At 39.8% G+C, this 72089-nt stretch overlaps 1 pseudogene; it reads right to left on the reverse strand.

Moving 5' to 3' along the window:
- Positions 1-33124: 33124 nt before the first annotated feature.
- Positions 33125-52442, reverse strand: LOC126057464 (developmentally-regulated GTP-binding protein 1-like; annotated as a pseudogene).
- Between the last annotated feature and the right edge of the window lie 19647 nt (positions 52443-72089).

Raw genomic sequence — 72089 nt, forward strand, 5'->3', positions numbered from 1 at the left:
AGAAGACTGCCCTGACAGGGAACACAACAGAGAACTCCTGAGGGAGCAGGAGAACAGTGGGATGCAGACCCCATATTCTCATAAAAAGACCAGACTTAATGGTCTGACTGAGACTAGAAGAATCCCAGCGGTCATGGTCCCCAAACCTTCTGTTGGCCCAGGACAGGAACCATTCCAGAAGACAACTCATCAGACATGGAAGGGACTGGACAATGGGCTGGAGAGAGATGCTGATGAAGAGTGAGCTACTTGTATCAGGTGGACACTTGAGACTGTGTTGGCATCTCCTGTCTGGAGGGGAGATGGGAGGGTAGAGAGGGTTAGAAACTGGCAAAAGGGTCATGAAAGGAGAGACTGGAAGAAGGGAGCGGGCTGACTCATTAGGGGGAGAGTAAATGGGAGTATGTAGTAAGGTGTATATAAGCTTACATGTGACAGACTGACTTGATTTGTAAACTTTCACTTAAAGCACAATAAAAATAATTTAAAAAAATGTGTCTGTTTCCATGTTTCTTAGGGTCAAGGACGTGCACATCTATAACTCCAAAGCACAGAAGGAATTACACAGGGTGACTCCCCCTGCCCACCAGCAATGCTCCCTGTTGATGGCACTCGTAGGGCACTCAGCCAGGCACATTGGCTCTCATGATTAACATGGACTGATCCTCCAAAGCAATCAGGAATGTGGCTCCACCATGAACATGTAGAAAGCTCCCTCTCAACAGAGCAGCCATGGTTTCCCTGTGCAGACAGTACAACTTGAAGATTTGTTTCAAGAGAACACTTCACAAGGAGAATTGTAAACATTTCTGTGGAGGATGGAAGTGATGAAAGCTTTCAAGAGTAGTAGCAAAAGCTGAAGGGAAAGCAGCTCTCTTGCCTTTGCTACTTCAGGAAAAGAGAAGAAACATATACATACATAGGGAATTTATAGCGCCCCCCCCAAAAAAAAATTTACACACCTCAGATATGTGAAGTGATAGAATAAAAAAGAGCAATGAATTAAGAGTTATGAGGACTGTCAGGCTCTTTGTCTTGATTTGGCAATTGCCAAAATTGCTAAGAAATGGATACACTGGATCACATTTCCATGCCTCATTTGTCTCATCTCAAAAATGAAGAGGTTTGAACTCTCTGCTATTTAAGCTTACCTTTCGTTCTACCATGTTTGGATTCTAAAACAAAATTACTAAGCAAAGTCTTCAAGGACAGTGTCATGGATTGAATTATGGCCCCCCAAAAATAAGTGTATCAACTTGGCTAGGCCATGACTCCCTAGTACTCTGTGGTTGTCCTTCATTTTGTGATTGTAATTTTATGTTAAAAAGGATTAGGGTGGGATTGTAACACCTCCCCTATCCAGGTCACATTCCTGATCCAATATAAAGGGAGTTTCCCTGGGGTGTGGCCTGCACCACCTTTTATCTCTCAAGAGATAAAAAGGAAAGAAAAACAAGCAGAGAATTGGGGGCCTCATACCAACAAGAAAGCTGTGCCAGGAGCAGAGTGCATCCTCTGGACTCGAGGTCCCTGCCTGAAGAAGCTCCTAGTCCGGGGGAACATTGATGAGAAGGCTGACAGGGACAGAAAGCCTTGCCCTGGAGCTGATGACCTGAATTTGGACTTTTAGCCTACTTTTTTTTTTTTTTACTGTGAAGAAATAAATTTCTCTTTGTTAAGCCATCCATTTGTGGTATTTCTGTTACAGCAGCACTAGGTGACTAAGACAGACAACTAGTCTTTATTTTCTTCATTCCCCACCTAGGTCCTCAGAATCTTGTTCATTCAGACGTGCAAAATGGCTGAATACAGGAGCAAGATTTGAGCCTCCTATACCACCACATGGGGTGAGTTTTCAATGCTATAACCCCTCCTGTTTAGGGCACCAGGTTTTTTTTTTTCTTTCACTTCCCACTCTCTAACTTTAAAAGCTGTTTTCCCTCATTCTTTCTTCTCTATGTGCTTCATCCCCCATCTTCCTCTGTACAAAACCAGGAATTTTATAAATAAAAAGAGTGCATCTCCCATTATTAAAAAAAAAAATGCCAGTACCTAAGTGTTCTGCAGATGTTTCTCAAATAGAACTCCTAGGTCATTGCTTAAAGTCCCTTCAAGGTATCACATATGTTCTCAGGAAAAGCCACTATCTTTCCACCTTTATAGGGCTGTTGTTACCTTCTACAGGTAGTGTGTGTAGGTGAAAAGCTCAGTGGCCTAGAGAGCAGATGCCCAAACTTGACGTAGCTTATGCACAGCAGAGCAAGGGACCGATGCTAGAAAAAAAAAAAAAATTTTTTTTTTTTTTAATTTATTTCAGTAGCCCCTAGGACCGCTTATCTACCTAGTGCTGCTGACAAAACTTCTCATCAGACAGATGTTAGGCTTTTGCAAATAACCAGATATCTGGTTTTTGTCAGGCATGGCAAAAATCAAAAACCTAAAATGCCTACTCTTATTCATCTGCATAACAGTTAGTGCCTTATAAGCATATACTACTTAGTCCTTAATACATTCAGAGACTGACATAGGTGGAATGTTTTTTTTCCCCCGTATGAGTGTCTCCCTTTGGTTGGAATCAGAAGAACACAGTTGATTGCAAAAAGAGCACATTACAGCACTGCTCTGCTTAGAACTCAATGACTGCTGTTCTTGTGTGCTGTTGACTTGATCCTGACTCATAGTGATCTTATATACCAGAGTAAAACTGCCCCATAGGGTTCCCCAGGCTGTAATCTTTACAGGAGCAGATCACCAGGTCTTTCCTTCCGTGGAGTCACTGGTGGGTTTGAACTGCTGACCTTTGGGTTAACAGCCAAGTGCTTAACCATTGTTCCACCACAGCTCCATAGAACCCAAAACCAGGTCTCAACAATGTCAGATGCTTTCTGCCAATAAACCTTCCACCACTTATATCTGGTGTCTTGCTGAAGGAGGCGCGCAGATGAGGAGGAGGCGTGCCCTCTGGGTATACCCTGTAACCGGAGGAACACGGGTTCGACATTTGTTGAAGGCATCTAACCCCACTGAGTCTCCTGTCCCACTCATCTTGGCCCTGGGAGAAAAGGCAGTTCAAGCTGTGATTATGGAGAAATAAGCAGGGCATTCAAAACCAGAAGTTGCTTTCCTTGCCTGTAATTTTCTACTTTCCTTTTCACTGTTAATGCCAGTAATTAATGGCAGTATTTGTGTTTCAGTGAGATTTCTGTCCCTCCCTCTCCATTGTGGATATTGGCTTTGAGATCCAGCAGTCTTCTCTATTTGTGAGGTGCAAGAACCACACTGCATGGTGCCATGGCTTCATAGGAAAAAAAAAAAAAAAGATGCATAAGGAAAGGGAAAAAAGCAAATTAAGAATGAAAAATCAAACTGCAAGGCTAAAAAAAAACTTGTTTTAAGTGAGGATTACTTAATCAATAATACTACTATTTTGGACTTATTTTAATTCATTATGTTAGTTCTAATAGGATTATATAAACTACCACCTCTGAAAACATGTTTTATTCCCCCAATTGCAAATTCCCCTTACTATAAAAGGACACTCAAGGTCATGCTAAGTGAGTTTTAGGGGGAACTGCTGTGACGTGGAGTCTGGGATAGCGCATGTCAAATATCAACATGGAGCCTAAGTAAGTAATGTTACTGCCCATAATCTTTGTTGGATGGTCCCTATGTAGTCTCTATATTATTATTTAATATAATATTACTTTAAATATAATATTATTTGATCTTCACAACAACCTCTTGATAGGGGGCCATTGTTCTCAACATTTTTCAGGTGACATAACTGGGATTTAAAGAGTTTATGTAGCACTTGCAAGGCTAGCCACACAGCAGAGCTGAGATTACCCAGTCTGTGTTTCTCCAAAGTGAGTGCTCTTAAGGACTACAGTGCATTTTGAAATAAAAGTTTGTGGGATTTTCCATGGGAGGGGATATGTGTAATTTCTGGTTACAAGATAAGAGCACTAGGTGAGGAATCAGGAAACCTGAATGTGAGTCTGAGTTCCAACATGGGCTTATTGTACAATCTGCACTAGGTCTCCAGCTTCCCTGTCTGTAAAATGGGTGTGACTGTTTGGCCTACCTGCCTCCTGGGTTGTTGTGAAAGCCAAGTGAGATAAGCACACACAGCACTGGAGATGTGACAATATGCTATACAAATGTAAATAAGTATTGTTCTACAGTAATAAAGAGATATTACGGCTCTGTTTCTTAAGTGATGGTCAAGGATACAAGTATGAGCAGAAGAGTGTGCAAAACAAGGAGAAGTAAGAGAAAGAACACAGAATGAGAGAAAATAAGACCTGCTGGAAAGGGAAAATAAGAGAAAGATTGGTGGGCTTTAAGTGGCAGATGGGGTACTGGGGAACCAAACACAGCCCAGAGGTAGAGTCTCTCTCACAGATGTAGACGAGACATGCCAAACTGAGCCACACAGAGAAGCAAATCTGTTGGGGCAGAAAATTATCTGAGACCCTGTAGACTCAATGTATGCGGTTCCTAGGATACATAAAATATAAGTCTGGTTGCCAAAGCTCAGACAACAGTATATATTGCATGCAAATGAGAAAGTGAGATAAACACGGGATGAAATTTGAAGTAAGAGGGCAGTCCAAGTCCCATTCCTGAATAGGAAGATTTTATGTCCCTGGGTGTCGAAAACTAAAGGATGGAGGTTTGAACCCACCTACAGGTGCCTCAGAAGACAGGCCCGGTGATCTGCTTCCACAAAGACTAGGGCCAAGAAAACTCTATGGAGCAGTTCTACTCTGTACATATGGGGTCACCATGAGTCTGAATCAACTGGACGACTGCTAACCACAGCAACGTATGCATCACCATGGATGCAGTTACGTTCTACTTCTGAACATTAGTTTATGATTCTCGCCTCCATGTTTTACATTCACTCTCTCCTTGTTGTTAGCTGCCACTGAGTCGGCCCCAACTCATGGAAACCCATCCACAATGGACAAAGTGCTGCCCAGTCCTCTGCCACTCCATGATTGGTTGCAAATAGGACCACTGTGATCTACTGAGTTTTCAATGGCTGGTTTTCAGAAGCAGATTGCCAGGCCTTTCTTCCTAGTCCATTTTAGTCTAGAAGCACTGTTGAAACCTGTTCAGCATGGTAGCAACATACAAACCTCCACTGACAGAATTGTGGTGGCTATTCTTCGGACACATTGGCTGGGAACTGAACTCAGGGCTCCTGACTGGAAGGTGAGAGCTCTACCACTAAACCACCAGTGCTCATACTCTTTCCATAACTTTTGTCATTCGGCTTCTCGCCCCAACAGAATAGGGCTCTGGTTTTGCCCCCATTTTGTAGACTGCTCTATCTCAGAAAATTGAACTCATTTTCCCTCCTTACCTGTAACGGAAGTGTGATGTTATACCTCATTTTTTGGCCTTCTGCTCTTTGCTGGGCACATAGTCTATGTTTGATCCATTATTTGTTTTTATTACCTTCCACTCACACATATATAACTATAACTGTCACACAGTTCAATGTGTATCTAAAACAATGTGTAATATAAAAAGTAAATGCATATTATTAAACAAAATTTTTTTTTTCTCAGAGTCTTATAATGTTGCAGATTATACATCACTGAGCCTCACCTTCTAGTTAACTTTCAACCCAAGAGAGCACATAGACCCTGTATCATGACCTGAAGGTCAACCCACTCAGACTTATGGACAATAGTCCTAAGTAAACAAGCTCATATGTCTCCTCTCATCTTCTTATCCATCCATCAAGCTAAGAATACCTAAACTGTCACAGATGTGCCCTATGGCCACCTCCCATCTCTACTGTTGCTGATCTTGGCAGCAATAGTTCCCCTTCCTTCCACCTGGTGAGAGAAATGCTGGTGATAGATCATACCCTCGAAGCAGCAGGAACAGCGTTGGGCTTCATCCTGCCTCTTTTGAGAAGCAGCTACGGACCATTCACTGAGCAAGGCACCTGCTATTGGACAGGTGCCCAGTGCCAGGGATGCTCGTCAGCACTCAAGGCATAACCCTGCCAGGAATCAGTGAGGTGCCATGTTTTCATCCATAAGTTAAGTTGCAAATATAGCAGAAACGGAAATAAATATAGGACTAACTCTGTGTGTGGTTGAGGGTGGCAGTTGGACGAAAAGGAGAAAGATGAAAAAGGACATAACAGATTATGGGGAAGACAGCCCTACAGTGGAATCAAACAATATGGGTTTGAATCTTGGCTTTGTAAGTATTTCACAAATGAGCTTAGTTTGTCAGGGACCAAGTATTTCTCAGTTAAAAAGAAGATTGAGATGATCATCTGTGTTTCCCACTCCCCAACTCTTAAACTTACCACAAAAAACCAAGCCCAGTGCCGTTGAGTCGATTCTGGCTCATAGCAACCCTATAGGACAGAGTAGAACTGCCCCATAGAGTTTCCAAGGAGGATTCGAACTGCCAACTCTGGTTAGTAGCCGTATCATTGAACCACTACACCACCATGGTTTCCACTCTTAAACTTATATTTCTATAATTCTATGGAGGAAAATATGAGGGAATGGGGGGGTGAGGTAAGTGCTGTCTTGATTAGAAACATATAGATTTATTCCTCTATTCACTCCAACAATCTTTTCCTATATGCAGTATATTAAGGAATTGATCCAGAACAATTATATGAATATACCACTCCTTTTTCTTCTTTGTTTCTCCTTCCCTCCTTCCTTCACCCCCCTCTCTCCCTTCCTCTCCCTCTTCTCTCTCTTCTTTTCCCTTCCGTTTCTTTGCAGTACCAACCTGGGCTGCTGTCAGAGGCTCGCTGGGGGCTGTGGGATCATAAATTGTGTGGGGTCACAGCTCTTCCTTGCCAAAGTGGAACAGAGGTTACATTGATGCAACAGCCAGGGACTTGGCACAAGAGTAACAAGAGATGAGAACAGTGAATCCGGGCTCACCCTTCAACCTGAATCCAGCTGCTTCTCCATTCCTCATAGTGTCCACCACTATCATTCTCCCACCGCCTGGGGTTGAGCTCAGCCAGTGGTAAACTGCGGCCAAGATGCTTTCTATCCACCAGGAAAACAATGTAGCAGTCAGCCAGGCCTGCACTGCTTGTCTAGCGTCTTCACATCATCTCTCCTGCATTAGAAGTATTCAGCTAGAGACGGGCAACCTCCAGTAACCCCAGCATCTCAAAGATCCTCTCATCTGTTTCTCTACATCAGAGGTGCTTAAGCCGTAAACACAACACTTGAAAAGAAAAGATAATCCTAACCTCAGTTCATTAGCAAAACTTTGCCTTTATCTCTTCCTTTCTGCTCATGCTTTACCCGGGTCGGTATCCACTTTTTTTAAAGCTTGTACTCTTTGAACAGCCCTCTCAGGATGCTGCTAAGCTAAAGTAGAAGTTACAGATTGGCAAAGCAGCTTTGTGAATGATGGTTGCATATAACTTAGGGTTATTATTTGGGATCGAGGACGATATCATCAAATTGGTGAAGGCTGCGCACCAGTCTGACCCAGGGGCTGACAGGAATTCTTACATTTGCCTCCCCCCATTCATTATGCTGTTTTTCTGTGATTCCAGAGGAGAAGAAGTGCATATGTCCTGGTATAGATGTATTTTATTAAGTGTGTATAAATATATGTGTGTGCATTTCCCCTCTTCAGGTAGAGACTTGAAGACTGTGATGAACTGACTCTAGGGAAAGAAGTTTCAACTTAAAAAACAAAACAAAAACCAACAGTTGCTGTTGAGTAGATCCCAACTGACAGCAATCCCATATGTTTTAGGGTAGAGATGTTCTCCACAGAGTTTTCAATGGCTGTGATCTTTCAGAAGTAGATCACCAGGCCTTTCTCCTGAGGCATCTCTGGGTAGATTAGAACTGCCAACCTTTTGGTTAGTAGCCTGGTCACTAAGTACCAGGAGACTGATGAATAGACTCTAGAGAAAGAAAGTTGAGTAGACTCTAGGAAAAGGGGTTTCACAACATCTGGTCATTGAATTCAATAGTAAGTCTACTTCTTCCTCAGTATTCCTTCCCTATGACTTTTTCAAACTCTCCTTCCATTACTCCAGTCTAAGGAACATGAAATTGCATAGTTGAAAGGAATTCATTTATATACCAAATATTGTGTTTGGTGGCATGGGGTACCCACAGGTGAACTGCTTGCCTTACTAATTTAGCCTATCTGTAAAATCAAGACAGGGATACTCCAGGATGCTGTGAGAGGTGGTTGAAGAACATGAAATGGAAACATAAGCTTCTGGCAGCAGATAACGAAAGCGACAAAGCTGATGATGACATGGCAGAATCTAAAATTTACCGAATATTTACCACAGCCAGGCACCGTGCTAAAAATCTTTGCACGTGTCAATCTAACAACATTATCATAGGTACATACACACACACACACACAAACCACTTTCATTTGAATCCAGCAAACCCATTCTTTATATTTCATATTGTTTCTGATCTGACCTCACCCATGTATTGGATAACCAAAGTCCATATTCAAGTTCTGGTGTTCACTGTTTATGTAAACTTGGAAAATTTCTTAAGCCTTTTATCTCTCCATTTTTTCATCTTACAAAAGCAAATATTAACACTAATCTTGCTGACTTGTTGTAAAATTTATATCTATCACCTAATAGATCTTGACACAAAATGTCAGGTTTCAGTGCTCAAAAATGTTGGATCCCACCTAGCACCCAGATCTTGGTTTCTAATATCCTCCAATAACAGGAGCCACAGCTCTTTCTACCACTGAGACAGAAGATATACAAGATGAGCCCAGGGCATCTCGTGGTGCCAGGAAGTAAGGAAATGTTCAAAAACAAACAAACAAAAACCCTCATTGATGAAAATATGTCAAGAGAACAGATGAGCCAACTGAAAGAGCCCCTATAATTTGAAAGATCTAGGACAATTTGAGCAACAAACTAAATAAAGTAGTATTAGATTATAACCCAAAGCATAAGATAAATATTCATAAGTCTATACTGATATAAATACTTGATTGAATGAATATGTGAGAGAAGTTAGACAAATTTCATATGCAGAACTGTAAGTAATTTATGCAGATACTCCACCTTCAAGGAGCTAAAGCATAACTTCCCACTCCTTAAGTGTGGGCTGCATATGACGAAGTCCTTCCAAAGAGCACAGTATGGAAATGGGGAAAAAACAGCAACTTTACAATGAGAAAACCTGACAAATACTACTTTAGTCAGGTGATCAAGGTTAACATCGACACTGATAAATCATATTGATAGTATGTACCTTTGATATGATGATAACGTAGCAGAATCTAAAATTTATCAAATATTTACCACAGGCCAGGCACTGTGCTCAAAATCTTTGCACGTGTCAATGTAGCAATCTTATCAGAGCTACACACCAAGGCTTTAAACCGGTTCACTCCGATTCAACCCCCTGCTGAGAATTTGCATTTCCACCCCAGATATACTGAATCAGAATCTACATTTTAACAAGCCCTCCAACCCCCAGGCTTCTTACATATACGTGAACCGGTTGGAAGCCATGGCACACACACAAAAAAGGCATTTTACCTTTGTGGTCTTTTTCTCAAAACTGTATAACCCTAAACTACTCATGGGAAAAACACCAAACAAATTCCAGTTGAGGGACATTCTATAAAATCCCTAACTAGTACTCTTTAAAATTATGAAGGTCATCAAAAAGCAAGGAAAGTCTGGGAAACTGTCACAACCAAGAAGAACCTAAGAAAACATGATTAAATGTCATATGGTATCCTGAATAGAACCCTGGAAGAGAGAAAGAACATTAGGGAAAAACTAAGGAAACCTGAATAAAAGAATGGACTTCACTTAATAGCAATTAACCAACATTGGCTCATTAATTGTAACAAATGTACCATACTAGCGTAAGATGTTAGTATTAGGGGAAATTGGGTGGTACGCATATAAGAACTCTCTATACTATTGTTGCAACCTTTTTGGTAAAAACTGCTCTAAAATAAGAAGTTTATTGAACTTAAAAAAATGTTTTTTAAATGGTAGATCCTTTCTCCTCTTTTATTACAATGTTAACGTCAGGGAAACACTGCAGAGCTGCTGAATTTAGGCAGTGAGGATAGCTGTGTATTTGAGGTGGCCTTCACTCTGGACTTGAACTTGCTTTTCTCTTCCCAGAATCTCTAACAGGATTGTGTAAGGAAGCCTCAGTTAAAAGAGGGTTCTCTCTGGCTGTGACCCTGGGAACCCCATGGTTACCATCAGGGTTAGCAAAAGTCTCCAAGAAGCTGAACCTGAGGAAATCTGTTTTGCTAAGTGCCCTGTGTTTTATGGTTGACCACAGAGATATTATTTTATTGTTTCAAGTGAGTATGAACTACACACTCCGTGAGCTCGCCAGGCTACCTGCGGACAACTTCCAGTCATCAATATAGAGCAGGATTGCTTGGCAGAGATGGGCAAGTTTAAAAGGAAGAGAACAGGGAAGCAGGAGGGCTCCAAAAGAGAAGTGAGTCAGCCAAGGAATGGGGAGAAGGAAACACTGATTCTGTATTCTAACAACTAGAACAAAACTCCCAGCCCTGGGAGAGCTCTGCCCTGGGCTCCACAGAACAGCCTTGTGCATTTCTGATTCCCTCATTTCACAGGTCCCTGTATCAGTAAACAGTGGAGTATGCTCTGTGACAGCCAGGCAATCAGAAAAACTGCCAAGTCAAGGAAACTTGGTGGAGTGAAATGATGTGGTAATTCCAGTTAGCTGAAGAATGAGGATCAGCTCACAGAGTGGAGGAGGAGTGTGCTATACACACGATAGCTCTTTTCCGCTGAAAGGTGTATTTACACGCCTGAAACGAGCACCTTTCAACCCTGGGCCTCCTCCTACTCCCACTTCTAAAGCTATGAGCAGGAAAAGCCTGTATATTGTATCTCAGGTATGCGAGCTGCCTGTGGAAAAGGCAGGGCTGATTTATTTCCGTTGTGTGGAGAATAAACTCTATTGGTAACTGTCTTCTGCAAAGGCTAAGCTTTGAGATGTTAAGGCTGAACCTCATAGAAGTTGTGCTGCTTAGAGATGGATTTTTCAAAGGCAGACTAGGTGGTATGCTCCACAGCTCTTAAAGCCATCTCCTTCTTCAACTGACCTCTGATAATCTGCCTTCCATCTTCAATGTCACATGACTGTCTAGAGCTGAGTAAGCGCTTAATGAGAAGGATTAAATACTAGATCAAGAGGGCTATCTGGGAGACGTGGTAGTAAAGGGGAAAGGGAAAGAGGTATTAATGACTATACGGTAAGAGACTGAAAATTCAGAGTCTGATGACATATCATGACAGACTTGAAATATGGACTTGAGGATACAGAGCTTACAGCTAAAATTCCTTATGTGACATTTAACTACATGGCACCCAGTTAAGTGAATTCAGGACTGGAAAATCTTTGGGGCCTCCTATATTTCCACTTGTTATATTTCTGGGTCCCATGGAGCCCTTGCCAGATTCTAAGATTCAAGACTTTTTATGCAAAATCATAGTATGATCTAGCAACAGAAGAATAGAAACAAATTGAATGAAGAACCTTGGTAGCATATTGGATTCCAGCCTCTTCCTTTGTCCTGTTAATCTGACAGCCCCCAAGTTACCTCTCATTCTTTTACACCCTATAGCTAAAGGACAGATCCAAGGATGGCATCCTTACTCTCGATCTCTCTCATCTTCATTCCATCAGTTGGCTATGACAAGAGTCTCCAACAATTCCACTTGTATCCTGTGTAACCTGTTCATTCAGAATCTTGCAACAGCTTCCTTCCACCTCAAGTCTACTCTCTTTCATCAGCCTATCTTTCAATGGATTTCCTAATCTGGCTTCATAGCTCCTTGCTTTCCTACCAGATCCTCTGTTCTCATCACACCAATCAATTCATTGTCCCTGAAATATATCATGATCATTCCTGCATCAGTGTCCATGGTATTTCTGTTGCTTAAAACACCACATTCTTTGCCCTCCCACTCTAAGTTCTGTATAATTCTTCAGGTTCATCTCAGTCTCAACCATTCTCATGGATCAAGCATCATTTAGGTCTTCGAGCTATTATTTTCAGTTATTTCATGAGGGATCTTGATTATTTCTATCACATATCATTCTAGAAAGTATTTAAAACGTTTATGTAGTACTCTTACTTTACCAATTAAAACTTAAGTTTCTTGAAGAATACATACTACATCTGTATTTCTTTGGTACTTTAAAATCCTAGTACCAGGAGGTGGAGCCAAGATGGCGGAATAGAGAGACTCTTCTGTCGAGCCCTCTTTACAACAAAGACACGAAAAAACAAGTCAAATGAGTATATTTGTGACAAGTTGGGAGCCTGAGCATCAAAGGCAAGCTTAGACAAGGAACTGAGGGCCAGGGGGAGGAAAGGATCATTCAGAAGTGGAGAGGAGTTACTGGACCTGAACCACGGGGAGCCCTCAGGCACCATTTCTGGAGCAGCAGCGGTGGCGGTGGCAGGCTGGTCCTAGCGTTGGGCCACAGTTTCCTCAGGGAGAAGCAGCAGCCACACAGCCCATTCACACCTCCGGAACCTGAGGAGAAGGGTGCTCTCGGCAAAAACTAAGTACTTGTGGATATTTTACCACGCCCTCCCACCCCCAAGCTGGCTTCAGCGGCTGAATCCCTAGGCCTCAGATAGACCCTGGTGAGCACCTGGAGCTGTCCTCCCGGCCTTGGGGAAGGAAAAAATTAGCAACTGGGAGGAAAAGATAATTTACTAGCTCCATTAACTGGGGGAGCTCAGGACAGAAGCGGCCCCTGTCCAGGCATAAACCTTCCATGGACCTTGAGCACTTTCCCTTCTGCATGGACCTGTGTGGGCCTATTTCAGAGAATAGGCCCTTGTTGGCAAACTCCAACCATTTCAGCTGTGCGGTGGAGAGGTGGGTGTTTGACGTTTGACACTGCTTTGCCTATTAAACAAGGTCCTCACCTACCCACATCAGAGACCTAAGGACTGGTAGCTCCAGTCAGGTCACACAGACACCTGCAACAGGGGTCCAAAGATAACTGGTACCTCCTAATCCTTACAACCAAAAACTTTGGGTGCCCATGGTCCCTCTGCAGAACCCACCCGCCAGCACACTCTAGGGAACAGAGATGTATTTTCTTCAGAGACACTTGGGGGCTGGTTCTCAGTCCCCTGCCTTGTTCAGAGCGTGACCCCCTGCTGCAATCAGATACGGGTATATACGCAATCACCCCTGCCCCTCTAAGACTGTAGGACAGAGCCTGTACCACACACTTGATATCAGCTATCTGAAAACCTGAGCTGAATTCATACAAGAAAGCTGAATGGACTCCTAGACTGATATACCTGATAACAGCTCTAGCCAGCTGGGGACAGGACACCAGAGCTACAAAGGAGAAAATAATCAAGCTAGCTCACTCAAGCAACCCATAGGGGTATACCAAAACAAAACAAAGCAAGCAGCTACAACACAGTGAGCAAACATAAACTAATACAATAACGTATAGATGGCTCAGAGACAACAGTCAATATCAAGTCACATAAAGAAACAGACCATGATCACCTCAACAGGTTCTCAAAACAAAGAACCCAGGGATCTTCTAGATGAAAGTGCATTCCTGGAATTACCAGATGCAGAATTCAAAAGTTTAATATACAGAACCGTTCAAGACATTGAGAAGGAAATGATGCAATATGCAGAACAAGCCAAGGAACACACAGATAAAGCAACTGAAGAAATTAGAAAGATGATTCAGGAACATAATGAAAAATGTAATAAGCTGGAAAAATCCATAGACAGACAGCAATCAGAAATTCAGAAGATTGACAATAAAATTACAGAATTAGACAACTCAATAGAAAGTCTGAGGAGCAGAATTGAGCAAGTAGAGAAGCTAGAATTTCTGAACTCAAAGATAAATTGCTTGGCACTAATATCTTTGAAGAACAATCCAATAAAAGAATTTTAAAAAATGAAGAAAACTTAAGAATCATGAGCGACTCTATCAAGAGAAATAACCTACGAGTGCCTGGAGTACCAGAACGGGGAGGGATAACAGAAAATACGGAGAAAATTGTTGAGGATTTGTTGGCAGAAAACTTCCCTGATATTGTGAAACATGAGGAGACATCTATTCAAGATGATCATCAAACTCCACATAAGGTAGATGTTAAAAGAAAGTCACCAAGACATATTATAATCAAACTTGCCAAAACCAAAGATAGAGAATTATAAGAGCAGTGAGGGATAAACGAAAAGTCACCTACACAGGAGAGCCAGTAAGAATAAGCTTGGCAGGAGTGGCAAGAAAGGATAAGGAAGGACACTATAAAATGGTTACAGAGACAATACACCAAGAAACTATAACCATACTAAATATTTATGAACCCAATGACAGGGCTGCAAGATACATAAAACAAACTCTATCAACATTGAAAAGCGAGACAGCTCCACAATAATTGTAGGAGACTTCAACACACCACTTTTGGTGAAGGACAGGACATCGAGAAAGAAGCTCAATAAAGACACAGAAGATCTAAATGCCACAATCAACCAACTTGACCTCATAGACATATACAGAACACTCCACCCAACAGCAACCAAGTATACTTTCTTTTCTAGTGCACGTGGAACATTATCTAGAATAGACCACATATTAGGTCATAAAGCAAGCCTTAGCAGAATCCAAAACACTGAAATATTGCAAAGCATCTTCTCTGACCATAAGGCCATAAAAGTGGAAATCAATAACAGGAAAAGCAGGAAAAAGAAATCAAACACTTGGAAACTGAACAATACCCTGCTCAGAAAAGACTGGCTTATAGCAGACATCAAGGATGGGATAAAGAAATTCATAGAATCCAATGAGAATGAAAACACTCCCTATCAGAACCTTTGGGACACAGTAAAAAAGCAGTGCTCAGAGGCCAATTTATATCAATAAATGCACACATCCAAAAAGAAGAAAGGCCCCAAATCAAGAATTATCCCTACAACTTGAACAAAGAGAAAGTGAGCAACAAAAGAGACCCACAGACACCAGGAGAAAACAAATAATAAAAATTAGAGCTGAACTAAATGAAATAGAAAACAGAAAAACAATTGAAAGAATTAACAAGACCAAAAGCTGGTTTTTTGAAAAAATCTACAAAATTGATAAGCCACTGGCCAAGCTGACAAAAGAAAAACGGGAGAGGAAGCAAATAACCTGAATAAGAAATGAGACGGGCGATATCACAACAGACCCAACTGAAATCAAAAGAATCATATCAGATTACTATGAAAAACTATACTCAAACATATTTGAAAACCTGGAAGAAATGGATGAATTCCTAGAAACACATTACCTATCCAAACTAATACAAACAGAGGTAGAACAACTAAATAGACCCATAACAAAAGAAGAGATTGAAAAGGTAATCAAAAAACTCCCAACAAAAAAAAGCCCTGGTCCCGATGGCTTCACTGCAGAGTTCTACCAAACTACTAAAGGTATTTCAGAGCAGAGAAAAGGATGGAATACTACCAAACACATTCCATGGAGCCACCATATCCCTGATACCAAAACCAGGTAAAGACACCACAAGAAAAGAAAATTACAGACCTATATCCCTCATGAATGTAGATGCAAAAACCCTCAACAAAATTCTTGCCAATAGAATTCAACAACATATCCAAAAAATTAATTCACCATGACCCAGTGGGATTCATACCAAGTACACAGGGATGGTTCAACGTTAGAAAAACAATTAATGTAATCCACCACATAAATAAAACAAAAGACAAGAATCACATGATTTTATCAATTGATGAAGAAAAGACATTTGACAAAGTTCAACACCCATTCATGATAAAAACTGTCAGCAAAATAGGAATAGAAGGAAAATTCCTCAACATAATAAAGGGCATTTATACAAAGCCAACATCACCCTGAAAGGAGAGAGCCTGAAAACATTTCCATTGAGATCAGGAACCAGACAAGGAAGCCCTTTATCATCACTTTTATTCACATTGTGCTGGAAGTCCTAGCCAGAGCAATTACGCTAGATAAAGAAATATAGGGCATCCAGATTAGCAAGGAAGAAGTAAAAGTATATTTGCAGATGACATGATCTTATACACAGAAAACCCTAAGGAGTCCTCCAGAAAACTACTGAAACTAATAGAAGAGTTCAGCAGAGTATAGGGATACATGATAAAAAAAAATAGACATACAAAAATCAGCTGGATTCCTCTACACCAACAAAAAGAACATTGAAGAGGAAATCACCAAATCAATGCCATTTACAGTAGCCCCCAAGAAGATAAACTACTTAGGAATAAATCTTACCGGAGGTGTAAAGTACGTATACAAAAAAAACTACAGTACACTTCTGCAAAAAACCAAAAGAGACTTACATAAGTGGAAGAACATACATTGCTCATGGACAGGAAGACTTAACATTATAAAAATGTCTATTCTACCAAAAGCGATCTATACATTTAATGCAATTCGGATCCAAATCCCAAAGACATTCTTTAATGAGATGGAGAAACAAATCACCAACTTCATATGGAAGGGAAAGAGGCCCCAGATAAATAAGGCATTACTGAAAAAGAAGAACAAAGTGAGAGGTCTTACTTTACCTGATTTTAGAACTTATTATACCACCACAGTAGTCAAAAGAGCCTAGTACTGGTACAACAACAGATACATGGACCAATGAAACAGAATTGAGAATCCAGACATAAATTCATCCACATATGAGCAGTTGATATTTGACAAAGGCCCCAAAACAGTTAAATGGGGAAAAGACAGTCTTTTTAACAAACGGTGCTGGCAGAACTGGATATCCACCTGCAAACAAATGAAACAAGACCCATACCTCACGCCATGCACAAAAACTAACTCAAAATGGATCAAAGACCTAAATATAAAATCTAAAACGATAAAGATTATGGAAGAAAAAATAGGAACAATGTTAGGAGCCCTAATACATGGCATAAACAGTATACAAAACATTATAAGGAATGTAGAGGGAAAACTAGATAACTGGGAGCTCCTAAAAATCAAACACCTATGCTCATCCAAAGACTTCACCAAAAGAGTTAAAAGAACCTACAGACTGGGAAAAAGTTTTTAGCTATGACATTTCTGATCAGTGCTTGATCTTTAAAAGCTACTAACACTGCAAAAACTCAACTGCAAAAAGACAAATAACCCAATTGAAAAATGGGCAAAAGATATGAATAGACACTTCACTAAAGTAGACATTCAGGTAGCTAACACATATATGATGAAATGTTCACACTCATTAACCATTAGAGAAATGCAGATCAAAACTACATGAGATTCCATCTCACTCCAACAAGGCTGGCATTAATCCAAAAAACACAAAATAATAAATGTTGGAGAGGCTGCGGAGAGATTGGAACACTTATACGCTGCTGGTGGGAATGTCAAATGGTACAACCACTTTGGAAATCGATTTGGCGCTTCCTTAAAAAGCTAGAAATAGAACTACCATATGATCCAGCAATCCCTCTCCTTGGAATATATCCTAGAGAAATAAGAGCCTTTACACGAACCAATATATGCACACCATGTTTATTGCAGCATTGTTTACAATAGCAAAAAGATGGAAGCAACCAAGATGCCCATCAATGGATGAATGGATAAATAAATTATGGTATGTTCACACAATGGAATGCTATGCATCGATGAAGAACAGTGAGGAATCTGTGAAACATTTCATAGCATGGAGGAACCTGGAAGGCATTATGCTGAATGAAATTAGTCAGTTGCAAAAGAACAAATATTGCATAAGACCACTATTATAAGAACTTGAGGAGGCGGAGCCAAGATGGCGGACTAGGCAGACGCTACCTCGGATCCCTCTTACAACAAAGACACGGAAAAACAAGTGAATCGATCACATACATAACAATCTACGAACCCTGAACAACAAACACAGATTTAGAGACGGAGAACGAACTAATACGGGGAAGCAGCGATTGTTTCCAGAGCCTGGAGCCAGCGTACCAGTCAGGTACGGCACAAGCACAGAGACCTGCTCCACCCCCTTGAACTAACCCCGGGAGGGGGACCAGCTGGTTCCACGGGCGGCGTGGGACGCAGCCGGTAGGAGAAGTCCCCGGGAGGCAGTGACTGATCTTGGAGCAGAAAGAGCAGCATCCGAGCCGGGGAACCGTCCCGCAGGGATTAGGACTGCACGCAGCGGATTTTCTGGAAAAACTAGTTTCCCAGTGATGGCTCGGAGACAACAATCCATATCAAACCACTTAAAGAAGCAGACCGGGACAGCTTCTCCAACCCCCCAAACAAAAGAATCAAAATCTTTCCCAAATGAAGATACAATTTTGGAATTATCAGATACAGAATATAAAAAACTAATTTACAGAATGCTTAATGATATCACAAATGAAATTAGGATATCTGCAGAAAAAGCCAAGGAACACACTGATAAAACTGTTGAAGAACTCAAAAAGATTATTCAAGAACATACTGGAAAAATTAATAAGTTGCAAGAATCCATAGAGAGACAACATGTAGAAATCCAAAAGATTAACAATAAAATAACAGAATTAGACAACGTAATAGGAAGTCAGAGGAGCAGACTCGAGCAATTAGAATGCAGACTGGGACATCTGGAGGACCAGGGAATTAACACCAACATAGCTGAAAAAAAATCAGATAAAAGAATTAAAAAAAATGAAGAAACCCTAAGAATTATGTGGGACTCTATCAAGAAGGATAACCTGCGGGTGATTGGAATCCCAGAACAGGGAGGAGGGACAGAAAACACAGAGAAAATAGTTGAAGAACTTCTGACAGAAAACTTCCCTGACATCATGAAAGACGAAAGGATATCTATCCAAGATGCTCATCGAACCCCATTTAAGATTGATCCAAAAAGAAAAACACCAAGACATATTATCATCAAACTCACCAAAACCAAAGATAAACAGAAAATTTTAAAAGCAGCCAGGGAGAAAAGAAAGGTTTCCTTCAAGGGAGAATCAATAAGAATATGTTCTGACTACTCAGCAGAAACCATGCAGGCAAGAAGGGAATGGGACGACATATACAGAACACTGAAGGAGAAAAACTGCCAGCCAAGGATCATATATCCAACAAAACTCTCTCTGAAATATGAAGGCGAAATTAAGATATTTACAGACAAACACAAGTTTAGAGAATTTGCAAAAACCAAACCAAAGCTACAAGAAATACTAAAGGATATTGTTTGGTCAGAGAACCAATAATATCAGATATCAGCACAACACAAGGTCACAAAACAGAACGTCCTGATATCAACTCAAATAGGGAAATCACAAAAACAAACAAATTAAGATTAATTAAAAAAAAAAAAATACACATAACAGGGAATCATGGAAGTCAATAGGTAAAAGATCACAATAATCAAAAAGAGGGACTAAATACAGGAGGCATTGAACTGCCATATGGAGAGTGATACAAGGCGATATAGAACAATACAAGTTAGGTTTTTACTTAGAAAAATAGGGGTATATAATGAGGTAACCACAAAAAGGTATAACAACTCTATAACTCAAGACAAAAACCAAGAAAAACGTAACGACTCAACTAACATAAAGTCAAACACTATGAAAATGAGGATCTCACAATTTACTAAGAAAAACGCCTCAGCACAAAAAAGTATGTGGAAAAATGAAATTGTCAACAACACACATAAAAAGGCATCAAAATGACAGCACTAAAAACTTATTTATCTATAATTACCCTGAATGTAAATGGACTAAATGCACCAATAAAGAGACAGAGAGTCACAGACTGGATAAAGAAACACGATCCATCTATATGCTGCCTACAAGAGACACACCTTAGACTTAGAGACTCAAATAAACTAAAACTCAAAGGATGGAAAAAAGTATATCAAGCAAACAATAAGCAAAAAAGAAGAGGAGTAGCAATATTAATTTCTGACAAAATAGACTTTAGACTTAAATCCACCACAAAGGATAAAGAAGGACACTATATAATGATAAAAGGGACAATTGATCAGGAAGACATAACCATATTAAATATTTACGCACCCAATGACAGGGCTGCAAGATACATAAATCAAATTTTAACAGAACTGAAAAGCGAGATAGATACCTCCACAATTATAGTAGGAGACTTCAACACACCACTTTCGGAGAAGGACAGGACATCCAGCAAGAAGCTCAACAGAGACACGGAAGATCTAATTACAACAATCAACCAACTTGACCTCATTGACTTATACAGAACTCTCCACCCAACTGCTGCAAAATATACTTTTTTTTCCAGCGCACATGGAACATTCTCTAGAATAGACCACATATTAGGACATAAAACAAACCTTTGCAGAGTCCAAAACATCGAAATATTACAAAGCATCTTCTCAGATCACAAGGCAATAAAACTAGAGATCAATAACAGAAAAACGAGGGAAAAGAAATCAAATACTTGGAAAATGAACAATACCCTCCTGAAAAAAGACTGGGTTATAGAAGACATCAAGGAGGGAATAAGGAAATTCATAGAAAGCAACGAGAATGAAAATACTTCCTATCAAAACCTCTGGGACACAGCAAAAGCAGTGCTCAGAGGCCAATTTATATCAATAAATGCACACATACAAAAAGAAGAAAGAGCCAAAATCAGAGAACTGTCCCTACAACTTGAACAAATAGAAAGTGAGCAACAAAAGAATCCATCAGGCACCAGAAGAAAACAAATAATAAAAATTAGAGCTGAACTAAATGAATTAGAGAACAGAAAAACAATTGAAAGAATTAACAAAGCCAAAAGCTGGTTCTTTGAAAAAATTAACAAAATTGATAAACCATTGGCTAGACTGACTAAAGAAATACAGGAAAGGAAACAAATAACCCGAATAAGAAATGAGAAGGACCACATCACAACAGAACCAAATGAAATTAAAAGAATCATTTCAGATTATTATGAAAAATTGTACTCTAACAAATTTGAAAACCTAGAAGAAATGGATGAATTCCTGGAAAAACACTACCTACCTAAACTAACACAGTCAGAAGTAGAACAACTAAATAGACCCATAACAAAAAAAGAGATTGAAACGGTAATCAAAAAACTCCCAACAAAAAAAAGTCCCGGCCCGGACGGCTTCACTGCAGAGTTCTACCAAATTTTCAGAGAAGAGTTAACACCACTACTACTAAAGGTATTCCAAAGCATAGAAAATGACGGAATACTACCCAACTCATTCTATGAAGCCACCATCTCCCTGATACCAAAACCAGGTAAAGACATTACAAAAAAAGAAAATTATAGACCTATATCCCTCATGAACATTGATGCAAAAATCCTCAACAAAATTCTAGCCAATAGAATCCAACAACACATCAAAAAAATAATTCACCCTGATCAAGTGGGATTTATACCAGGTATGCAAGGCTGGTTTAATATCAGAAAAACCATTAATGTAATCCATCACATAAATAAAACAAAAGACAAAAACCACATGATCTTATCAATTGATGCAGAAAAGGCATTTGACAAAGTCCAACACCCATTCATGATAAAAACTCTTACCAAAATAGGAATTGAAGGAAAATTCCTCAACATAATAAAGGGCATCTATGCAAAGCCAACAGCCAATGTCACTCTAAATGGAGAGAACCTGAAAGCATTTCCCTTGAGAACGGGAACCAGACAAGGATGCCCTTTATCACCGCTCTTATTCAACATCGTGTTGGAAGTCTTAGCCAGGGCAATCAGGCTAGACAAAGAAATAAAAGGTATCCGGATTGGCAAGGAAGAAGTAAAGTTATCACTATTTGCAGATGACATGATTATATACACAGAAAACCCTAAGGAATCCTCCAGAAAACTACTGAAACTAATAGAAGAGTTTGGCAGAGTCTCAGGTTATAAAATAAACATACAAAAATCACTTGGATTCCTCTACATCAACAAAAAGAACACCGAAGAGGAAATAACCAAATCAATACCATTCACAATAGCCCCCAAGAAGATAAGATACTTAGGAATAAATCTTACCAAGGATGTAAAAGACCTATACAAAGAAAACTACAAAGCTCTACTACAAGAAATTCAAAAGGACATACTTAAGTGGAAAAACATACCTTGCTCATGGATAGGAAGACTTAACATAGTAAAAATGTCTATTCTACCAAAAGCCATCTATACATTTAACGCACTTCCGATCCAAATTCCAATGTCATATTTTAAGGGGATAGAGAAACAAATCACCAATTTCATATGGAACGGAAAGAAGCCCCGGATAAGCAAAGCACTACTGAAAAAGAAGAAGAAAGTGGGAGGCCTCACCTTACCTGACTTCAGAAACTATTATACAGCCACAGTAGTCAAAACAGCCTGGTATTGGTACAACAACAGACACATAGACCAATGGAACAGAATTGAGAACCCAGACATAGATCCATCCACGTATGAGCAGCTGATATTTGACAAAGGACCAGTGTCAATTAACTGGGGAAAAGATAGCCTTTTTAACAAATGGTGCTGGCATAACTGGATATCCATTTGCAAAAAAATGAAACAGGACCCATACCTCACACCATGCACAAAAACTAACTCCAAGTGGATCAAAGACCTAAACATAAAGACTAAAACGATAAAGATCATGGAAGAAAAAATTGGGACAACCCTAGGAGCCCTAATACAAGGTATAAACAGAATACAAAACATTACCAAAAATGATGAAGAGAAACCCGATAACTGGGAGCTCCTAAAAATCAAACACCTATGCTCATCTAAAGACTTCACCAAAAGAGTAAAAAGACCACCTACAGATTGGGAAAGAATTTTCAGCTATGACATCTCCGACCAGCGCCTGATCTCTAAAATCTACATGATTCTGTCAAAACTCAACCACAAAAAGACAAACAACCCAATCAAGAAGTGGGCAAAGGATATGAACACACATTTCACTAAAGAAGATATTCAGGCAGCCAACAGATACATGAGAAAATGCTCTCGATCATTAGCCATTAGAGAAATGCAAATTAAAACTACGATGAGATTCCATCTCACACCAGCAAGGCTGGCATTAATCCAAAAAACACAAAATAATAAATGTTGGAGAGGCTGCGGAGAGATTGGAACTCTCATACACTGCTGGTGGGAATGTAAAATGGTACAACCACTTTGGAAATCTATCTGGCGTTATCTTAAACAGTTAGAAATAGAACTACCATACAACCCAGAAATCCCACTCCTAGGAATATACCCTAGAGATACAAGAGCCTTCATACAAACAGATATATGCACACCCATGTTTATTGCAGCTCTGTTTACAATAGCAAAAAGTTGGAAGCAACCAAGGTGTCCATCAACGGATGAATGGGTAAATAAATTGTGGTATATTCACACAATGGAATACTACGCATCGATAAAGAACAGTGACGAATCTCTGAAACATTTCATAACATGGAGGAACCTGGAAGGCATTATGCTGAGCAAAATTAGTCAGAGGCAAAAGGACAAATATTGTATAAGACCACTATTATAAGATCTTGAGAAATAGTAAACCTGAGAAGAACACATACTTTTGTGGTTACGAGGGGGGGAGGGAGGGAGGGTGGGAGAGGGTTTTTTATTGATTAATCAGTAGATAAGAACTGCTTTAGGTGAAGGGAAAGACAACACTCAATACATGGAAGGTCAGCTCAATTGGACTGGACCAAAAGCAAAGAAGTTTCCGGGATAAAATGAATGCTTCAAAGGTCAGCGGAGCAAGCGTGGGGGTCTGGGGAACATGGTTTGCGGGGACTTCTAAGTCAATTGGCAAAATAATTCTATTATGAAATCATTCTGCATCCCACTTCGAAATGTGGCGTCTGGGGTCTTAAATGCTAACAAGCAGCCATCTAAGATGCAGCAATTGGTCTCAACCCACCTGGAGCAAAGGAAAATGAAGAACACCAAGCCCACATGACAACTAAGAGCCCAAGAGACAGAAAGGGCCACATGAACCAGAGACCTACATCATCCTGAGACCAGAAGAACTAGTTGGTGCCCGGCCACAATCGATGACTGCCCTGACAGGGAGCTCAGCAGAGGACCCCTGAGGGAGCAGGAGATCAGTGGGATGCAGACCCCAAATTCTCATAACAAGACCAAACTTAATGGTCTGACTGAGACTGGAGGAATCCCGGCGGCCATGCTCCCCAGACCTTCAGCTGACACAGGACAGGAACCATCCCCGAAGACAACTCATCAGAAATGAAAGGGACTGGTCAGCGGGTGGGAGAGAGATGCTGATGAAGAGTGAGCTAATTATATCAGGTGGACACTTGAGATTGTGTTGGCAACTCTTGCCTGGAGGGGGGATGGGAGGATAGAGAGAGAGGGAAGCCGGCAAAATTGTCAAGAAAGGAGAGACTGAAAGGGCTGACTCAAGACGGGGAGAGTAAGTGGGAGTAGGGAGTGAGATGTATGTAAACTTATATGTGACAGACTGATTGGATTTGTAAACGTTCATTTGAAGCTTAATAAAAGTTATTATAAAAAAAAAAAAAAAAAAAAGAACTTGAGAAATAGTTTGAACTGAGAAAAAAACATTCTTTTGTGGTTACGAGAGGGGGGAGGGAGGGAGGGTGGGAGAGGGACATTCACTAATTAGATAGTACATAAGAACTACTTTAGGTGAAGGGAAAGACAGCACACAATACAGGGAAAGTCAGCACAATTGGACTAAACCAAAAGCAAAGAAGTTTCCTTAATAAACTGAATGCTTCGAAGGCCAGCATAGCAGGGGTAGGGGTCTGGCGACCATGGTTTCAGGGGACATCTAAGTCAATTGGCGTAATAAAATCTATTAAGAAAACATTCTGCATCCCACTTTGAAGAGTGGCGTCTGGGGTCTTAAACGCTAGCAAGCAGCCATCTAAGATGCATCAGTTGGTCTCAACCCACCTGGATCAAAGGAGAATGAAAAACACCGAGAACATAAGGTGATTACGAGCCCAAGAGACAGAAAGGGCCACATGAACCAGAGACTACATCATCCTGAGACCAGAAGAACTAGATGGTGCCCGGCTACAACTGATGACTGCCCTGACAGGGAACAAAACAGAGAACCCCTGAGGGAGCAGGAGAGCAGTGGGAAAGCAGACCCCAAATCCTCATAAGACCAGATTTAATGGTCTGACTGAGACTAGAAGGACTCTGGTGGTCATGGCCCCCAGACCTTCTGTTGGCCCAGGACAGGAACCATTCCCAAAGCCAACTCTTCAGACATGGGTTGGATTGGACAATGGGTTGGAGAGGGATGCTGGTGAGGAGTGAGCTTCTTGGATCAGGTGGACACTTGAAAGTATGTTGGCATCTCCTGCCTGGAGGGGAGATGAAAGGGTGGAGAGGGTTAGAAGCTGGCGAAAGGGACATGAAAAGAGAGAGTGGAGGGAGAGAGCGGGTTGTCTCATTGGGGGAGAGTAACTGGGAGTGTGTAGCAAGGTGTATATGGGTTTTTGTGTGAGAGACTGACTTGATTTGTAAACTTTCACTTAAAGCACAATAAAAATTATGTATATATAAAAAAAATCCTAGCCCCAAATTCAGGGTTCGTGAAGGGTCCCAACTAGTTGACAGCACATGGTATCCCCTACAGTGTAGCGAGACAGTTCTGGAGTCAACCTGTTGTTGTTGTTGTTAGGCACCACTGAGTCAGTTTTGACTCATAGCAACCCTACAGGACAGAGTAGGACTATCCCATAGAGTTTCCAAGGAGCGGCTGATGGATTTGAACTGCCAACCTTTTGGTTAGCAGCCAAGCTCTTAGCCACTATAACACCAGGGCTCCAGAGTCAACCCGTATGGGTTCAAATACTGACTCTGTCACCATCTAAATGGAAGATAACTGGGAAGCAGTACTTACTGATGAAGATCAAAGACTACAGCCTTCAGTATGGGTCATACCTCAACATAAAACAAAAATCCTCACAACTGGACCAATGAGCAACATCGTGATAAATGGAGAAAAGATTTGCAGTTGTCAAGGATTTCATTTTACTTGGATCTACAATTAATGCCCATGGCAGCAGCAGTCAAGAAATCAAATGAGGCATTGCATTGGGCAAATCTGCTGCAGAATACCTCTTTAAAGCGTTAAAAAGTAAAGATGGCACTTTGAGGACTAAGGTGAGCCTGGCCCAAGCCATGGCATTTTCAGTTGCCTCATATGCATGTGAAAGCTAGACAATGAATACTAGACAAGAGAAGAATTGATGTTGTTGAATTATGGCATTGGCAAAAAATATTTAATATACCAGAAGAATGAAAAAAGCTGTCTTGGAAGAAATACAGCCAGAATGCTCCTTAGAAGCAAGGATGGTGAGACTTTGTCACACGTAATTTGAACATGTTATCAGGAGAGATTAGTCACTGGAAAAGAACATCATGCTTGGTAAAGTAGAGGGTCAGCAAAAACTAGGAAGACCCTCAATGAGATGATTGGCACAGTGGCTGCAATAACGGGCTCAAAGATAACCATTGTGAGAACGACACAGGACTGGGCAGTGTTTCATTCTGTTTTTACATAGTGTCGCTATGAGTCGGAACTGCCTCCACGGCATCTAACGACAACAACCGTCAAATGAGAGCCGAAAGAGTATCTATCTCATGATGTTGCTGTGAGGGTGAAATTAAATTTCACGTCAAGAACTCAAAACATTACCAGTCACAAAGCAAGCACTCATTAAGTGGCAACTGTTGTTGTGATTTGTGGTGTTGTTATTGTTATTATCATTACCACTCTTTCATGTCCAGTAACAAATATGCATTCCAGAACCTTCTTCCAGCTTAGATAGCTCCTTCCTATCCTTCCACCTCCCATGGCTTCCCCTGCTGTTTCCTCTGAGACAACTTTTTCCATGATCACTGAACTGCTTTGTCTGTTTCCACTCTCTGCTGCTTTGGAAAGGAAATGTTGCCAGGTTTTGCCCATCATTATTCAGGCAAAGATACACTACCCTGAGGGGCTCAGGTGTGCTGTTCACCTGAAGGGTGCTCTCTGATGTGAGGCAGAACTATTCATCTAAGCTCCCCCGTAGCCTGGCTGGGGTGAAGACAGTTCAATGACTCTGTGATGCTTAATTTTATGTGTCAACTTGGCTAGGCTATGCTGCCCAGTTGTTTAGTCAAAGGCCAGTCTAGATGTTGCTATGAAGTATTTATATGTGATTAGCATTTAAAACAATTGGCCTTAAGTGAAGCAGATCACCCTCTTATTTACCTAGTGCTGCTATAACAGAAATACCAGAAGTGGAAGACCTTTACAAACAGACGTTTATTATTCTCTTACAGTCTAAGAGGCTAGAAGTCTGAATTCAGGGCAAGAGTTGCCGGGCAAGGCTATCTCTCTTTGTCAGTTCTGGGGGAAGGTCCTTGTCATCAATCTTCCCCCAGTCTAGGACCTTCTCAGCACAGGGACCACAGGTTCAAAGAATATGCTCTCCTCCCAGTTCTTCTTTCTTGGTGGTATGAGGTCCCTATCACTCTGCTCGCTTCTTCCTCCTTACCTCTTATAAGATAAAAGGTGACCCAGGCTATACCCCAGGGAAACTCCCCTTACATGGATCAGGGATGTGACTGAGTAAGGGTGTTGCATCCCATCCTAATCATCTTTAACATAACCTAATCTTGCCTCATTAACCACAGGCAGAGATTAGGATTTACAATACATAGGGAAGTTACATCAGATCACAAAATGGGGGGCAACCACACAATACTGGGAATCATGGCCTAGCCAAGTTGAAACACAAATTTGGGGGACACAACTCAATCCATAACACACTTCATAATGTGGTGGGCCTCATCCAATCTTAAATGGATTTCCAAGCTGAAAGCTGTAAGAGCAAAATGGGAGGTTTCCCAAGCAAGGAATCTGCCTCCAGACTATAAATAAACATTCTGCCAGAATTCCTTTTGCTCCCCCAGTCCGACCTACTGATTCTGGGACACATGACTCCCAGAATTCCCAGCCTACCTATGGATTTTGTGCTTCCAGCCTCTATAATCACATGGACAAATTCCTTAAAATAAATCTCTCTCAATGTTATGGGCTGAATTGTGTTCCCCCCAAAATAAATTTAGAAGTTCTAACCCCTGTAAACATGACTCTGTTTAAAGCCACCCACCTGTGGTATTTTTTGTATAGCAGCACTTGGTAACTAAGATTCTCTCTCTCTCTCTCTATATATATATGTATGTATGTCTGTACATATATACATATATGCCAGTAAAATTTTGCTGAAGATCATTCAAAAGCAGTTGCGGCAGTATATCGACAGGGAACTGCCAGAAATTCAGGCTGGATTCAGAAGACAACATGGAACCAGTGATATCATAGCTGATGTCAGGTGGATCCTGGCTAAAAGCAGAGAATACCAGAGAGATGTTTACCTGTATTTTATTGACTATGCAAAGCCATTCAACTGTGTGGATCATAACAAATTATAGATAGCGTTGCGAAGAGTGGGAATTTCAGAACACTTAATTGTGCTCACAAGGAACCTGTACACAGGTCAAGAGGCTGTTGTTCGGACAGAACAAGAGGATACTGCACGGTTTAAAGTCAGGAAAGGTGTGCCTCAGGGTTATATCCTTTCACCATACCTATTCAATCTGTATGCTAAGCAAATAATCCAAGAAGCTGGACTACATGAAGAAGAATGAGACATAAGGATTGGAGGAAGACTCATTAACAACTTGTATTATGCAGATGACACAACCTTGCTTGCTGAAAGTGAAGAGGACTGGAAGCACTTACTAAAGAAGATAAAAGATCACAGCCTTCAGTATGGATTACACCTTAACATAAAGAAACCAAAAATCCTCATGACTGGATCAATAAGCAACATCATGATAAGCAGAGAAAAAACTGAAGTTGTCAAGGATTTCATTTTAATTGGATCCACAATCAACAGCCATGGAAGCAGCAGTCAAGAAATCAAAAGACACATTCCATTGGGCAAATCTGCTGCAAAAGATCTCTTTAAAGTGTTGAAAAGCAAAGATGTCACCTTGAAGGCTAAGGTGTGCCTGACCTAAGCCATGGTATTTTCAATAGCATCATGTGCATGGGAAAGCTGGGCAATGAATAATGAAGACCAAAGAAGAACTGATGCCTTCAAATTGTGGTGTTGTCAAAGAATATTGAATATACCATGGACTGCCAAAAGGACAAACAAATCTGTTTTGGAAGAGGTAAAACTGGAGTGCTCCTTAGAAGCAAGGGTGGCGAGACTGCCTCCTACATACTTTGGACATGTTGTCAGGAAGATCAGTCCCTGGGGAAGGATATCATGCTCGGTAAAGTAAAGGATAAGCAAAAAGGAGGAAGACCCTCACTGAGATGGATTGACACAGTGGCTGCAACAATAGGGTTAAGCATAATAATGATTGTGAGCATGGCACAAGACTGGGCAGTGTTTTGTTCTGTGGTACATAGGGTCACTATGAGTTGGAACCAACTCGATGGCACCTAACAACAACATATATACACACGTGTTTATGTGTATATATGTGTGTATATGTATACATACACATGTGCACACATATATGTGTATATATATACACATATACATACATATATATTTAGAACCTATATAGGGAGCCCTGGTGGCACAGTGGTTAAGAGTTCAGCTGCTAATCAAAAGGTCAGCAGTTTGAATCCACTAGCTGCTGCTTGGAAACCCTAGAGGGCAGTTCTACTCTGTCCTACAGGGTCATGATGAGTTGGAATAGCCTCAATGGCAAAGAGTTTTATACATATACACACACACACACACACACCTGTGTGTGTATCTATCTATCTACATCCTACTGGTTTTTTTCTCTAGAAAACCCTCAGAAAGACAACATTCATCTGCTGATTTTACTTCCCAAGCCACATGATATCTAGAGAAGACTATCCTACAGGTAGACACATATACAGTGGATGGTAGAAAAGGCTATTGACACTGTCAGTTAATATACTGGCATTCTGAGTTTTACACACACATACACACACAAACCAGATACAATATTCTCCTGTCTGCAATCATCAGAAACATACCTATTAGGCTGCCTACCCCTCCTCTGGATAGAGAATTGCAGCTACTGCTCAGAAACCCTTTGGGGGTCCACAGCAATCCAAGACCTTAAGTGCCCTCCTGCCTTTCATCCTTTCAGTATTTGTCATCTGGTGAGGTAGTGTTTATCTGGTTACCCTGTCACCCTGTTATCAAAATGGACACTGACTATTTTCCCCTGCCTGGGCAAGATTAAGCTCTGAGGCGTTAAATACCAGTTATTCTACTTCCGACAGGCACATATGAGGTTTTATATTATTATCACCACTCGATTGCTCCAATATTTGTCATTTGCTCCTGCCCTATATTTTCTTTTCTTCCCCTTCTCATTCCAGCTCTGATTCCTGTCAGGCAGGTTTGGAAGCAGCCACCTCCGAGACCAGCCCTCCAGGACCATGTGCGTGGCAGGGCCATCTGGAGAGGCTGGCTTTCTCCCTTCTCATTTGCTCTACCCACCCCTCCCTTTGCCCACACATTACCCCCAGTGGATTGTATTGAAGGCCTGAAACAATCCTGGCAAGGTCACACTGTTTGATTCAGCTGTCAGTTTAAATTATGTCGCAGCTCTTACATCTAAATCAAGATACAAGAGAATAAAAAAGGGAGAGACAGCAAGAGACATGGTAACATCCTACAGTGAGTGGAGAAATGACATTTCAGTTGGTCAATTGATCTGTTCCCTTGACAGTTCCCCTTCTCCCTCACTGCAACTTATTATTTAACGTACACAGACTCTGAGCATACCCCAACCCTCTGTGTGTAGAATGCCGTTGTTGTATGCTGTCAAGTTGATTCCTACTCATAACAACCCCGTGTGCTATGGAGTAGAACTGCCCTATAGAGTTTTCTAGGCTATAATCTTTATGGAAGCAGACCTCCAGGCCTTGCTCTGGTAGTGTTGCTGGGTGGGATCGAACCACCACCCTTTTGGTTAGCAGCCAAGCGCTTAACAATTGTATCACCAGGGCTCCCTGTGGGTGGAATAGAGGGGTAAAATATTTTCTATAATAGCAAAAATAACATTATTTTAAGATGATTTTTATTATCAAAATCCTTGAGCATTTACATCAAAATCAAGTTACTTATACCCAGAACATATGACTACAGTGACCTTGGATTTCCTGTGTTGTTATAGAATGTAAGGGATCTGTATTTAGTGTCTATATTTTGTTCAGTTCAGCAATTACCACAACAAGGTTTTAGAACTATATTCTACTATAGTGCTCTGTCTAAATAATATTTTTTGTGAAGCCAAAGGAAACAAATGAATGTTTTAGTGCTTATGACAGTTCCCCATTGGTCCTGGTATTTTATATACTCTTATTTTTTTTTTTTTTTTGTTTAATGTAAGGATGATTCCTGTTTGTTTTGTAAGCTGGCTTGGAGCCTTCATCTGAAGGGTGGCCACAGAAAGTCCTTTAAGATACCTGTCCATTAGTCTGATTTCAAAATATAAGGTAGTTAACAGAAAAGTTGACAGAATTAGCTGCAAAAACCATAAAGTGCTATACAGTTATGAGATACCACTGTATTTAAATGTGACAGGAATTGATAGTTTACCTATACTACCATCTTCTTAAACGTGATAAAGATTTCTTATTAACTTTTAAATATTCAACATTAGAATATCCAGTCGACTAGGGTTTTATTCTTTCCTGAGATTTTAGATGAAAAAAGTTTTTCGACCTCATCAGTGGGCTACATTTTCATTGTTTATCCTGAAGTGGTATTAAATTTATTGTGATTCTACAGGGACACATGCCAGAATTTAGACTTCTAGCCTACTAGACTGTGAGGGAATAAACGTCTGTTTGTTGAAGCCATCCACAGCAGCACTAAATAACTAAGACAACTAGATAGGAAAAAAAAAAAATTAATAATTTAATTAATTCAATATACTCTTGAATTATGTCCAGTGAAATGGTCAGTGGTAAGAAAAAGCCCAGTGGTACCACGGAAATGGAATACTCAGTTGTTACTTTGAAAACTCCCTTTGAGGGTAATAAGGTTAGAAGTGACTGGTTCTTACAATCCCCCACTAGAACAGTAACGATAGAAGAGTGTCATTAACCTTGTTTCCCTTTTATGCCGATAACAGGAGGCATGTGGACTTCACACCCCACACTTCCACTAAGTTCATCTTGGGGTATAACTGTGAAGTGGTCACTTGTTGGACTATGTACCAAACCTCTCAGGAGCTATATATGTTAACTCTCTTTGTCTGATGAAGACAACTATATTTACTATTCATAAGCATTAGGTGGTAAAATACAGACACTTCATGAATATATTTGGTGCCAGAATACTATGATATTGTTTATGCATTCATACTTAATGTCCTATTTTTCCTTTATTTACTGCCATCAAAAAAAGTCATTATATTTTGCTGATTTCAAACAGTCTTAGGGTAAAAATTGTTTCACAAGTTGTCTATGTTGCCAAACTCAAAGCTGAAGTAGGAGAAATGAGGACAGCAATTCTCAGTATTGGGTATATTATATGTAGAAATTAGTTGGTGATTTACTTATTCACATAACAAAACTGCTCTTTTTGCCACACAAAAGGCCAAGTCTTTTATGCAATTCAACATTCAAGAGGTGACCAAGATAAGAAAAGCAAAGTTTTAGCTGGGACTTTTCTATTTTCCCTAAATCCTGGACCAGCAGCTGCAAAAACCAAAACAAAGCTTGGAACAGGGTATTTGGTCACTGAAGGCCATTGGGATTACCCTGGAAGCTGAGAAGAGGGTGGTCTCAGTTCTTCACAATGTGAATAACATCTTCATTTCCTAACATGTTGTGTCTGTCTACTTTCTGGAGTTCAATTTCTCAGGCCAGGGTGTAGTTAGCATGTTTGTCATTTCTGGGTAAATTTCTATTGATGAATGTTTCTTTTGTTAATGGATTGTTTTTCTGTTTTTTTCTAATTTTATTATTATTATTATTATTTTTTTGCATTCTTGGTAATTTTTTATTGGATGATGGACATTGTAAATTATGTTTCTAGGGACGCATTTTAAAATTTTTCTTTAAATATTTTTAGCCTTGTCTTGGATGAAGTTATTTGACCCTTCTCTTTCTCTCTCTGTGTGTGAACTTTCATTAGATAAATTCTCCACTGTGGCTTGGAATCACAGAGCACTGATGGAGATATGGAGTTTGGTAACTGGCCTTTGGGATTGGTTTAAATCCTTATTAGTCCCAGATCTTCTCCAATAGATTGTAAAAATTCCAGTGCTGGTGGGAGGAGCTGGGACAATGGTGAGTCATTTTATGGATGATATTTAGCTCCTCAGTGGAGATCTGATCATTCTTACATAGCTCAAATATACGGTGGATAATACTGAGTTTTCTTCATTCACACCAATGAGGTCATCAGCTGTAATATCACTCTGCAAAGTCATTGTGGATTTTGTCTCCCACCAGAAGGTTCTGTGAAGTCTCAGCATCCAGCCTCCTCTGAGGGCAAGCGGCTGTGAGGTCTGTGCTGTTCTTGAGCTTGTTCATAAAGAATATGTTGGGGCTTCAGCTGTTCAAGCAGATTCCAAAGACTTCCAGCTCATTTTCAACAATATTCTTGGGCTCCGAGGGTTTCAGATCGTCAAGAATAATAAGGATCAACCCAATCTAAATTTCAGATTAGGGCCTGATGGATTCTGCATTTATCATTCTTGGTACTCTCAAATATATTTGGGAGATCCAGGTGCTGAATCTTGGTGCTTCTGCATCTGATGACATTAACACGGTAGACAGAGTGGTAAGCTCACGGGCTGCCACCTCCAGGTATAACCTAGCAGATTATTGAGCAAGATAAACTTACCCACAGATGGAAAAGCCACAAACCCAATATTAGCATCACCAGTCCTCCCAAGTCAAAACCTCCTGGTCTACCAACATAACCACCTACTGAGGTGATGAATTCTTAAAGGGATAGCCACATGGATATAAGTTCTAAGTGGTGCATTGTAGCCTCTTTCTATTGAGGCAATGTCATCTCAGCTCAGGTCATAGCTATCCTGGCTATGTAGTCTTTCATTGTGGCGAACCCCTCATTGACCGCCACGGTACAGGCCTCCTATCACACGCACATGGGCAGATCCAGCTCTGGCAAGGCCTAGAGCTAATACAATTTCTCATACAATTTTAGTGGCGTCTTTAAGAAAATGAACACAAAAATACATACAAAAGTACACAAAAGTCTTAACCAGTTGCATCTTAATTATTATGCTTTTGAAAGCTTTACAATGTTATGTGACCATGAAAACCCATTCCTAGGGCTCCTCCCATAGCTTTGCCAAGGGTTCAATGCAAGAGGGGGTATGGTAAGCTTAAATTTCATTAGCCTTAACATAAATCTGCCTCTAAATACATCCTTTAAACTTAAATACTTCTGGGGGGAAAAAAAAGTCTCTCCCAACATGAAAATATATTATGAAAAGAACCAAGGGGCCATATAAAAATGTATTTAACTTTAATTCTCAGTATTTGATTTGACAGTTCAATGTTTATCGGGTACCCACAATGATGTGCTGGCTTGACTTTGTTTTAAGGAAGGACTAGAGATGAGTAGGAATGGTCACTTATCCACGAGGAGCTCAGAGTTTAGCAGTGGAGTCAACCATATTTCTAAGGCACTCATCAGACGATCAAATGTAAAGTCCCGTTAAATCTGTTCATCTGATCTAGGTGGTCTATGAAGACTTATCCTAAGATGTAGATTTCATACCAAGCTAGATGGTACTTGCTAGAACATGTGGGCATACCGATTCTGGGCAGAGGGTTTTGGTAAGCCAAAGCCTAGAAGCAAGAGAGGCAGAACACACTTAGGCAGTAACCTTGTATGAGTAGGGCTTAAGATCCAAGGTTACACAGGACAGAGGAAACAAAAGACATATTTGCAATGGAAAATAGAGAAGGAAAGATTAATTAGAGCTAAACTTTGGAGAATTTTGATATGCAGACATAAAATGCAGTTATTTTTTTCTTTCATACATGCCATACAAAATCTGCAAAGTTTTTCTGAGCAGGTAGTTGGAATGATCAAATGTGCACTTTGGGTACCATTTCTGGGTGAGGGTAGCAGGAACCTGGGACTGGAGGCTGCAGTGGTCCAGGTTAGAGTTGTGATGACTTCTCCAAGGAAGTGACTTGGGGGATGGAAAACAGAAGACATGTGTAGGATGCAAAAATGAACCTAACTGAACGGACTAGCTAGATGAAAGTATACAAGCAGAGAAGATGGAAAAATAAAGCTACAGCTAAAGAAAAAACTGATTCTTTTAACTGAGATGGAGACTACTAAAAGAGGAGAATAGTGGGAAGATGGAAGAGAGAGAAAATTGGTGGAATTAATGTCAGGAACCCACAGAACATCCAGGTGTGGTTTCCCAGCAGGCATTTAGAGAGGCCATGTGCTCCACACTCAGCTGCAAAGAACCCTACTCATTCTCCTTTGAACACAGTGGTTTCGTCCCTTTCTTGATCTCTCTTAAGTACTTCTTCTAACATGGTTCATGACATTTTCCAACTAATGGGATGGCTTCCGTATCCTCTTGAATAATTCTTCTCAATGAACACCTTCCTCATGAAATCATCCCTGATTATCCCTGCAGGATTCCAACCACACACTTTGCATTATATTAATTTGCTTTGATACTCATGTCGACTTCATTAATACTCTCACTTTCTTCCCCATAGGTTAGTCTAAAACTTCTATTAGAATAGTATGTAATCTCTTTTAAGAGCAGGGGGCCAGATTCAATTTTCTAGCACATCTCCATAGTGACCAATTCAGAACTCTTTGCAAATAACAGGTGCTTCAAAATAATCCTTAAAAGCTATCATAAAAATTAATATTTATTGAGCACCCGGATTGTGTCAAGTACTATTACATATAATAAATTCTATCATCTCATAACCCTAAAAATAGGTTTTCACGTCTATTTGAAAAAAAAAAGGAAAACAAACAAACCCAGTGCCATCGAGTCAACTCCAACTCATGGTGACTCCACGTGTTACAGAGTAGAACCGCTCCATAGGGTTTTCTCAGCCGTAGTCTTTACAGAAATGGATCACCAGACCTTTCTTCCATGGCATTGCTAGGTAGGTTTGAACCACCAACCTTTTGATTAGTAGAGTTCCTTCCATTTAGGTAAGGAAAATAGAACCGAAAGAGATTTGAGACTTCCCCAAGACCACTCAAGTAGAACTGGGTTCCAAACCCAAATCTATTTTGTTCCCAAACCCACTGTCTTTTCCACAAGGATAAAAGAATTCTGCACACAATCATTTCCACTTAAAATCCTTTACTGAATATAATTTAATTTCTCCCTAATAAATAGGAAGACACTTAAAGGCTTTACTGTGTCTCAGTGTCAGAATAGACACAATAATTATCTTGTTCTATGGTTATACTGAAATGTTTATTTTTGACATTAGAGATTAATAGAATTCTGCTTAACAGCTTATTATATGTACCAATTTTGAAATAATAAGAGACATAACAGGAAAGCTAGAGGTTTGAGCCAACTCAACAGCACCTAACAACAACAAAAATATACCTAAATAATAAATGAACATTTCCCAACTTATATTATGGTACAAAATTCAATTTGTATGTCAGTTGTTCAAGGGATAGAATGAATGCTTTTCTATTAAAATTATGTTGTAAATAATGTATTCTCCTTCTATGTTCTTTATTTTCAACTGTGTTTTATCACAAATCATTTATGTCATGCATTACAGTTAACAGTTCCCTTCTTCTTTCTTACCCTGCCCTAGGTAGAATGAAAGCTTTCTGAAGACAGGTCATGTGCCTTGCCTTCTTCATCTTAATAGCAAATACAGCTCTTTCCTCATTGTAGCACCCATTCTTCCATTTGTCTATTCATTCCAGAATTTGTAGCATTTCTATGTGCCAGGCACTGGGATTAAGTGATGAGTGTACAAGGCAAGTAAAAGGGACATGGGTTCTTCAAGAAGACATGATCGGATATTTACCAGATTACATCGTTAAAAATTGCTATACATACTATAAAGAGAAAGTATAAGGAATATCGAGAGCATGGATATAACCAAATCTCAGGAATCAGGATAAAAATGAGATAATAATTTTCTCATAGAAGAAACGAAATACATTTATAAGTGTGCCTACTACAAATGACTATATAACCTACAATTTGCTGAAATGGTATTTTAAATAACCTATACCAATAATCGGAGTCCTGGTGGCACAAGCAGTTAAGTGTTTGGCTGCTAACCAAAAGATCAGCAGTTCAAAGCCACCAGCTGCTCCTTGGAAACCCTACGGAGCAGTTCTGCTCTGTCCGATACTGTCAGAGTCAGAATTAACTCAATGGCAATGGGTTTGGACTTTTTTTTTTTTTAAAACCTATAGTTATTGGCAACATTTCAATGGGAAAACACACAATGAATCCCTTCTTTGAAGGCTCAAAATACTATATGGGCCTTTCCTGACCATCCATTGATTGGCAGCAAAAACAGGAATCTATCTAATCCTGCTAGGAAGTAAATAGGAAGAAAGGCCAATTTTCTGCTGTCACTCATGGCAGTATTAAAGCTGTAGCACCCACGAAGGTGAATGATGGCTTCCAAGGAGAAGCGTATAATCTGATCATACTGTAGAGCCACCATGGGGCATCTATAACTGAGGTTCCCTTGGAAGCAGGCAAGAGAAAGAGAGGCATATCACCATAAGTTTGGGACAATGGTGATTTCCCCTGGTCTCTTTCCACTCACCTTCATGCTAGAAGAGTAACTTCCAAGGCTTTCACAAATGGGCTGCTCAAAGTCTTCATTGTGACAACTATCTCCTTCTGCATCTATGTGAGGCCTGGCATGGATCTAAGTCCTCTTGTTATTGACCTTACCCATACACAACCATGTGCTTAGATGAATCGTGTACATGCAGACCCACGGGGCCTTTGGTAGTCGCTGAATTTAGGTATATTCTACATAGCATGGTAGACATGCCCAGTGAAATTAGGGGGATTAACTTTGATCACTGACTTTTATGTAAGCCTCAAGTCAGAGGGAACAGTAATACTAAACTTAATTAAATAGTAAATAAAAATAAAAAGTGAATATACTTTAGATTTTTTTTTTAATTTTTATCATGTTTTAAGGGAAAGTTTACAAATCCAGTCAGTCTCTCACACAAAAACTTATATACACCTTGCTACATACTCCCAATTACTCTCCCGCTAATGAAACAGCCCGCTCTCTCCCTCCACTCTTTCATGTCCATTTCACCAGCTTCTAGCCCCCTCTACCTTCTTATCTCCCCTCCAGGCAGGAGATGCCAACACAGGCCCCAGTGTCCACCTGATCCGAGAAGCTCACTCCTCACCAGCATCCCTCTCCAACACATCGTCCAGTCCAATTCATGTCTGAAGAGTTGGCTGCGGGAATGGTTCCTGTCTTGGGCCAACAGAAGGTCTGGGGGCCATGACCACTGGGGTCCTCCTACTCTCCTAGACCACTAAGTCTGGTCTTTTTATGAGAATTTGGGGTCTGCATCCCACTGCTCTCCTGCTCCCTAGTCATCGGTTGTAGCTGGGCACCATCTAGTTCTTCTGGTCTCGGGATGATGTAGTCTCTGGTTTATGTGGCCCTTTCTGTCTCTTGGGCTCGTAATTACCTTGTGTCCTTGGAGTTGAGATCAATTGATGCGTCTTAGATGTCTGCTTGCTAGTGTTTGAGACCCCAGACACCACTCTTCAAAGTGGGGTGCAGAATTTTTTCTTAATAGATTTCATTATGACAATTGACTTAGATATCCCCTGAAACCATGGTCCCCAAACCCCTGCCCCTGCTACACTGGCCTTCGAAGCATTCAGTTTATTCAGGAAACTTCTTTGCTTTTGGTTTAGTCCAGTTGTGCTGACCTCCCCTGTATTGTGTGTTGTCTTTCCCTTCACCTGAAGTAGAAAAGTGAGTATACTTTAAACATGTTTTCAATTTGAGTAAGTAAAAAGGAAGGAAGGAGGTAAGGAAAGAAGGAAGAAAGGGAACGAAGGAGGGAGAGAAGGTGGGAGGGAAGGAGGAAGGAGAAAAGAATGGAAGAAAAGGAGGAAGGGAGATAAGAAGGAAATCCTTTGCCATCGAGTAGATTTCAACTCATAGTGACTGTACAGGACAGGGTAGAATTGCCCCAAAGGGTTTCCAAGGAGTAGCTAGTGGATTTGAACTGCTGACCTTTTAGTTAGCAGTGAACTCTTAACCACTGTGCCACCAGGGCTGTGGAGCAAAGAAGGGGAAAAGGAAAAAGGAATCTAAATAGCAAGCAAGAAGAAACACTGAAAGGGTCAGAGGACTTGAGTCAATAATTAGGCAATTTGGGCAGCACTCATGGATCACAGATTTATTGACTCTAAAATAGTTAGAACTGATTATCTCTAAATTTCTCCTGGCATTGTATTTTATGGTTGTTCATGGAATATTATACGTTTATACATATTTTATGAACAGTATTGCTGTACATATGTGCAATGAAACATCAAATCCACAAAAATAGATGGTCATTTTAAAAACAACAAAAAAAGTTACTGGCACTATTTTTGCAATTAATAAACTTTTCAGACTTTTCCTTTGGAAACTTGTGAGTCCATAAATCCTGAAGAATTTACTTGTCAGAATTCAGATAATCTAAAAGAGGCTTATTAATGTTCCAAGCAAGAAGAGAAAAGAGGAAACAGACAGACATTAATTTTGGACTTACACTATGCAAGACATTGAGAAAGATGCTTAACCTAAAGTTACCTCATTTAATCCTCATGGCAACTTTATTAAGTTAGCATCACTGCTGTTTAGGTGAGGAAACTCAGGTTCTGAAAAATAGAGCCATGCGCCCACTTTATCAAGCTAGTAAGTGACAGAACTGTTTGTTCTGGGTCTATTTGGCGCTAAAGAAAATGCTATTTCACTGTAAGAAATCTGCATCTGATGATAAAAGAGAAACTTTATTTATATTGCAATCCATGTTAAGAAGTATTTTATATACTCTAGAGCATTGCTTCTGAGACTTTGCCCTTCAATATTTCCTAGAGGCAGAAGAGAGTAAATGCATACCTTTGGGGCTTGGTATAGGGATAGTAATCATTTGAAGCTATGTGTTTCTTCTTCAACATTCGTATGATACTCTCTTACATGAAAGATCTATCTTTGTTTTAATATCGAAATAACAATAACTGCTTCTCAAAACCCACATCTCCAATGATCAGCGGTAGGATGGTTTTTTCATGAGACATGGGGCCTTACAGTGTTTTTTCCTACACGCAAGCTCAGGGATGCTATGTTCTTACAAAACAAAAACAAAACAAACAAAAAAACATATCATCTATGTGTCCAAAAGCAGTGTTAATTAGGTTCTTGAACCTTCATAAAAAAGAACACTTGATCTTTTTTTAATCTCTTTCTCTCTCTCTCTTTCTTTTGTAGAGACAATGCTTTTTTTAAAAAAGGGTAAAAAAAATAATAAAATATGTAATATTATAGAAGTCCTGGAAGCTTTTTTTGAATAATGGAAATTAAGCTATCCTTTTTTTTCTTACCCATGTAAACATGAAAGTTTTGTAAATTGTTCTCATTGTCTTTTTACCATAGACAAAATATTTCCCACTTTTTCTTTAATTCTATAGACTTTTAGAGATGAAAGAAATCTTGTAGATCATTTATTGCAACCCTCTTTTCACATATGAGGGAATTGAATGAAAATTACTAACCCAATGCCACATTGATACAATGGTTAAGAGCTCAGCTGCTATCTGAAAGCCTGGTGGTCTGAACCCAACCAGCGGTTCTGGGGGAGAAAAAATCTAGGTGGTGGCACAGTGGTTAAGAGCTACAGCTGCAAACCAAAAGGCCAGCAGTTCAAATCCAGCAGCTGCTCCTTGGAAACCCAATGGGACAGTTCTTCTCTGTCCTAACAGGTCACTATGAGTCAGATTTGACTCAACAGCACACAGCAACAACAACAACAATGGCACAGAACCAATCAGGAGTAGTTTCAGGCCTAAAGCTCAGACCAGTGAGTTCTTGGTCCAGTCAGTGCTCTTTTTGTAGCAGAAACCTCCAATGCTAATCATAACTTGGATTTCTAAACAATATCTGGCCCTACATTTGAGTAATATTTGAGCAGACAAAAATTCTGAATTACAACCGAGACTTTGGATCGCCAGCTGGGCAGGATTCAGCAAGACACCCAATTGCCATTTAGACGCTAAGAGATGTGAAAGAGGCCAAGATGGCTCAGAAACACCAACCCTCATCGTTATCAATGGGTTGGCACAGCACATAAGTGGCAAAATCTGTTCTCCAGCAGAATCAAACTTTGCAGTGTCACTGGCTAACGCAATTGCTTTCTAATTTGGATGGATAAGCAAATCCAAAATGAATTATAAAATACCTGTTTTTAAAGAACATGTCATGGAATTAGACATTGTTTTGGGAATCCAAGTTGCTATCTCCCTTCAGTGAGTAATTTACTTTTTATGGTTGGTTGAAAACAGGCAAGTTGTAGAGGGCAGTGGGCTTAGCCCATTACTCACTCTAATCTTTGGCAGGCTACTTAATAGGCTTTTGCCTTGTTGTTGTGAAGATTAAATAAGTTAATTCATGGAAGCCTTTAAAACAGTTCCTGGCACATATCAAGAGTCCAATAAATGTTTGTAAAAGAAATATTGTAAAGTGCTTGTGCGAGAGAAGGAAAGAATAGTGACACATAGAAATCGGCTGGAGACGATTCAGACCATCCAAGGAGCTTCTGGGAATTTCCTGTTCCCTTTTTAAAGAAGCTCCTTTCAGTCCCTTCAGCTCTGGAAAGAATTACATTTACATAAAACACAACCAAATGGCCCAAAGGCTTCTTCCAAGACGCCAGGAATTCATCGACATTTCCTACCTGAACTGCAGTTCTGCTCATTTAGCAATGTATAATTGCAGAAAATTATCCAAGACTTCTTTACCTACACTACTTCAGCAAAACCCTGAGGTTATACCGTAGTTCTTAAGAGTTCAGAAGCTCTCATAAGATGACTCTTGCAAATCTCCTCTTAATTTAATCAGTCAATAGAATCAAACTGCCATTTTGCACAGCGAATGCAACACCTGGAATTCATAATGATTTGTTCTTTATTCTAGCCCTTTTGAGTTTCAGAAAGTCAAAACTGATAATACTAAACCAAATTCTTTTTCTTTTCTTCTGAAAGTGAAAACCTAGACCAAACCAAACCCATTGCCACTGAGTTGATTCAGACTCATAGCGACCCTACAGGACAGAGTAGAATTGCCCCATAGGGTTTCCAAGGCTGTAACCTTTATGAAAGGAGACTGCTACAGCTTTCTTCTCCTCTGAAAATGAAAGTTAAAAAGACATAACCAGTCAATTTTCACACCAACATTTAGACACGTATTCACATACACAGTGGAAAATTTTGCAGATGTTAATTTATCATTGTCTTCTTTCTTGATGGCCTTGATGAGATTATCTGAGAAATTCATCCCTGCTAAGTTATTAGACAGATATATTAAGAATGATTTCATAGTCAGACTTATTTAAATGAGAGGCCTCTAATGAGGAATAAATCTCTCTAATAATTACTCAGCTTTTTCTGTTTCTCCTATTTTCAACTGTATATTTTAAATTAATTTTAATATTTTAAAGGTAATACATGGACACTGTTGAAATTGAAAGTGTACAGGTAAGTGGATGTTACATATAATAGATTTTTTTTATAAACTGTTATGCAGAATTACAATTATATTGTCTAAAACATAAAATACTCTGTTATCAAGTGAACCAAAAGATCAGGTATAAATACAATATTACATTTAATACTGAATCACCGGCACCTGAGAGCTACGTTTTTTTTTTTTTTTTTACGTTCTTGCACATATTACTCTCTGCCTTTACACTTTTCATCTCCTGCCTCCTATCTCCTTATAGCAAGGGCCTGTTAGCTGCGGTGACCAGCTACAGACATAGGCAATGCTCCTACACTTTGGAGGGGTCATGCTGAGTTTTGAGTAACAATCTAACTGAATCCCAAGAATACTAAGAGTCTTGTTAAGGAGGAAGCTTCTCGATGGATACTATAGAACCAGGAAGACAATAGGGCAAGGTCATCTGGAGGAAGAGAGAATGACCAGGATAGCCAATGCTATGCTAAGGATGCAAAGCCCTGTAGGAGCTCTCCTTCTAGCATGTCTTGACAGAGACGCCAAATACATCACCTAGCTATTAAGTCATCTAAGATAGGGAAAAAAAGATAGGGAGAAATAGGCAAATAAAACAAGCAAAATTTGATAATTAGAATTTTCCGAAGTAGGGAGAACAAACTCACATTATGAGTCCAGATAGTCAAGTAGTTTGAAAGCTGAAGTCAACAGAAGACGAAACAGGTAACAAGTGGGTTAAGACACATGAAGGACACGAGAGGAGAAGAGATCTAGAGAAGACTCCAAAGGCCATGAAGAGTTTACCAACACTAGGTTTTATACTGTGTATGTGTTTATAGAGATTCGGGGAACAGAGGTGAAGGAGTGTGGGGCAAGGGGAAAGGGAGGAAGCAAACTTGCAGCATGTTTCATTTTGGAAGAGAAAGAGCCTTAATATTTGCTAGAAGACACTGTGGTCATAGCTCAGTTAGAGGCTAAGCCTTTGTGAATGGAGTGTATATAAAGTGCCAGGAACGAGGCGGTATTATCTGCTTACAAGGAGCCATATGCTTTTTAGTAAGAAGAAAGCTAAAATCACAGCCCTACTGATGTTGGGGTGCTGGGTGATATGTTCTAATAGGGGAAATCTTGGATCATAACTCAAAAGAGAAGGACTACCTCTAAATCTATCAATGACTTTCCAGAAAGTATTAATTTTTGGTAAATAATACACACAGAAAATATGCTCTTCCTTTCCAGCTCACAAATATTATGAAGATCTGCTTATGAAAACAGTGCTTGGAACTCTTGGTAAATAGATACTCTATTAATACAATATGAGATCACTTATTTCCATGGGCCAGTACATCAGACAATGACATTCAGATGGAATTTAGGGTGAACTTAATTACCTTCTCCAAATCTTGGAAATAGTCTGTTTCTATTTGGACAGATGCCAGAACAGCATAACTAGCTGATATAGGCTGATTTATTCCAACCAGCTCTCCCAAGTTAGTGTCTGCTGGCTTATAAATACCAGTTAACAGGCTTTTGCAGGTTTCTCAGAAATTAATTACAGTACATTTAAATTAATTGCTAAGTTGATAAAGAAACTCCCAAGGAACCCTCAAGTTTTAAAACTTGTAATGTTGCTACTGGCAAACAACAGAAAGCCACGGCTCTAGAAAGTCCTTCTGTTGTTGTTATCTTGGGCTACACAATCTATAACTGAAATTGGCATTTGTATACTTTCAGGCTATATTTATTAAATTGATAAATAAAACACACTCATTTAGGGAGTACCTCTAATTTTTTTTTTTTTTTTTCCTAAGGTAGCAGGCACCATGCTAGCTATAAGAGGTAAAAGTATAGACAGAAATGGCATCTATCCTGTTGGGTTTATGAAGGTGTTTATACAACCATGTACAATGACTTTATCTTCTAACAAACATAGAGCTGTTGAAAATTTACAAAATAGGGGATGCAGATTAGGCTACTATTTAAGTTGGCAAAGGAAGATAGCTCTGTGGTTGGAAACTTCTTAGCAAGTTTCTGGCTTGGTAGGCTCATTACATGAAGTAGGTTATAGAAAGAATGTACCAGTCCACAAGTCACATAGTCAATCAAAAAAGTGCTTGGAAAAGGGAGTAAACAAAGAGACTTTGTGCTCTGCTTAGAAGAGTCCATTCTAGTTTTTAGAAAAGCCAACGCCACCACCAGCAAAACAGAATAGAGAATCAGTATATGGTTTTTCATCATCAGTCTAGGACAGAAAAACAACTGGGGTGATGTAGTGGTTTTATGAGCGTTAGGCCAACTCTGATTTTTCCATCACAGGCCTAGTAGGTAGTGAAATAGAAAACATGAGAACTTAGATGACACTACCGTGGGACACTTGCATAAGAAATGAGGACTTGAAATAACTGAGGATTTAAAGGTAGGGCTAATGGAGAGGTTGGATAATCTTGAGATAAGGGTATTTAACATGGTTAAAGGGTTACATACCAAATAAGAAGGAGTGTGCAAAAATGAGAATTTTTGTAAAACCTCACTATTTTCTGGATACCTGGAAGTGGTCTAAATTAGTAAATATTCTAAAATACACAATACTTTTAAAGAAATGTTGTTTTAAGCCTTTCACATAAATGCAGTGACTCCAACTACTGACAAAGTTTATCCAAGCTTGCTGGACTAGTTTTAATGAATAGATGAGACTGATTGTAATTAGCGACACTCATCTGTATAAAATGAGTATCTGATAATTTATTTAAATTGGCTCCCCCCCTTCCTTAAAATGGTCTGTAGAAGTGCTTTCCTTTAGAGTGAATTAAACTTAATTTTGTTTAGAAGCTTTTTGTGGATCTATTGAGATGTGTTCAAGACTAAATAGAGGCATTTTGAGTTGTTGTAAAGAAGGGGCTGAAAATTATTTATTTAGAACCCTATTTATTGACCTAGCAAATTTCAAGATTTTACAAAATGAAAGTAATTATAAACTAGACTGTCAAATCTTATGAGATATGCTGAGTATATTTGAATTATAGATTAAATAAAATGCTAAATATGCCAAGAGCGAACAACCAGTAAACACAAAAAGATAAGGGCAGGGATGTTTTTCTGATTAATCCTTCAGGCGACGGAATTTCAGATAAAATGTTATTAGGATAGAAATGCATACGCAATTATCTCATTTTACACAAGGTAAAAGTACAAGTTATTAAAACCATCCAAAAAAGGCAAATCAAAATTAAATTAGTAAAATGCTTTTTTATCTTTTGAAAAAAATGTTAATCATTTTGTAACAATGATATACGCTTATAGGAAAAGTCACATAATACCAAAAAAGGTACAAATATACAATGATACATTTCTTCAAATGCCCCCGACTAGACATTACCCCTATTGGCTTTCTTTGGTATCTATCCTTTGCATGTTTACGCATAATGACAGGTAAGTAGAAAAATACCCTGTATACTGTTCCACAGACTTGCTTTTTTTAATTAATGATATGTTCTGTTTTCACATAAATACATTCTATGACATTATTTTGATGGAACTATGAAATCTAATTATATTGTGAGCCATTATTCAATTAAGCTATGTCACGATGGATATTTAGGTTGTATTCTTTATATTAATTCCCATTACGAAGCCCTCTGCCGTAGATATTTTTACAGCTATAATATTAGTGCACTAATTTTCTAGAGGACCTCTGGTGGTACAGTGGTTAAGAGATCAGCTGCTAACCAAAAAGGTCTGCAGTTTGAATCCACCAGCTCCGTGGAAACCCTATGGTGCAGTTGTACTCTGTAGGGTCAACATGAGTGGGAATTGATTTGAAAGCAATGGGTTTGATTTTTTTTTTTTTTTTGAAGTTTCTAGAATATGGGCTTCTAAGTCAAATCTGTGTATAATTAACATAGAAATATTCTGAATATTCCCCCAAATCTTTATTCAACCTGTTAGGTGAACAAAGGCAGCTCTTTTTTCTTTTCTGTTCTTTTTTTTTTTTTTTTAACTTTCTTCTTATCCTTCCTGTCTCCTTTCTTTCTTCCTATGAATGCTTACCAGTTTCTCACATTTCATCTTTCATCTATTGCCTATTTAGATACTTCACCTTTTTTTCATATTTTTAATTAAAATGACTTTTTTATATGAATGCTTTATCCACAATGATATTGCAAATATTTCCCGTTAATTTTCAACTTTCTTTCAAATTTCTTATATTTTGTCACTAAAATTTTTTTTATAGTTTTATATGATTACATTTACGAATCTTTTATTTTTTCTAATATTTATGATGGTATTAAAATGTCCTTTCTTATTCCAGGAAACCCTGGTGGCATAGAGGTTAAGAGCTAGGGCTGCTAACCAAAAGGTCAGCAGTTCAAACCCACCAGGCGCTCCTTGGAAACCCTATGGGGCTGTTCCATTCTGATGTATAAGGTTGCTATGGGTCAGAATCAACTCAACAACTTTTTTTTTTCTTATTCCAAGGTTATTAAAAAAAATAATTACAATTTCTTATACATTTTCTGTGATCCTATTTAATTTTTTACATTTTAGTCTTTCATCTTTAGTCTAATATAAATATTGAGGTATGGATCTAATTTTCTTTCCTCCTAATTGCTAACCAGCTGTCTCACAAAATTTAGTGACTAATCTGCCTTTCGAGGCTGCTTTGAAATGTCCTCTTTATAATACAGGACATTCTTCTATACTCTTGAGTCTTTCTCAGACTCAATTTCTGTTCCACTGACTCACCTATCAATTAAACCACATTGCTTTAATTATCAAAGCTCTATAATGGATTTAACATTTGATGTAAAATATATGTTCTAAAAGCTTTTATTTTTAAAATCCTTTTTGAAGCGTCTGTGTGTTTAATTGTAAGATAAATAATATATACAGCATAGCTAGACAAGGTGTGAAGTATATTCTTTCAGTTAAAAACTTCAAAATTAAGAAGTTGAACTTAGTGACTGAATATTTTATTTTTCAGAACTTCTGATGGCTTGCCATAAACACTGAGGTGTGACAGGCTTTCCTACTTAGTTCTTTTGGCCAGAACTGAACACTGAATGTGCAAAGCAGGGAGATAGTCAAAATTAGATATATGTGCATTTTCTTGTAATTCTTTTCTTAACCCATCTATTAGCAGTCTTATATCTTTAAAAAGTGACTAAAATTAGGTCGTTCGTATCTATCATACTACTCTCAGGTGTGAAAACAAGACTTTGACAGGAATTATTTCACCTGAGACCCCTGCCCCTCTAAAGATTCCTGCTCTGTGTTGGATCCTCTTTGTCTTCCTTTCCTGGGCTCCCTGAATAAAACAGTGAGAGGGGTCCTCCTACTGGAGCATCTTTCTCTGAAGTGACAAGAAAGCGGCACCTTTCACAGCCGGCCGTGCATGCTCGCATAACACCTGGATGCCACCAGTGCTCTTGAAGAACAGGCAGGCAACCTGTTTCCTCCTCGAGCAGCAGCAAAAGCTGTCAAAACCACGGGTGCCCCAGGAAGGACCCCTCCATCAAGCTGTTTACATTCCTCTTTCAGTCTAGCATTTGGCAGCTGAAGCTGATTCTGGCCTTGGCAGCAGAGACAACACATCTCTTAGGATTTAAGTCATGCAGATGGCGTTAGGATTTAGCAGTTTAATGCCTGCCTCTCACAATGCTATGGAGTCAAAAACCCAGGGCCAGGTAGTGGGGCATTTTTATTTAAAGAAAAGGATGGGTAGGGACATACTAACCAATTACTCAATTTTTACTCCTGTTAGAGGTCTTTATATTCCTGCTTTGAAATACACAGTCTCTGTGTAGGTAATGACTGATGGCTGTGGAGCTAAAAGAATAAAATGAGATGTGCATACTCTGATTTAAAAAGCCTAGTTAGAGTTAATTAACTTACATATTGTCTTTAAAGCTGATGTGCAATGCTACTAACAAGTAACAGCCTTTCCTTAAGCACACTTGTAAATGTTCCTAACCGAACTTCTCAACGAGTGGTCTCACAAAACTATTAATTTGGCTACTTGGAATGAAACAAGTGGTTTTTTTCATAGATGCATGAATTATACACATTTCAAGTTTGTGACACTGCTTAAATGTAAGAGATATTTTCCATTTAAAAAATTGACCATGTCTTTGATTGAAGGTGGCAGAATGAAAAATAAATCTATGAAGTTAAATTTCTACGTTTTAGAACTTTGCCAATTTTTACTGAAATTATTTTTTGCAAAGTTTGTCTTGAGACAGAAGACAATATAAATGTTTACCAGTCAAATGGCATTGTGGCTTTAATAGTCACTCCCAAAAAAGTGAACAAACTGCTTGTGCAAAGATACTTCTTTTTTATGAAACACGACAAAACTCAACATCCTATAAGAATCATATACTCCATTTACTTGGGTTAATCAAAATGTAAATCCAACTTTTTAACTGATGTTGTTGTTGTGTGCCACTGAGTTGATTCCAATTCATGGCAACTCAACGTGACAGAGTGAAACTGCACCATAGGGTTTCCTTGGCTGTAATCTTTATGGGAGCAGATTGCCAGGTCTTTTCTCCCATGGATTGGTTAGTCAATTTGAATCGCCTACCTTTCAGTTAACAGTGGAGTGTTTGACCACGGTGCCAACGGGACCATTTTTTTTTAATATTTAATGATTTTTAAGGATGATTATGCTAATATACTCAAAAAAGAAGTCTTCTTGTTAACTTTCTTACTATTAACCTTGAATTTATAAGTTTTTTGGCCCTACTGAGGCAGCTGAATATGTTTTCTATATAAACCAACTTAGAAAAAAGACAGTATTTCCATGTCTATATCATTTGAGGTATTATAATATGCTCCTTCATTATGCTTTATCAGTGTATAACCAACTGGTTGCTTAAACTTTTTTGAAAATGTAGAATCCTGTTATTATTTATCTCTATTTTGAGCTTGCTATGTTCAACTACAATATACTGTACTTACCAAAGGGTATAACCCAAATTCAGTATTTGATATTGTATTCATAAAATGCAACGGATGGCATCAGGGGCTTAGAAATCCATCCACAATCTTTCTGTCAAACATCTTATGTTATGAGGTTTTCTGACATCAGGGGCTTTTGAGTCTGTGTGTTTTGCTCTGCCTAGGAAGCTGTGTTTGCAATCTAAAATATATGAGCCAAAACCCAATAGCAAGATGTTGCCATGGTAAGAAGGCAGATTGTTACTTTGTAGGGAGAGTCTCAGTCCAACCCTCTATCAAATCACAGTACATAGGCAGCTGTCCATTACCAGCCTGGATCCTAAATTGTTTCTACTCAGCCAAAATGAGGCAAAATTTTACGGGAGTTGCCAAGACCCTAAAGAGAATAAAGAATCCTATAATGTATCACCTCTTTTCCAAACATATTCATTAAACGTTCCTTTGGGGCTGACTGACCTTTCTGGAGGTTGGTCAGTCTGGGGGGAATGAGCAGACAGAGTGTAGGGTATCCTTCATTGAGCTGATAAGCAATCTTGGCCTCATATTCAAATCACAAATTGGTTTTGAGATTCCCAAGTCAACTCAGAGTACTCTTTTACCCTTATTATAGAAGGCTGTTACTTGAGCCAATTCCTGAATTGCTAGGGTAATGTTATCAAGAACGGCCAATTCGGAAGCACTGATGAATTTTCCAGTCAATTTTAAGCAAATTGTTAAAAAAATGAAATAAAGAAAAGTGATCAGGATGGGAGTGAATGATGCCAAGACAAGACCATGTGTGAGGCTTTAATAGTTAGAGAACTTCAGTAGACATATGTAATACAACTGACACACAGATCCAAATTCCTGACAGTTGGTGGGGATAAGAGAGAAAGGGAAAAGGGCTGTCCACAAATGCAGACCTACCACAATGAGTCTTTCCACTCAGTTTGAGTTCTAGCCAGGATGTGGATGGTTACTGAAGCCATGAGACAATGAATTCAGCTACTACGTTACTGGCATATAGCAACTAGTGCTGTGATGGGATAGGTAAGCAGGACCTAGATGTACTTTCTTAAAAAAAAATTCCTTCTTGTTTTGGAGAAAGGAGTACTGAGGGGGAAAAATGTATGTATACAAAGTTTTAAAGCTCTGAATAAAAGAACAAGAGCTTTGTCGTTTAAAATTCTGTTTTTATAGCATCATCAACTTTACATGCCCTATGTGGGGAATCTAATCTCCTCTGGAGTTGTACGGTGTCTAGACTTTCCCCAGAACTTCACAGGAATTCACTGATTATAACCTGCTCCCAAAAGACAACGTGTCTTCTTGTATTGATTCACCGCTTTAATCTTAAACGCATTCTGCCCATTTAACCTAGTGACTAAAACTAGGTATTCTCACGTCTTGGAAAAGCCTGCTTTTGAAACAAGTATTCGAGGGGGAAAGCAAGGGAGTGTCCGGCCCTGGTTCAGGCATTGTTAAGGTAGCTGATGTTTATAAAATGTTCTCTTACTGACAGCAGAACTCGTCACACTTCTTCAGACCATTCTGGCTGCGATTGTCAGTGTTTCTCTCTCCAGCTTCCCTCAGAAATGTCAAAACCAGCTTTATTCTGAGGGAGTCCATTTGTGACTAAAATCTCTGGATTAAGGCAGAGATGGTCTAGCTAAAATTCCTGCCATCATCCATGTCCATTTTTACCTAAGGCAGAAATGGAGAAGCTTCGCATTTCAATTAGCTTCAAACTCAATAGCAGTGATGCTTTGGCTTCTGTCAAAAAGACTGTTTCCCTCAAGGTTGAAGGAATGGTCTCCATTTTATCTCCCTTCTGCTTGGGGTCCTCTTCTAGGTCAAGCTCATCTTTCTCTCTCTTCTTCCCTCTTCTGAGTGAATTTTTACGCTCCTTGCTCTTCAACAAGCATTGCTTCATTTTAAAATAAAGTACTGAATTTCGTTCCGTTTTACTTGTAATTATATTTTCCATGGTTGGAGTGAGGGGAAGGTTCCTGCCTGGGCCTGAGGCTACGGCAGCTGAAGTGGGCAGGAACAACCTCACTATATTCAGTGTTGTCAATATGATGTATAGTCCATTGATTTTCCTGGCTGAGTTAAGAAGAATGCTAGGCCTGAAAGATTTCTGAGCAGAACTGGCCCTAGGCAAAACGGCAAAGTGGGAAAGGTTTGTTTGGAGCATCGGTCTTCTCTCTATTTTTTATCCCATTCCTCCTCCTTCTTTAGGGCCTGTGGTCTTCCTGATCTCTCACCCAGATCAAAATCTCCACTAAAAAAGGAACGGATCGGTAAATTTCCTCTCCACCCAACAGCCCTCTGTATCTATGGCAATCCTTGGCTATTTACTCACATATGGAAAATAAAAACCCATTTCTCTTCAGACCTAATTAATATCCTCACTGAGAATCTTAAATGCATCCCCTTTGCTTCCTTGGGGAATCTTGATTCATCAAAGCTTATCTTTCTTTCTTATATATCTCCCCTTTCCACTTGCTATTTCCATTTTTTCACAGATTATTCAGTTCTTCTCTATTTCAATAGACCAACAAGTAACCAAAACAGATAAAACAACACACACATAACCTTGTTTCCTGAATCCTATTAAATTGCCGCTCTCTCCATCCAATGTTACCCACACTGCTGAAGCCATATTCGACAAACACTGTTTCCACCTCCTCAGCCATTCATTCTTTAGCACTTTCAGTCTAAACCTGCCATTTCTTCTGAAGCTGCTCTCTGAAATGGCTCCAAGAGCGTCTGACAATCTAATCCAATGATTCTTTTTGGAGTTCTCATTATCGCTAATCTATTTAGCATTTGTTACTCTCTTTATCTTTGAAGCTGATGCTCCCCCCCTCTGAGAATCTCCTCCCCTAAGATTGTTCCATTAAAGCCTCATCTTTGTATGTACCCCTAAAATATGTGATTTATCCCTATTCTTCATTGGCTATACAGTAATCCTTCCTTTAGTAATTTTATCAAATCCCTATTTAAATATTACCCCTTTTAATATGGAGCCCTGGTGTGGCACAGTGCTTAAGAGCTCAGCTACTAACCAAAAGGTCAGCAATTCAAATCCACCAGCCGCTCCTTGGAAACCCATGGGGCAGTTCTACTCTGTTCTATAGGGTTGCTATGAGTTGGCACCGACTCAACAGCAATTCGTTTGTTTTTTTTGGTTTCTTTCAATATGAACATGAAATCTCTATCTGCCACTCTTCTGCTGTCCTCCAGTCAAGGTTCCTAATGCCTTTTGCAAAAAATTTACCCAGATGCATCGTTCAGGCCTCAAACACCCCAAGCTAAACATTATCATGCCTTCCTTTCTATATGTTCTTCTCCTTTTAATGCCTCTTGCTGTTCATTTTGCCACCATTATTTCAGACATCAATCCAAAACTGCACAGCTCCCAATCTTCTCTGATGCTTCTCTTTCCCTATATTGCCACCTTAAGTCAGCCACCACAGACTGTGGAGTTTATCTCTAAAACAGATTTCTTTCCACACTAAAAAACACTATAATTCAGGCACATGTTGTCCTTTACCTGTAATACTTGGTCGTCTTCTACACATGCTGACAGATTAATCTTCTTAGAATACAGCTACCATCTTATTATTCTGTGCTTAAAAACCATCATTAACCACTCAGTACTTTCAATTACATCCTAATTACTTTACCTGACACTTAAGACCCTACAAGACATAAAATTGAAGCAGCATGCCCACCATCCCCTAGAACATGCTAATACAAACCAGATTTCCCAGCTAGATAAAACTACACACACCTTCCAGAAAATTAGTCAGCATTTTCTTAATCTCACTTTACTTTGCTCCTATTGTTTAAACCTATAAAATACTGCTTGCTTCTCATTCTACCTGAGGAACTGATTTTCATTATTCTGGGCCAAGTTTAGCTGCCAGCTCCTTTATAACAGCCTCTTTTACATTTCCAAATCGGATGGGATAGCTCTCTCTGAGCTACTGAAATATTTGCGTGGTCCCTTATAACAGTTATTTTGAAATGACAGAAGTGAAAGAGTTTTAAAAAACATAACCATACCAACATAAGGATTTATATTTTTGCTTTAAAAGAAAAAAGCCTTAGCTCACCTAGAGTGTTACCTTTTAGTACATGTGGCTTCATATAACACTGAACCACGTACAAAATAGGTTCTTAAAGAAAAAAAAAAATTGTTACATTTAACCAGATATCTATCATTTAGGTAGAGTCTGGCACATACTAGGCACTCAATAAACATTTGGTTGAATTTTGTTTAATTAATTTACCCTGCACATGGATTTCAATAATTTGGTCGAATCAACGTATCTTTCTGTGATATTTACATTGAAGTCTCCTTTCTAATTGTGCAGTGGACAAGTTGTCATGGTTGGCTGCCATCAAGTCGGCCTCCTACTCATAGCAACCCCTTGCACAACAAAACGAATGCTGCCTGGTGCTGTGCCATCCCCATGAGCAGTTGTGGATTAGGCCATCATGAGGCATAGGGTTTTCCTTGGCTGATTTTTGGAAATAGATTGCCAGGCCTTTCTTCCAATGGACTAGTAGTCTATACTTTATTAAATAGATGGGTTTTATCAAGTGGGCTGGGAACCTACTCTGTATTACTGTCCTGTTGTTTTTAGTGTGCATAGGGGCCTTCTCTGTGTTCCTGAAATCATACCAGCTTCTTCCTTCTGGGCTTAAGGCAAACCCTGTTTCCAAGTGTAGAGCTGTTTAATAGTTTTTGGCCAAAGCTCTTCCAAAGGCAGTCATCTTGAACACATTTAGCATGCAGCATCTATCACAAGGATGTCACACGTGATACCAGCGGGATGCCAATAGGTAGACTGCAACCTGTCGGCTACGAATGAAATATGTGACTGACTCCAACTGAGCACAAATTCATTGTCGATAAGTCAGCAGTTAACTCTAGGAGAAATGAATAGAGATGAGGAGATCAGCTTCCTTCTATTTTATCTAATCCACTTCTAGTCCACCTTGCCTGCACCAACTTAAATCGCGGATATGTGTAGACTGAAAGCAAGTTGGCTGGATGATATTTAAAATGAGATTAGGAAGTACTGTAATTATTCTGGTCAGGTAGAAATATGCAAGAACACTTGACCTCTTGTAAATAATGCAGTATGGGGGGCGGGGCTTAACACAGGGCTCAGATCTTCTTCGCTCATTAGCACCTCATTAAGCTATTCTAACACAAAAACTCTTGTTAACACAGAGGCTGCTTCAGAAATCAACAGAGAAATACCCACAGTAACAGTATTTTCAGGATACTTGCCTCTGGATCACTCACCTCAGTTCGCTCTTAGTTTCAAACACAGCCAGGACTACAGGGCATACTTGTCTTCCCATATTGCCCAATATTAAGCCTTTTTAAATCTGGAATGTACCAAAGTGTGTGTGTGTGTGTGTGGTACACTGAATGCTGACTTAATACAGGAAAAGTAAGAGCTGTACTCCCAAATCTAAGGCCCCCTAAATGTGCTCCAAGCAAGAGAAGCAGAGAATGAGAAAGAAGAAAACATTATCCATGGGAAGGCAAGTTTGTGTTCCTCTAGTCCAAACAACGGGCAAGGCTACCCTCCTAGGTTTCAGTTCTGCATTCATGTGTGAGAGAAGCTTTATGCTTAGCAACACTACGTCACAACAGATTAAAATCAGCAATTGCTATTGTCTGTGGGAAGCTAGAGATAAACAGGGCAGATGACTTTATTTATTTTTTTTTTTTAAGCAAATGGACTGTGACATTTTGTATCAGCTCAAGCCAGGTCTCTGGGTTAAGTGTTTTACATTCATCTGGCTAAAAGCCCAATGACAGAGATGAAGTGACCATACTTCATTCAGGAAGTGAGTGCATGGGAGTAGGGGTGGGGGTGGGGATTAAACTGTGAAACCAAGGGTAAACCCATTACCTTAGAGCCGATCTGGACCCTATACCACAGAGGAAAACTGACCCACATGGTTTCCAAGGAGCACCTGGTAGATTCAAACTGCTGACCTTTTGGTTAGCAGCTATAGCTCTTAACCACTACTCCTCCAGGATTAAAGTACCTTAAATTTAGGTGGTAGTTAAAAGGTTAAGGCTTACTTTTACATCGTTTTTCACTGTATTCTTATATTAGTTTTTCAAAGTAATTCTTTGTAATCAATGAATTTCAGAGGGGGTAGCTTATTCTCAAAAAGGCTATGGCTAATAGAAGGTCGAGTCAAGGCTTGAACTCAGATCTGCAATTTCAAAGCTTTTACTGATTTCTTAGGTTCCCAGTACAGAGTCAGAGGACTCAACATCAGCAGCAATAAGTAAAAAAACTAAGGCTCCCGAGCACAATCACATGTGGGAGAGGGCGGGAACTGCCGGGTACACCTGTGAAAGCAGGGAAAGGTGTGTGGGGACCCTGGTGTTCAGGAGTTCAGAATGAAATAGCCCTTCCTGAGCCAGGTATTTTCATAAATTTTTCTTTACATGTTGCTGGGAAAAAAAAAAAAATTAGCACTGCACACTTGGTAAAATACCTCAGAGGCAGAAGACATGATTGGTGAACAAATGCAGAAAATGTGTTATTTGCAAAAAATACAGTAATAAGCATTATACAAAACGATGTTTAAAAATTATAATTAAACTTGAAAGTATCAAGGTGAGTCCTTTTCTTCTTAGTAAAATATAATCAGGATAAGATGATATCCAGGTGTATTTCTATTACTTATGAGTCCCAGGGCAACAGTATAAGTGGATACCTATGTACTATTTATCAAAATAGTACCTTCATATCTTCCTAGAAGGCCAGGCCTCAATTTAGAATTCTCAACTCCTTGGAATTCTGTGCCTAAGGAAATTGGAGCAGGAAGAGTGTCTTAGTCATCTAGCGCTGCTATAACAGAAATACCACAAGTGGATGGCTTGAACAAACAGAAAGTTTATGCTCTCATGCCTTGGGACACTAGTAGTCTGAATTCAGAGCACCAGCCCCAGGGGAAGACTTCCTCGTTTTGTTGGCTCTGGGGGAAGGTCCTGGTCATCAATCTTCCCTTGGTCTGGGGGCTTATTGGCACAGGGACCCTGGGTCAAAGGACACACTCTACTCCTGGCTCTTCTTCCTTGGTTATAAGAGGTCCCTCTGCTCTCTGCTTGCTTCTCTCTCTTATGTCTTGAAAGAGAATGACTCAAGATACAAACTAATGCTGTAGATTGTGTCCTGCCTCATTAACATAACTGCCTCTAATCTGAGCTCATTAACATAATACCCAGTAAACCCAGTGCTGTCGAGTCAATTCCAACTCTTAGCGACCCTATAGGAGAGTAGAACTGCCCCATAGAGTTTCCAAGGAGCGCCTGGCGGATTCGAACGGTCAACCCTTTGGTTAGTAGCCGTAGCACTTAACCACTACACCACCACAGGTTAGAATTTACAACACATAGGAAAATTACATCAGATCACAAAATGGAGGACAACCACACAATACTGGGAATCATGGCCTAGCCAAGTCGACACACTTTTGGGGGGGAGGGGGGAACACAGCTCAATCCATAATATTCTAAAAAGTTCATGTCCTTGCCGTGTGTAAAACATATTCATCCCATCTCATCATCCCAAAAGTCTTAAATCAACTTCAAGTCTAAAATCTCATCTTCTGCAAAATTTCTCTTCATCTGGGAAATCTAGAATACAAGTCATCTGCTTCCAACGTACAATGGTGGAACAAGTACAAAGTAGACATTTCTATTACAAATGGGACTAATTGTAGGAAAAGAAGGAATAACAGGCTCTAATCAAACAAAAAACCCAGCAGAAAAGTTTATATTTGCTCTCATGGCTTGAAAATAATCTTCATTCTCCGAGGCCATTTAAGCAATAGCCCTGCTCGCCAGACTCTGGATGTTGGCCACACTTTCTGGATTATGGATGGAGGCCCCTTAGCCCTGGGCTTCAGCTCAGCCTTCCAGGACCGCTGGATCAGCAATTCTACTCCCTTGTCTTTGGGGAGCCCCATTCTCCTAGTCTGAGTGGCGACCCCACTCCCAAGCCCCGGTAGGCCCCCTTCTCTTGCCTCTTGGGCATGACAGCCCTGTACTCTAACTTTGGGCAGCGGATATGCATCCTACTGGCACTCATGAACTCCAGCCCCACACTCTGGAACCAAGTTGGTGAAGATCAGACTCTCTGAAACCTAGAAGGCTGTGGCCCTACCCTTTGAGAATGAGGCAGCTCTGCTTCCTGTGTTCCTTGTTTCTTCAGCTTCTGCTTCCTGGTGCCTTGGCTCTTGGCCCCTGGAGCCCTTGGTCTCTCAGGCCAACCCGGCCTCTGTCCTGCTTGGGCAAGTGTTACAAAGCCCTTCAGCTCTGCCAACAAGTACCTGGAGGCACTCCAACCCACCAGTAAACCTAGGCTGGAAGGCACTCAGCCCTCTTGCTCTGTGGGTCAGCAAGCCTAGCTTCACTGATAAGTGCCAACAGGCATCCCACTCTACCAGGAAGCTGCCTACCTGAAGTCACTCAGTTGTCCCTCTCTGTCGGTAGGCTTTTGCACCATCTTACACTGGTCTCCTGGTTCTGCAGCTGCTGTGTCTTTGCTGCAGCTTCTCACCATCTGTTCTGTCTCCAGTGTGACAGTTCCCCACCCACCTTCTGAGTTCTCATCAGAATTGCCTTTAACGTCGGTAATTCCAACAATAGTCTCTTCAAGGCAATCTAAACTTTTTACTATTAGGCACCTTTAAACTCTTCCAGTCTCTACTCATTCACAGTTTCAAAACCACTTCCACATTTTAGGTATCTGTTACAGTAGCACCCCACTCTTGGTACCAAAGTCTGCCTTAGTTATCTAGTGCTGCTATAACAGAAATACCACAAGTGGATAGCTTTAACAAACAAATGTTTATTCTCTCACACTTTAGGAGGCTAGAAGTCTGAACTCAGGGCATCAGCTCCAGGGGAAGACATTCTCTATCAGCTCTGGGGGAAGGTCCTTGTATAAGAGTGTCCCTTGACTACTGGTCCTAGTTCATGGATTTCTTCCCTTCCTAGGTACACCTTTGCTCGAATACCGGTTGTTGTTGTTAGGTGTCACCAAATTGGTTCCAACTCATATTGATTCTCTGTACAACGGAATAAAACACTGCCCAGCCCTCCATCATCCTCACAATCGTTGCTATGTTTCAGCCATCATTGCAGCTGCTGTGTCAGTCCATCTCATTGAGGGTCTTTCTCTTTTTCGCCGATCCTCTACCTTACCAAGAATGATGTCTTTCTCCAGGGACTGGCCCCTCCTGATGACACATCCAAAGTATGTGAGAAGAATACATAGTAGATGCTTAATAAATTAGTTTTCCTTTCCTTTCCTTTCCTCCCATCCTTATTTTCTTAGGTCACTTTTCCTAGACAGTCCTCCTAATAAAGTGATAAAATGCATTTTTCACTCTAATATCTTTTTATAATTTTTTTCCCCATTAAGAAGGAAGTACTTATGTGAAAAAAAAAAATTTTTTTTTTTCTTTACTTATGTGGTTTCTGGCCATCTACTCATACTTGTCTTTCCCTTTGCTTACCCATCCTTTACTAAAAATTATAAGTCTAAATGCAAGATTAAAGTATGTGCTGAACTACATTTGTGCAAGCAAATAAAAATTACTAAAGGCATAGCTGGGACCAGGACACCCTAACACTCTGTTTTCCATACACTTTATTCTCTCCTGTCCCTCCTCCTCTCACACTATATGTTTTTATCATTTCTAACTATGCAAAGAGAACAAATCCATTTAATGTTGGGAAAGACAAAATGGGAAATGATATGACAATAGCCAGAGGCTACATGCAAGAGTTAGATCAGAAAACAAGGGGCAAATTGGTATCAAATAGGTTGCACTGCCTTGGCCCCATGTGGCACTGCCACCAGCTTTGAGATTTGGTGGCTTATTTTGCTCTTCCCTTGGAATATGCACCTAGAATTTTCAGTCTCATTGCTCAGTGTGAAGGGACAAATTGCTATGGCTTCTATTTGATCCATTAGAATGTAAATCAACAATCCCATGAGCCCCTGTATAAATGGAAATTATTAAAAATACAAAATCTTGGCCTCCTTAGACCCTTTAAAGGAGCCCTGTTGGTGCAGTGGCAAATGCTCGGCTGCTAACCAAAAGGTCAGCGGTTCGAACTCTCCAGCTGCTCTGTGGGAGAAAAATGTGGTAGGTTACTTCTGGGAAGATTTACAGCCTTGGCAACCCAATGGAGCAATTCTACTCTGTCCTGTAGGGCTGCTAGGAGTCGGAATCGACTTGATGGCAATGAGTGTTTTGGGTAGACCTTTTAACTTCTCTACCATACAAATCCATGCTTCCTATTCATTTGGGAATTCAAACCATCTTTTTACAGGATGTGCACTGTGCAGTTTCCGGCTGTTAGGCTTTAGCCCAGCTTGAGTGATGCTGCTCATGCATAAAGATATGAAACAAGGCAGTGAAGGCACAGATGTATCTTACAAACAAAAATGCACACACCGTTCAGCAACTGCTACTCCTTCTACCTTTCCCAGGAGAAATAGGAATTGACATACACGCGCCACACAAGAGGCAAGGGGAGCAAAAAGACACCATGTTTTCAAGTTCACGTGGGAATAAGTGAGAGGTAATCACACACAAGAAACAAACGGGGTGGGGGGTGAGCGAGAAACTGAAAAAAAAAAAATTGACAAAAAGCAAGTGTAGACAGACCTGGAATGTAAGGGCAATAGGCTGAAGGTGGAATCTCAGTTGTACAAGCAAAATAGGATCAGAAACATGCAAGTCTTTTGATAGACTGGGTGATGGCCTAGGTTGAGCATAAGGATGAGGTAATTTAAAACAAGGAAACAAATAAAATGGAAGGAGACAGAATTTCACACTACAGTAGGGGTGGCAAGGATGGAGGGTTCTTCTGGTATTATGGCCAGAGCTGCTGCTCCAGAGGGACGAAATCCCAATTCCCACGAACACAAATAGGGCATGGAGAATAATTGGAGACAAATTTAAAGACTGAGAGACAAAACAGCTGGTGCTGAGGGCAATATCCCCTCTCTTGTTCTCACACACAGGCACACGTACACACACATTACAGCAATATTCATGCACTAGCCAGTGAAAGTTGCAATCAACAAGAGTATTTCTGCCTGAATGGCTTGGTAGGGTGTGATTACCGAATTAAATCTAATAAGAGGGAGAAAAGAGGCAGATCATAGGACAGAGAGTGAATTACAGTGTGGGACTCTGAAAATTACAGGAGGCATAGACCTTGGCAGTATTCGAAAACAGAAATATGTCGTCCTTTTTCCTTCCATTTTTAGCGACACATAGATATTTCTTGTGGTCACTTCCCTCTAAACCATACAATATTCCTGGAAAAATATTTCTGAAAGTGACTTCTCAGAATTCACATTTGGAATACGATTACTGCTCTTCATATTAGCTGAAGTACAGGGCTGGAAAGAATTTAGATTGGTCAAAAAGAAAATCAGATTATGGCCAAAGAATATTTTAAAACCTATGAAATGAATTTCTCACCATTGATCTTGAATTTCTCCATGCCCTGAGCTTGGCATCAACTTCGCATGCAATGTCTTGGGGTGCTGACAAGCTTTGTGGAGTTGGGGATGGGAAGAAACGAGCAGATGAAGGATTAGATTCTGTGTTCTTTCCCCCCCTTTTTTTTACCCATTCATTGTGACTGGCATTTAAAACGCTTACCCTAATTTACTTCTATCCTTGTAGAGCAAGTCAAAGTCATTTAGTTTGATTTAGCCTATTTAGTCCAATGAATTAATGGTTACTAAGCCATCTGTATGCATCAGGTGAAAGGAATGTTCACATGCACATAATTGTGCCACAATGTACACACACACACTCTCACACACGTACTCGTTAAATAAGACTGTGTGGGGTTGTATGCAAACAGTTCACTCCCTCAGAGACGGCAAGGGCAAGGTTTTCCTGATTCTGCCCTGCACTGCAGCACTGCCCTTGATATTCAAAGTTCTGCTTGGTAGAGTTCACAGTCCAGAGCAGTTCAGGAATTAATTTCCATAATTATCTTTTTAACTTCCTCATTATAAAAGGAACCATCCCTGGATGGCAAAGAGCCAACCTGCTGACCCCAATAGGACAGGGTTCTACATAAGACACCAGGATCACCACGTGGGCGCTTTGTCTCTTTTTATATCACATGAGCCAACTCCAGGGATGCTGTGAGTATTGAAAAACTGGATTTGCAGTAAAAATGAATATTGGATTATCAGTAAAAAATGAATAATGACTCTGACACAGAGGCACCTTGGTGCCTTGAGTACTGCATGGAGTTCAGCGTGAATTTGAAGAGTTTGAATCTCGTCGCCAAACTTACTACCTTTGTGATCTGGGAGACGTCAGTTGACTTGTGTGAGCCTCCATTTGCTCTTCTGTTAAATGGAGACCGACAGTTTTGACCATCTAGGATTGTTGTAAGGTTTAGAGGTCAAGAAGGTTCTCAAAAAATAGTTTATTTGTTAATAAACTTGGTGGTACAAATCCTGTGCTCTCAACTACTAACTGAAAGGTTGGCTGTTCGATCCTACCAAGCAGCACTGTGGAGGGAAGACCTGGTGATCTGCTTCTGTAAAGAGTCCAGCCAAAATACTCTAGGGAGCAGCTTTACTCTTTAACATTCGGGGTTACCGTGAGTCAGAATTGACTTGAGAGCAAAAGGTTTAGTTTTTCTTAACTAAGGGCCATTTGTTGAGAAAGTTCATTTAGTTGGGATATTCTAAAAGAAAGACTTCAGATACATGGAAACTACGAAGTTAAACAATCCAGTGATGAAGTAAGGGAATTTTGTTTAGCCTTTTGTCTTTGAGTCTTCAAAAAATAAGACATCTATAAGCATACGTTCCAATATTTATGCAAAACTTTAAAACAAAACCAAACTCTTTGCCGCTGAATCAATTCAGGCCCATAGCAACCCTATAGGATTCAAACTGCTGACCTTTCGGTTAACGGCCATAGCATTTAACCACTGTGCAACTATGCAATACATTAGACAAAATTATTTTTAAAATATTTTCCTGACTTTTTCATTGTTGTTGAAAATATACACAGAAATCATAAACCAATTCAATAATTTTTTACATGTACAATTTTTCAGTGACATTGATTACATTTTTCAAGTTGTGCAACCCATTGTCATCATCATTTTTTGAATTGTTGCCCTCCCATTGACCCAAACTCAGTTGTTCTAAACTTCCTAATCTAACGTTTTTAATTACTATTGTTAATCTGATCCCATATTGATTCTTTAAAGAACACAATGCTCAAGGCAGACATTCTTTACTAATTGAGTTAAATTTTTGTCTGATTTCAAAATGAGACTAAAGGTGCACAGCAGCCCAGGGGCATGGACTAGAAGGTAGGAGGGGACAGGAAATCTGGTAATAGGAAACCCAAGGTAGAGAAAGAACAGTGTTGACATGTCGTGGGGTTGTTAACCAATGTCATAAAACAATATGTGTACTGTTTAATAAGAAACTTCATCTAAAGTACAATAAAAAATAAGATAAAATAAAATTATATTTTCTGATTAAAAAAAGTTAATAAATTTTTGTTTGGTTTAAAGGCGACTTCAGGAATATTTTTGGTTTAAGGTTTCAAGATTATCTCAGGGCAATACCGATAGTCCCCGACTTAAGATATATTCGAATTACAATGAACCACACTTATGGCTGTCCATTTTTTGTTTTTTGTACATCTTATAATTAGTAATTATACTACATACAATGTTGCAGAGGATAGTTTGCTGATATCATTCTTAGATGTTCACTAGCAGATGTTCGATTTTATGATTTACTATTCAAAACACTGCTGTATAGATTTAGCTTTCTAAACTAAATCAGGGGCTTCAGTTGCTTGAAAACATGGACTCAAAAGCTGATCAGCTTGCTAAAGTCTATAGGCAGATTCAGGAAGCAGTGAGATGTTACGAAGAAATATATGAAGAAAAGAAGAATAGGACCATACTGACAATGTTCATTAATTTTCTGACTAGAAACTCCATCTTCATTTCCAGCAATAATCCAGGTGATCCAGAACCTTCCACAAGTGGGGTTATTACTGCAACTGACAAAATACCAATGTTGTCCAACTCTTCTTCATCACAGGAATAAATTTTTATGATTTGTGTATTTTTTATGTGCGAATGTATATATTAAAATAAATCTATAAGTTTATATGTAATGTTTCCAACCCCTAAAAAAAAAAACCTCAGATTTATAAAGACACTCATACTAAAAGACAATAATAATGAAAACAAAAAAAAAAAATGAAGTCAGAACTGACTTATGACAGAGTCATTAGAAAGAAACTCCATCGTGAGTCAGGGACTACCTGTAGTTTCGGGGGATAATCCAGCTTCAATGACTCCAGAAATGTGGATTCCAGGAGAATTTGAAACTCTGTTTCCCATTTTCCCCCTTTTGATCAAAACTTTTGGTAATGGTAGCCAGGCACCATCCACTTTTTCTGGTCTCATGGCAAAAGAGGCAGTTGATCATGGAACAACTAGACATGCACCCCAATTCCTCCTTCACGTCCTATCTCTTCCTCCTGTGCTGCTCCAGGCAAGTAGAGACAAATTATTGTACTTTGAATGGTTGCTTGTAAGCTTTTAAGATCCCAGGCGCTACGCAATGAATTAGGAGATAGGACAGAAACACTGAAAAAGGTATAAGGCCAATTAACTGGAATGTCGCATGAAACCTAGACTCTAATCCTCGAAACCAAATTCCATGAATGTTTAGTTACACATAAGTAGCCTCAGCAGCTGCTTTTTGTTCTTTTTATAAATAAATATATATATATATATTTTTTAACCGAGAACATTTCTTTCAATCATCACAACGAATTTGTAAAGTAGCAAATAGCTTTATCTCCATTTATCAAATGAGTAAGCTAAAGCTCATAGAGAGCAATGGATTGACCAAGCTCACATATGAGAGTTGAAACTGCAATCCTGATCATTGGGCACCTGAAGCCAAATAGATTTAATGGCATCACACTAACATTTTAGCAGCTGGCTTATCTTCAATAGACTATCTTGAGAATGATACATCCTTGTCAGACTACTGCGATTACTACTTGTGCAAATAAGGGAATGGTGAGTGCTGGAACTGGTCAGACTTTGCGGAGAAAGAAAATGATGAAGAAATGTGTGAAATGATGTTTCAAGAGAAGGGAACGCCTTGAAATATAAGGAGAAGAAGTATGATGTGAAGATAGCAGTGAGGAGTTGTGTGAGTAAACTAGGTCCAAACCAGTAGGTGTTAGAGAGACATGCTTAATTGAAGAAAGTATAAGGCAACAACAGGGCCTCCAAGAGCATGCCAAGAAGTCTGGACTTGATAAGTTAGGCAAACTCAAGTCCCTACAAAGTCACTCATTTTTTTCTTTTTTCATTTATTTATTCATTCATTCATTCCCACATTCATTCTTAGATTAACTGATTGTTGTGAACCAAACACACTGTTGAGCATTCTGTATAAAAAGAAGAATAACAGGCAGCCCATGCCACAGGGATTTAAAGTGTAGAAGGTGACAAACACCTACATGATACGACATGACTGGCCCTAAAATGAGCAGGGGTGAAGGATGGGGGTGGGCAACTTTAGAGAGGAGTTAGCACTGCAGCCAGGTCACGGAAGTGCTTTGGGGGCCCAGCTAAAGCTGTGGGCAACTGGTTTGGAATGGACAGAACCTGAGACAGAACATACACTTGTTAGACACCATTACTGCAATTCAGAAGTGACTAGAGCCTAGGGTAGAGTTATGGCTGTAAAGATGGATTTTAAAAGGGGAGATCAGTAACATTTAGAAATTGATTAGACTTGGAGGTCAAAGGAAAAGGAGCAATTGAATAAATTTACAGTGATGAGATAGGAGTACTGAGAGATCATTGAGAAATTTTTAATAATTAGGAGATAGGGCAGGGCTGGTAGTACAGCTTCTCCTCAGTGTCCCACCACGGCCCTTCTCCCCACCCAGAAAACAGCTCCTAGGCTGCAAAACTAGGACATAATTTTAGCTTTAATCTGTCCCTCCTGAATATAATTAATGGGCAAGGGGACAAGAAGAAACCGTGAAGGAGACCACGCGCCGGCCCCTATCGGGCACTCAATCCATGTTTGTGCAATTGAATTTGTTCTGAGAGGGTGAGAGGCAAGGGCATCAGTGATGACAATAAGCCAGAGGGAATTCTGGGAGGCCACCAGCAATGAGGCTATGGGCTTCTGAAACCACCAGGGATGGTAAGTGGGAAATTTAGGACAAGTGACTTCACCAGTTCTTGCCTTAATGCCCTTAAGCGTAAAGTCGAGAGTACAGTAGTATTCACCTCATGGGATACTGTGAGAGTTCAGTGAGTTAATAAAATAATTCAATGGCTTTACAGTTCATTTAAAGTGATGGGAACAGCACCCAGCACATGGTAAATGTTCACAAAGTTTTAGCTATGGTTATTACTTACCGAGGGACATTGCTAAAGGCAGAGTAGTGGTTAAAAAAAAAAGAGTGATAGAGATCTGAATATAAGCCACTGAACATGACTTTAGAGCAAGTCATTTCATTGAGGGGGTACAAATGGAAGCCTGGCATTCCAGGGGCCATGGAGGAAGGAAATGGTGAAGTAAATGAGACATCGAATAGAAGGCTCACAAATCAAGCTTTAACGATGGGGACAGGCTCCATGAAAAGAGGGGTGTATTGGAGTGTCTACACTGGCACAAATTCTTTAAAGAAAAGCAGCAAGGCCCATTAAAAAAAATCACCAGAGTACATACTAATGCTTGTACTACTACTACAGCTACTACTACTACTAGTAGGCCTAATTTCAAGTAAAAACCACAGCACACCGAAGGGAAAATAAGTGTGAAAGGAGACAGCAATCACCGAGACTGGTCGAAGGTGCCTCTCTCCTAATGTCATCAGAGGAAGACATCCTGTACACGGCAAGTGTAAGCACGTAAGCTCACTGTTAAATTGCTCCATTTAAATGAATAAACCCATACTAACGGAGAAAGTCTACAGTTGCCAGTTGAAAAATGCAAATAACATCAAGTCTATAGAAAATTTCTCATTCACATGAGAAATTCATCATGCCACAATTCAGCAAGCAAACGTACTCTCTGCATGTGAGACGATAGCAGGAAACACCGCACATGGGATGTACGTTCCCGTCGCTGAGCCCCAGAGTAATCACAGCTAACCTAATCCTTGCTTTCAGGTATTCTGCAGAAGGGTCTCTCATATTTTCCCCCTTGTCTGCTGACAAAATCTAAATGATCTAAAAGCATCTCCATTGAGTGCAAGAGGAAAGAACAAAACTGTAAGCAAGTGTGCATTTAAGCTCTACACTCCCAGGGTTTTCGAAGTAATAAAAACCAATTAGATAACAGGCAGCAGCTATAGTGAGAATGAGCAGTGCAATCTCACCCCTACTAATAGAGTGTTTAATAATAGATGGCTTTCTCTCTGCAGAGCTGGAGTTGGAAGTAGCAGAAGTATCAGCTGCACAGCAATCCGCTGACCGATACTGAATGCAAAAACATGACAGTAATGCTGTTGGCCTCCTCAGTTTAAGCTGGACAAGCGATGCCAGGGAAGGACTTACAGAATGACCACAGGGAGCCCTGCATAGGTAAGAATTGCAAGAGAAAAGTAAACGTTCCCCTTAGGATATTATGGACAAGGCTATAACCTACTTCAGCAGGAACCTAGGGAGCCTGCGTACGAAGAATTTAAAGATCCAAGTTAAGGTTAAATTTATTGGGTCAAGAAATAATGGAGACTTCATGATACGAAGATGTTCACTCTGACTCTTAAGCAGAATAACTGTTATCTGCAGTCGGAATGTTAGTATACAGATTTTTCACACCTGATGATAGCCAAACACCTATAGGATTTTTTTTTTAACCACATTCACTGTTCGGATAATTTGCCTAATGCTTCTTAGCTTAAAACACAAAGTACAAGGAAGGAAGTTGTCTCTTTGTCATGGAAACCATCATTAAAATAATTCACCAACTCTATTTATCATCCCATCCTCCCTTCAAAACTGTCAAAAAGAGGGCTCTTAAAAGGGAAGAAAATAGTGTCCTAAAGGAGACAAGGGGGGAGGGGGCTTAGAATAGGCTCCTCTGTGTGCTTTCTGCAGGCAAACTTGCAATTGCTCCACCCCTCATAGACTTTTTTTCCTCACAATTCTTTTAAGCATAATCATTTAGGTTTATGAAAAGAATTTCCTCAGGGCGTGCAGTTATAGCGCAAATTTTGTATGATTTGATCAAGCTTGTGAATAATACATATGTCTGTGAAGAAGCTCCCCAGGGCATGTCCTCCTGGCTGTGCCTCTGTAAGGAAGCAGTTGACTGTAATTCAGTTAAGAATGCTGGAGGTGTAAATATATGTGGGTGGAGAGAGCACAGAAAAGACTTCAAACCTCCGTGAAACCTTTTCCTCCTCAGGACCCAGCATTGGTTCAAATGCTACTTAGAGAAACCAGCTGCTGGTTGGCATGAGGCTGAATCATAATAACATTTCAGGCCAAGGCTTCAACCTAACCAGTTCTTTCCAGTTCAACCCTCTGCTAAGAATTTGCATTTCAACCCCCCCAGATATGCTGAGTCAATCTTATTAAACCCTGGATTCTGATTCAGTATGTCAGAGGCAGAAATGTGAACTCACCACAGATGGTCAAACTGGAAAGAACTGGTTCGAAGCCCTATTTCAGAGCGAAAAACCAAAAAAAAAAAAAAAAAAACTCAAACCTGTTGGCATCGAGTCGATTCCAGCCCACAGCAACACTATAGAACAGAGTAGAACTGTCCCCCATAGGGTTTCCAAAGAGCGGCTGGTGGATTCGAAAGGTTGACATTTTGGTTAGCAGACTTAACGTTTAACCATCGTGCCACGAGGGCTCCCTTTCAGAGTAAAGGAGAAAGCAAACTGACCCTGACCAAAATAAGGTGTTGGGTAAGGTCACGTGGAAAAATTATGGATTGCAGTGAAGAGAGCTCACTTCCATCTCTGCCCCGGTCAACTTCATGACCCAAGGCAGCATGCTTAGCCCCTCTGAGCTGCCCCATCTGCAAAGCGAGACATCAGGACCAGTTACTCTCAAAGATCCCCCGTAACTTTAACAGTCTGTGACCTCACATTTTTTAATGTCATTTACTAAAGGCTTCTACAACTTCCGTGAGACTGGTCACGGAATAATCAGGGTTGATTTCAGCTAGGGAGTTCCTGGGTGGTGCAAATAGGTAATGTGTTCCACTGCTAACCAAAAGGTTGGAAGTTCAAGTCTACCAGAGGCACCTCAGAAGAAAGTCCTTGCAATCTACTTCTGAAAACCACCCATCGAAAACCCTAGAACACGGTTCTATTCTGAGACACATGGGGTCGCCATGATTCCTCCACAACTGTTTTGTTTTGTTTTAGTTTCTAATTAGGTCAGAAATATGGAGGAATCTGATCATTTCTGATATAGGTTTCCTTTTTAAGGCTGGTGGGGGTGAAGGAAAAGTAAGGAGAAGGTAGGGGTTCACCAGTCTAATGTGCCTTAAATGGGCTTGGTTGTAAAAAGGGACAAAAATTATTTATTAAATACAGATTCTTGAGACTATTCACCAGAAGAATTTGACTCAGGAGGACCCTGGGGATTTGTAGTTGAACGAGGGCTCCAGGTGAATTTTATACTTGTGTCAGTTTGGAAGAAGCTGAACTATAAAAGGGATTCTGGGAAACTGACTTCAGGGAAAGCCCTGACTTTTTGAGATCTGTTACTTTCATCAAATGAAAATGAGGAAGTTGTTAACATGAGATAAAAAGGAAAAGGTAGGTGGAAGCTAGAGGTTTTTCTGAACTTTCCCAAGGAAGCTGTGGAACTCATGCTCTTCTCAAATTTTTACTGAGAAGTCTGAACCCTGCACACCCCATAGGGGTAAACGCCAGAGCCACTTGTGAAACCAATAAATTCCCTTCTTAGGAAGTCTGAACACAAAAACTGAAATAAAAGACTGAAAGAGAAGCTTTAGTGCTAAAAGGGAGATGAGTTCTGAGGACATTTAGGAAATAGGATAATTGCGCTTTAGGAGTATACTTACAGCTTGCATACTCTCTCTTGTCTCATTCTCTTTGTCATCTGCTTTTTCTCTGTATTGATTTTCTTTATTCCATCTCCATGTCTCTCCTTCTCTATTAAGGTGCAAGATACTCTGCCTTTGCTTAATGCAACATATTTACTTTCAATTGAAATTGGTAAATTGAAAGTACAAAACATAATTTTATATTTATATGAAAACTCTGGTGGCATAGTGGTTAAGTGCTACGGCTGCTAACCAAGAGGTCGGCAGTTCGAATCCACGAGGCGCTCCTTGGAAACTCTGTGGGGCAGTTCTACTCTGTCCTATAGGTTCGCTATGAGTCAGAATCGACTCCATGGCAGTGGGTTTGGTTTATATATATATATATATATAAACCTATTGCCATGGAGTCGATTCTGACTCATAGTGACCATATAGGACAGAGTAGAGCTTCCCCATAGGGTGTTTGGGGAGTGCCTGGGTATTCAAACTGCCAACCTTTTGGTTAGCAAGTTATATATATATATATGGAGCCCTGGTGGCACAGTGGTTAAGAGTTCAGTTGTTAACCAAAAGGTTGGCAGTTCAAATCCACCAGCCATTCCTTGGAAACCCTATGGGGCAGTTCTACTCTGTCCTATAGGGTCTCTAGGAGTCAGAACTGACTCAATGGTGATAGGTTTATATACATATACACATATATATGAATGTGTGTGTGTGCGCATGCACGTGTGTGTATTGCCAACTTTCGAGCAATAAAGGAATAAAAGTAATACTGATATTTTCTGCAATTCTACAAATAGATTAGCAATGTATCCATTACTAGTTAATCCTTTAGAATTAACTTTTCCCTTGTCATCACAATAACTTACAATTTTTTGATAATTTCTCCAAATATGATCACCATACAGAAAATAATACACATTTCTTATTGACTATAAACTTCTTACAGGTAGCATTTCCAACACCTAGCTCAACGTTTGAAACGTAACAGGTATCAAGGAAACTATTGTATGAATGAATGTAAGACTAAATAGGAAGCAATGCATCTGAGCAATTCGTAGATGTCTTCATTCATGGTGTAAGAAAATGTGACTGTTTGCAATGTCGATCAAGGAAGGTGACACTGCACCAGAAGTCAGTGTCCTGGACAGGCTCCAAAGTGTCTAAGATTTAAAATTTACCCTCTGTTTTCCCAGCATAGGCTCATATGAAGACACCGTTTCTGGTCCCTGAACCTCTCCTCTCAAGGACTACAGCATATTTTCTGACCTATTGATTTCATGGTCATAGTGGCAGGGGGAAAATGTTTCTATGGTTAATCTTGCAACAATTTACTCAGTTTCTATTATGTGTAAAGCCCTTTGCTAGGATGAGTGGAGAATGCAAAGATGCATAAAAGATGGCTCTGGCTTTTAGAGAGCTTGTCGTCTGTTTGGAAAGGCAAAACATAATATAAAAGACTATAAACATTGGCCAAAAATCGGAAAAAAGTGTATGTATGTATATGTATATATGTATGTGCACGTATGTACAAACATATGTACATGTAATATATAGGCAAATGTTTATACATATATATGCATATACATTTATAATTAGTGGTATTAATAAGTCATGATGCAGGAAAGGGAAGTAATATTTATTGACCAACCAATAAGTATCTGGCTGTATATTTTACCTATATTACCTCATTAAGCCCTCACCTTAACCATGGAAGTCACATATTATTAATTCCCACTTTCCGGACATGCCAGCTATGACCCAAAGATATTTTAAACAACTTAACTACAGTTACACCGCAGATAAATGACTCAATGGCAACACTGAGCTGAATTTAGGATGGACATGGGAGGTGTTTCATGAGTAAGGGTGATTTTAACGATGGAGAGAACTTGCAAGGACAGAGAGGATGGGAAAGGGACACTCATGGTTTGAGAAGGACAAGCTCAAGGCACATCAAATGAAAGTTAGAAATATTGGCTGGATTAGAACAAACTAAGTGAATCTCGGTATATGATACTGAACTAAAGAATTTGAACTTCATCACATACATAATAAGTTACCATGGAATGTATGTGAGCTAAAGTGGGACATGATGAAAGAGGTTTAGAAAATACAATCTGGTGTTTCTGTGCTACGCAGGGGGTGATAGTGCATAGACAGAAACAGAAAAAAAAATAATTTCTT

The sequence above is a fragment of the Elephas maximus genome, chromosome 1 (assembly GCF_024166365.1).
Source record: "Elephas maximus indicus isolate mEleMax1 chromosome 1, mEleMax1 primary haplotype, whole genome shotgun sequence".
Taxonomy (NCBI): domain Eukaryota; kingdom Metazoa; phylum Chordata; class Mammalia; order Proboscidea; family Elephantidae; genus Elephas; species Elephas maximus.